This window comes from Corvus hawaiiensis, chromosome 8, assembly GCF_020740725.1.
Source record: "Corvus hawaiiensis isolate bCorHaw1 chromosome 8, bCorHaw1.pri.cur, whole genome shotgun sequence".
Lineage (NCBI taxonomy): Eukaryota > Metazoa > Chordata > Aves > Passeriformes > Corvidae > Corvus > Corvus hawaiiensis.
In genome coordinates this window covers 17,965,100-18,037,188 of record NC_063220.1, presented here as the reverse complement: position 1 = coordinate 18,037,188, position 72,089 = coordinate 17,965,100, and positions in this window count along the sequence as shown.

The window sequence follows — 72,089 nt, the reverse complement described above, 5'->3', positions numbered from 1 at the left end:
CTGGGATGTCACCACAACCTGACACTTGTAAGCCCTTGAATACGTGTGTATGTGTGTGCGTGTGTGTGACACCACAACATCTCTCTTACTGGATTCAAACCAGATGTTGAGATGACAATTTGATCTCCTCCTGCTCTGGCTGAGCTGAGTGGGTGGAATCTGGGCTGCAGCTCACAGTGGAGTGTCCAGCCAAGAATCTCCAGGCCTTTCTCTGACATAACAGGACCCCCTGGAAGTTTGGAAATGTTGCTGTATCAATGTGCAGCTGGAGAAGCCAAAGCCCCTGAAGCAGAGCAGGCGTGCTCAGAACTGGACAAGCTGGAGCATGGTCTGTAAGCCTCTCTTCCCTGGCCTGACCACCAGATGGAGACGTCCCTCCCAGAGTTGTGAAAAACGCAGGTATTCATGAAAATACATTTCCCACTGGTTTCTCAAGGACCTGCCAGTGAAAGTGCAGACATTCTTCCCAGTGGTTTCACAGCGAGTCAGATCTGGACAGTGCTATGAGAAACGGATTCTTGGTTTAGTAACAAGTTGTAAGGAGCAGCTTTTAGGAGAATTCCTCATTTTGAGCTGTCTCTGTTTACCAAGTATCCTCTCTCCCAAGGATAAATGTACAGGGCAAGTACAGTTGGTTGAGAGATCCCAAAAATCTCCCTTTTTACTGCTTAAGGATGCTCTGCAAGTCACAGGTTGCCCAGAGGTGACCACACTTACAACAGCACTTGCGCAGCTGTAACAGAGTGCACATGCTCTGTGGCACAGGATTGATGACCTCTCTAAGGCCTGGAGCAGCTCATTTTCAGCCAGCTCCACCCTCTAGTTTGCTTCACTTTGCCTCAGAACCAAGGAGCAGAAATATGGATTTGTCTCTGCCCTAATACTTGATCTTACTTAGATAAGAATTTTTGAGTTCAGAGTGGGGAAAAAGAAGGCAAAATATTGTTTTGTGACTTTGGCTGTGCCTGGTGCTGTTGTATCTCACTACTTCAATGTACATTTGACCTTGCTTTTTCTCCCTGGGCTCATTCTTCAAGTAGAAGGGTATTAATGACTTTGACTTCAATCCAGTTCTCCCTTCCCCCTTTCCCTCCTTTTTCCTAAGAACTGACAATAAGATCAGACAAAAACTCTGAATCACTGTCCAGTCATACACTGGTATGTCTGTCGCTAATGTTTTGCAGAACTTCAAGCTGAGATGGTTAAAGTTGCTCTGAGTCACTGAAAGAGGATCTGCAGCTCTGATCCTTTGAGGAGCAAATGCTGGAGGTGCTTTGCCTCTTGAAGCCCAACAGTAAGCAGTGGTAAATGTGCAAATTCTGTCTATTCCTATGGAAGGCGAATCTTTTGGGCACTGAATGACAGATATTAGAAGTATGCAGGATACAGGTTAGCTAAACCCCACAGCTGCTAGCTTGTGGCATGCTGGAGTCTAGTTTTGAGTACTGTTATCCCACAGTGGAATTGTAACAAGTATATGGGCTTCCAATACCTATTTTGGCTACACACCCAGTAGCTACATCTTATTTCACAGAAACCAGGTAATTAAGTATATTGCTCCAGAAGTACAAATCCCAAGGTCTTATGCACCCTTTGCAGTACAGAAGGTCCAGGCCACACAGTTTTTCTGTGCTGATCTCATCCAGATCAGGGTGCAGGCACTTGACCCCACCTCGCTGCATGCACACATTGCCAGCTACCAGATTGAACACAGCCTGTTCCCTGTCATGAAGGGACAAACTGTGAGTAAATAGAGCAAGTGAGGGATAGAAAAGGTTGGGAAGGTGCTGTTTCAGAGAACACAAGCATTCAGGAATGTGTTTGGGTTTTAGGGTTTACTCCTAAGACAAGGAGAGACTTCTCTCAAAGTGGTGTCCAAGAGTTGAGATTAGGGATCAGGGGCTGTGCAGACCATTTCCCTAGCCAGAGGTGAATGGGTGTTAGTGGAGGCACACACAGTGTCCCACAGGGCTGGGTCACTGCCAGCATGGAGCTTGCTTTCACTGACGTGTTAGCTGGAGATCCTTTAAAGTGATTGACATGTGGATGTGATGTGATCCCCACATCAAATCTTCTTTCCTACTAGTTATCTTTTTGCTGTATTCTCATGAAGGGTGGATTTGTCAAAGGAGAAGAGATGGCTCAAGGGGCTGCAGCTGTCCCCTCTCCCAGCTCTGCTGACTGGTTAATTCAATACTCATCCTGGAAGACCAATCATCCTTTCCCTGTAGCCACCTAAGAAAGACATGCTCAAAACTCATGCTCAAAATACCTAATCTTCTCCTTTCTTGGAAATGGTGTGTAACTCACAGCCTTAAAATACTAGCTGAAAAGTTATTTGGGTTTTTTCCTCTCTATTTTTTTTTTCCTGTTGACAATGCCCATTGGCAAAAGTCCATCAAATAACAGATGAGGTGATGAATGCAGCTGGAGTTCAGCTCTAGGACGTAAGTTCCCCCGTGTTTGCCTTTGGGTCCTAGGGGTACATGCACGTCTGTAGGAGGAGTAATATTCTATAGAAGTAGTATTATCTCCCCAGCTTCTGAGGGATCTCAAAGTGCTTTGAAGCCTGAAAATAACAGAAAACTATTATGTTCAGGAATTACTTTCACATTACTTTTACTGTTGAAAGGCAGCCCCACCACTGGGACACAGCAGGGCAGCTTATTTATTGTCAAGTTTGTGCAGCAAAGCAGGGTACAAAGGGAACTGAATCACCAGCAGAAATGTGGAATGGACTAGACAGCACTTCCCTAATCATTACATGGCCAGGATATCTGTGTTGGTGTCATGCTACTCACATGCATCAAAATAAGTGCTTAAGACTTTGGCCAAAGGAAGATGCTTGAGGTGGTACAAATCCCCAAATGTTAGGCAGGATCCTTAGGTTTGAAGAGGAATGGGGTTTTGCTCCTGATTTGTGATAAAGTTGGGGCACTTCACCTTTGCAAGAAGAGTTATTTAGAAGTTACTTGGGAAAACACACTTGCTGCTCAGATCTCTTCAGATCCCTGCACATCCATGTTGGACATTTCCAGAAATGGGGTCATGTGGAAGACAGGAATAGATGTGAATATGCAGTGTCCTGGTCCAGTAAGGCTGCAGATTGTTTTTATTCTCTTCTCTTAATTTCTAAATAGAGTTTTCCAAATACTGTAAAGTTCTGGGTTATTGTCAATGTTCTCAAAACCCCTTGTATTTGGCTCAAAATCCAAGACAGGGCATACTACAACTTCACAGTATGACAGAGTGCCTCCCTAAGGTCCTGCCTGCTGACGAGGAACTAATCACTACAGAAAAAGGCTTTGTGGCTGAGGCTTTAGAAGTAAGGAAGGAGCCATGGTCAGACCAGTAGAAGAGAGACTGGAGCCCTGAGTTCAATGCTCAAAGAGGTCAGCTTTGCTAATGACCTCTGAGGTGGCTTTGAGCAAGTCACCTGTGTTTCATTGTGCCTCATGTGTCCCTCCATCCCAAAATATTAATGACTTCAGCTCTAAAATGTTTTGAGATTGAAGCATGATCTGAATATTGTTATTCACTTGCTGCTGGCACCAGAGTTTCAGAACAATCTCTTAATATAAACATCCGCCTCATTAAGCTGAAAAGAAACTCTCTCACACTTTTCCCGCTGGGTAATAAACCATTACACTGGTTGGGTTTTAAGGTAAAAATTAATTATTTCCTTCCTGTTCTGAAGGAGGTTCCGGAATCTGGAAAATTCTTTTCTTAAACATTCCATGTAAATATAATTCTTTTAAAAAATAATACACATGGCTTAAGTCATCATAAGCACAATGGTTATTGTATATAAAAGAATTGGGGCACTATTTTATAACTAGGTAAGGGCTATATTTAAGAAACTGTATAAATCACATTCAAATTTGCTGATGTTAAAAATGTCAGGTGCCCCCAGGGAAGGTGAAGAGGGTGTTCTAAGGGCCACGAGTGACTGAAGAGAAGTCTCATAGAAGTATTGAAATACAATATGGGATACATTTTATTAAAAATAATAAAAAATGTAACATTGTTTCATTGTTTCCTGCCCTTGTGATCCCAAAGACTTGTATTGTCCTGATCTGTACTGTAGTCCCAAAGGACTTTCAAAGATCTTTCGCAGGAAGCAAACTTTTACTTGTTGCCTGCAGTGTTATGGAGGGTGTCTGGGGTGTGAGAAGGACGTTGCTGGGAGTACATTTTCTGGCCATTCTGGCCACCTCTGTGGTAGAGAAAGCCCATTCCTGCTGAAGACCAGGGCACCTCAGATAAAATGTCATGGCAAAGCGACAGAGAATGTCAAAATTGTAGCATGATGTGTAATTCATGCTGAAAGAGAGACCAGGCTGTGGAGGCCTGGTTCAGAGTGAGCTGGAGCTGGGTTTCTCCCTCAGAGAACAATCATATCTATCCCAGGAGAGTGAATTAAGATCAAAAGTCAAATGTCTATGTGAGTAGGAGAGAGTTTTATGTGCCTCCAGGGGCCCTTTAGTTCTGACCTGTTGTGGATATGTGTGGTGCAGACATTCATTGTGCAGGCCAGCTCTGTGGCTCAAGTCAGTCTGAAACTTTGTGGCTTTGCTTCTGGAGAGCTGTACAGTCACTGGTATTGGCCACAATGGCTGAAGTGATTTCAGCATTGTCTGTGAACAATAGGACCCCAAGGAAACTAGATGATGGCTCCCAGCGGACACACTGCTTGTGTGACTCTGCAGTGGTGTGGCATGGGAGCACTGCTGGGGCTGCTGGGCAGCCTGCCATAGCCTGAGAGGAGCTCAGTGGGTCAGCAAACCCCAGATGAGTGCATCCATTAGCAACTGAAATGCTGTGCCACGTCTCCTGGTGGTGTGAATGGCCTCTCTGTGTGAGCCCAAAGTGTGCCACAGGCTCTGTCCTGCCTACAGAAGGTACAGCTTTTGCTGGAACATTGTCACCTGTGGTCCTAGGACACACCACTCTCCAAAAGTTACATTGGAAACAAGGTACTCAACTTTCTGTTCAGCTTGGACATCCCATTACAGCCATTTCTATGGATCTGAACTACATTAAATAGTATTTGATGCCAGACTGGCTCTATCCTGTCCTGTTCAGCATAAATGTCTCCCAGTGTCTCACAGAGGTGTGCCTGCCTGCCATTCAGTGCAGCTTAAAAGGCTCACTCTTACAGAGGTGCTTTGGGTTTGTTTCACTTCTAAGCAGCCAGCTGCAAAAACAGTGTTTGGGATTATAGTCGTAAAGCATCAGTGGAATTGAATTGTTAGAAACACTCCACTCTTTAAATAGAAAACCCCACACTCATCTGATGTGCAGTTGGCATCATGTCTCAAAAGGATGAACTTTGCCCCAAAATCATGAACAAGACTAGGGCAAATGAAGCTTCCAGTTTGGAGTGAGTCCAACTTAGGCTATAACCAAATCTCAAATAAGTTTTTGTGAGAGTAACTCTTACTCACCCGAGGAGCTCTGTTCACTTCAGTGGCATTGCTAATGTGATTATGGGATGCGAAATTGAGTGTCATGTATATGATTTATAATTTGTGGACAAAGGCCCCTGGAAAAATTTCATCTTATTTAACTTCAATTAAGTCTGGCAAGACCCTTTTGCTTCAATAAAAAGACCAGACCACAGAGGGAATTGGTGAAATAATCATGGGCATTCCCTACCACACATCGTTGGATGTTAACAACGCTTTGCTACATGCCTCACTAATCTTTGGGTGGTGGGCTGGAGAGGGGCCTGGAAAAAGCAATCAGGAATTTCAATTAAGAGGCACTGAGAATGAGGAAAATAATAGGTTTATGTAATAATATACAACAATTTTGTTTTAGTTAAGGTTGATATATACTTTATGCCTTAGGAATGGCAATTCTTTAGCATTTCCAGGCAATTAGTAGGTCCCTTGTAAATCGTAGCAGAATTGCTTGAATATTCCTAGCAGTTGGCTGCAGGAGAAGACACTCTCAAGGTTGCAGCAGCAGCAGCAGAGAGATACAGAGCATCATCATCATCTCCCTCCCTTGCAGCTGCCTCCTGCACAGAATTAGCTGTTTACTGGAAGCCACAGAACAAGGAGGCTGTCCCTGGCACTTCCCTGAGCTGCTCTCCCTGAAGGCATGCTCAAGGCCTGGTCTGCTAGTGCTTGATCTTCTTCCAACTCAAGCACTGGTGAGGTGTCTGCTGGGAGACCGTGGCCCCTGAGCACGGTGTTGAGTCACGGGCACCCATGGATGCAGCTGGAATGGACATTGCTATCCCCAGCAGTGTGTGTCATCCCACTCTTGGAGATTGTTTCCAGCACATCTGGTGAAGCCTTTGAGACACCAGGCACAAACTGTCTCACAAGCAGATAAGCCACCCAGGCTGTGGTGGCAGAAGCCTCTGAAAGAACAGCAGAGGGAAAGGTGAGGACCCAGTCAGTCACCCCAAGCCATGAGCTGCAGCTTCTGAGTCTTCCAGCTCTCACCACAGGCATCAGGGATGGTGGAGGATATGCAGACACCTCACTAAGGTTATTTTCTGCGTTCTTAACTTCAGCTGGCAGGGCATCTAGGGACTGTCGGTACATAGAAGCACATCCTCTGAGGGTTGGCTGCTGGGTTGGGATGAAGAGGCTTAGGTACTCACAGCATAATTTGCATTGCAAAAGGCAATAGCTGCGTTTTTTAGAGATAAAAGAAAGGTTTTACTTATAGTTGAGGACATCTACAGGTTCCATATTAACATAAACTGCAATGAGCAGGCTTTCTCCTTCTCCCAATCCCCTGAGTGTAGAGCTCAGTGACTAAGTCACAGGAATCTCCCTAGACAAATCCAGGAGACAAAAGTCTGGAAGAGGCAAATAAGCTGGAGTCCAAGTCTTTAAAAGCTAACTAAATCTACAAAAGTGTGTGTTTGTAGACACATTTGGCATGGATCTATTGTATACCCATCTGCCCTGGAATCTGGCTACTTGAGCTGCCTCTCTACAAGTGGGTATGGAGATAAGTGGAGGGGGAAGGTTAAAGAGAAACTGCATAATAATGAGGATATTTGTAATCGTGTGATGGGTCTTTCTGCCTTCTGAAGGTCCAACAGGAGAACTATGACTCTGACTTGTCTCTTGCCTATTAACACAAAGTGCCATTCTTTCCTGTTGCAGTTCAGTTTTACAGGTGTCTGACCTGGGGCAATCTTGATTCCAGTTGCTGGGATATGGATTTCACATGAGAATGTAGCTCTAAAGAAGTATTGACTTAGAGGCACTGGTGAAAATGAATTAAAATGGCATTCTTACACAAACACAACAGAACAGCCCCGTGGTACTTTTCATTCTCCTCTACTGTTTGCTTAGGATAACAAGAATATTATGGAGAGCAGATTGTCTCCCCATCATCACATTGTGTCTGCATTTCTGCTGTAAACCCCATTTTGACCTTTCCTTTCTGAGGCTGTAGTTTCCTGAGAGCTGGATTAAGTTGCCCTGGCTGCATGCCACTGTTTTCTGTCCCCAACATCTCTTCCTTCTCCCTTTCCTTTGTACCAGCAGAGCCCTTTGGATGTCCCTGTGGAGGAGTGGATTGGAGAACTGATCAGGATTAAATATTATATAATTTTTCCTGGGCTAAAACCCTCCTCTCTGCTTTCATCAAAACTTTCCTCTATCCAAGTTCAACATCTTGGATAGACACTGTGTAAAAATTGGATGTTTTCTCTCAAGGGAAATCTGCATATATCACTATTAGTTTTCATTCCAAGTTGGGAAAAAGAGACCAGATAACTCGTTTCCCATAGACTGTTAGGAAAACTGTGGAATGAAAAATCTCAGAGCAGATGAAGGGTGCAGTCTGCAAAGCATTTACATGTGCTGCACCCCACTTTCTGCAGTGGCTGGGAGGCACCAGGGCCACAGGCAAAGGAGCACTGAACTGACCTGGAGCAGAACACTGCTGCTTGGCTGGCCAGGACAAAATGTTTTCATTTCAATTTAAGCAGCCCAAAGTGGAATAATCAACTCTCAGTTAACTGTAGGTGGATTATCTGTGTTGAAAAAGAACCTTTTTTAAACATTGTGTCATGTGAACAGCTGGATCTGGAAATAAAGTTCGTGGCTTTTCCTTGGCCACGAGAAGCCTTGGTGCTGTAAAACACATTGGCTTGCTTAACTGGAAATTGTTCATTCTGTCTTCTGATAACCCACAACTGCAGAGTTCTTTGCATCACTGCAAAGTATCACAGGATCTGTTTGCTCTGGTGTAAAGCTCCACCTATGGGGATGGGGCAACGGAGCGATTTTCAGGTCCTCTTAAAATACATAAATAAGCTGTGATGATACATAAAATAGAATAGAACACAAGGGGAACTCCAAATCAGGAACTAAAACATTTGCGTCAGAAGGAAGATGAATATTTGAATTGTTTTAAAATGTCCCAGTTTTTGGAGGGTGGAGCAGAAAGGCTGTCCCAGTCTGATTCTGATCATGGCGGATATCAGTAATAATTCATGATCCGAGGAGAACAATGTGACTTATCAACTATCTGAATGAAAGTTCAGACACACACAGAAGTTAGCGTGTGATGGTTCAGCAGTATGTGCCAGCTCAACTGCAGGGACTGTGTGTGTGTCTTTAGTCCTAAGTGGAAAATGTGATACAATTTCAGTTAGCTTACCCCCCTAGAGAAAGAGGATATTGAGCTAAAATTAACAGATTCATAGCTCATTGCCAGAAGGGACCATTATGATAATCGGTCTGACCTCATGCATAACAAAGGTCACAGAAGCTCACCCAGAAATTCCTTCAACCAGGCTACAAATTGTACCTTTTTTTTTCTTTTTTTTAAAGACATTAAAGCTATGCGGTCTTTAAGCAAAGACTTTATGTGATGAAGAATTTACAACATTTTTCCTTCTTGGCTCTCCCTCTGGTAAAGTCTGCAAATTCTTAACAGAGGAATTAAGTTTATTTTTATCTTGCTTTTGATTTTTTAATTTAAATTAAACTTTCAGGTAGAAATATTTAGTCCTGTCTCTAATTTTTATTTATAGTACGTAAAATATTTTTGACTAGCGCTGGAAATATATGTGATTTCATCATGTTTGCATCAAGGAAACTGTTTTGCTGTGGTTGATGGTGGAGCCATAGCAGATTTATGGTGACCATCACTGATGTTAAAATAAATGTATAATAAACATATACTGATAAAATCCCTGGTTGCTAAAATGGCCACAATAACTGAATTACTCAGCCAGTTCATGGGAATCTTGTAATGCAGTTGGGTGGAAGAGGAAAGCGAAGCAGAGAAAGAAATTGCCCTCTCTGGACAAGTCAGATTCACATGCAAAAGGTAAACCTTCCACTACCAATGGGTGCAAGTATGCTCTAAAATAAGTGAAGGTTGTGAAACAAAGAAATTACAGGTTGTAATAAATTCCTGAAAAAAAGTGTAGCAGCTTGCAAAGATAAATGTATAGCACTGTTTTTTTTTTTTTTTGTTTATCTGTTTTATAGCAGCACATGAGGCCAAATATGCATCAATCAGATCTGTACTACTGCATCAGAGTAATTTTTATACTGACAGAGTAATCAAATCAGTAATTGTTATATTTACAACAGTCTGTGGACTTTGAAAATTTTGTTACCAAAACTCCCCAAACCCAAAAACCTAATCCCAAACAAAAACCCCAGTGTTACGTGTGAAAATATGTAGGTTGAAATGAGAGGACAGCATCCTGCAGCTGGACCAACACATGGGCCCTGAGGGATGTGGCCAGATGCCTGAAGGACTGTGGTGGCTGGCCCCACCTGGGTTCTGGCTGTTCTGTGAACTCGTGGTGTGACCTTGGGCATGGTGGCCAGTTCCTGCATGGCTGGGTGCTGCTTTGGCGGCAGAGAACCTTCTGATCCATGCACTGACTTAAGTGCTTGAGCCAGCTTGGACCAGTGTTGCTCAGTAAGGAGTCACAGACCTGCCACAGTGGCTTGGAGCTCTGTGTGACCTGGGAGACAGCGACAACCTGCAGGGAGCAGCGTTTGGCCAGAATTATGCTGCTGGTGATTCCTGAGCTGAACCAGGTGGGCTCAGGTCTGTCTTTGTTTTGCTGTAGTCACAGAGAAAAGTGCAATGTGCCCACGGCAGAATTGTCAGCAAGATTTCTTGGTGCAGGAATCATCTTTACAAGATGCTGTGTGGTGCCCAGCAGAATGGAATTCCAGTCTCAGATGGGGCTCTAGACACAAGCCTAATCTGGGTAATAACAGCTTGAACTGTGAGTTCATTGGGGTCTGTGAATCAGTGCTGAGCAGAGGTGCTTTCACCTGTCCACTGACTTGTCTTCTCTCCCAAGACTGAGAGGACGGCAAGGGCTCATCCCAGTAAAATCTCATTTCTGACCACAGGACATCAGCTGAGCTCTCTCCCATCCCCTGAAAAATAACATAGGCACTGGAAAATGACCCAACATTAAACAGCATCACAGTGCTGGAAGCCTTTTCCCACTCCCAATTTTATGACCTTAATTAACACAGGCCAATCCATAAATCAGATCAACACCAGGAGATAACAATGAATCATGCAGAAGGCAGCTTTAATAGGAGCCTAATCCCCCAAAGAAGTGGACAGTACCAGCATTTGAAGTGCACATGTGAGGTTGAAAGGGAACAGATGTCCAGCTGGGGCTGCTGCTGGCAAGGGTAAGTCTGCAGTGCTGTTGCATTTCCACAGAGAAACCTGTTTTGACATCTTAATGGCAAGAGTGTCTGGCAGCAGACGATGGAGTGGTGATAAATGCTGCTTCCCTCCCCGGGTGACTGCTGGGCAAGATGGGGACGCTCTCAGGTTCAGCGTATCTGGCAGAACGCCGTCACCACCCCGCTGGCGTGTTGAGCAGGTCGGGGCAAGAGGGAAGGAGAGCTGTAGGAGTGGCTGTCTGGAGAGCATGAGAAACTGAAAAGGAAATGTAGATGGAAAGGAAGAATTTCAGGCTTTCCCACCATGACTTCAACTGGTATCGTGCCAGAAGCCCAGCACAGAGTGTGTACAAAGGAGCAGACAGAGACTGCCTTCTGTAATACAGCTGATGAATGACAGCAGGATTGGCAGGCCCTGGGACCAGCTGGCCCTTACTGACAAGATCCCTGTGTGTGGGGTGGCTGGTCTTCCTGCACGGCCTTCTGTGGCTATTCCAGCTGGGAGAGCCAGCAGCCCATAATTAGGATATCATGGCTGCTTTCTGTTAGGTTCCTGCTCCCAAACTTGAGTATCTGCTGGTTAAGTGTGGTTCTGCTTTGAAAAGTGAGACAGCGAAACTGTGCCTTGGCTACTACTGCACAGAAAGCCAAATTCACGTGCACCCCCCTGACTGGGAAGATGTTCCTGTCCAGCCACCTGCCGTATGAATCCTGCTGGAATCTGAGAATCAAGCTTGCTGGGAACTTGCATACAAGGAGTGCCTTCATCTTAACAGACAGATGTCATGCCAGTGCCTAGGCAGGAAGAGTCCCCAGGTTGCCTGCTCCTGGGCTAGCTAGCTCATTAGCACAGTTTTACACGTTTGGTTGTGTGGGGCTAAATGAAACAGCAGAGTGGAAATGTATTCGGGAGAGAACTGCTGCAGCTCTGCTGCTCCTGAGAGGCAGATCAGATTTTGTGGAGAATCATCACCCCTTTAATGAAGGGTAATTGATGGGCCTGAAGAAGGACCTCAGAGTGCAAACTCTTCCAGTTCTGGGACTGTAAGACCCTTCTGTGTGATCCTTCACACAGATGCCTCTGTCCTGCTGAAGCAGAGGCCATGAGGAGCCCTTTCCATTGTAATCAGCATCTTGGTGCTCTGTTCAGCAGACTTGGAGGGTGTCCAGCTCCTGCTCTTCCTGAGCTGTAGTCATTGATATAACTGGTGCAATGGAAAGGAAACTTTATTACAACTGGGGGCCATTCCAGTATTCCATCAGGCCCTTCACAGTATTCTGCATATCTGCAGTATTTCGCTTCCATAGCTGTGCTACTCTTGGGGCAAGCAGGGGTGGAAAAGACAGAAGACTGTGTACAGTATATTGTGAGAGCACTGAGCTCGGACATCCTCAGGTCTTCACAAGGGGCTGCTGTGACCTCACTCTGTGAGGCATCTGTGACTTCATTAGAGAATGAATCTCACTGATAGCTGAAGGATGAATATCCCCTAGGACTGGAGCAGCAAGTGGTTTTTGGATGCCATTACTTAGCTAAGTGGTTATTGAGTGTAGTAAACAGATGCACTGGGAAAAACAAAAAAAGGATATATTTTAATTACATCAAAATTCAGGTCTAGCTGCAACAGAATTACTGTTGGCTTAATTTGCCCATATGAAAACATTTTCACCTTTTTATTTAATTGTAAGTGTAGGTCCTTTTAAAGGAAAATTTCCATTTTGAAAACAAACTCGGACCTAAATATAATTAAAACAGTCAACATGAACTGTTTCAGCATTTTCAAAATGAGATATTTAATTTTAAAAATTTTCATTAGAATATTTAAAGAAAAAGCTATCTTTTTCTGGGTCCAACGTGTTTTACCTAATTTTTCCAGTGTCTGTGAAGCTCTTTTAAAAATATGGCCTGATCTAGAATAAGAGAGCTTAGCATTGGAGTCTCTTTACTGTCAATAATATGAAGCAGAATATGTAAATGTGTATAGACTCCATGTGGATGAATGCTTTGGATTTCCAGTTTGTTGCTTTGTAAGGCTTCAGGAAGATACAAATGCAATAATGAAGCTAAAGACCCAGGCATTGTGGAAACCTCAGCGAAACTTTCAGCCACTGGTTCTCTCATGAAGACCACACTCTATTCTCTGTGGTGAATATTTGGCACCATAAATCATTGCACAGTCTGCCTGCCAAAATAGCCTGATCATCCAAAGGCAGCTGTCCCTGCACGCATCTTTTAGAGGATTGAATGCAGCTGGCCCCAGCCACCCTGGGAATCATGGAAGCCAGGAGCATGAGGCACCAACTGCCCCTGCTTGAATCTCCACCCTGTAGGTCTGTATTTCAAACCCACAGCAACATCTGCCCTGCCAAGGTCCTTAGGCCGCCCAAAGTCCCTTTGGGCAATCTCCTAACCATTGCCCTGTGGTGCCAGGTATCTCACAGAGGGATGCTGTTACACGGGTGGGTGGGCAGAGCTCTATTTTTCTTTTTGCTCTTGTTCCTGTGGTTTGTCTCCAAGGATTGCATGTGTTTCCACCATAAAGCAGCCTTCAAGTACTCTGTATTTAGGAAGAGGGTAAAGGACCTATTTTGGTTTTTAACACATAACTTCTATTCTTCCCCAAAGTCTCATAAACAAATTTCTCATTGAGTTGCTCCCAAAATAGATCCTGCTCTCTCAGCTGCCCAAAAACAATCTCTGAATTTGTTTCTTCTGCTCAGATTGTGGGTTTTCTTTCAGATCATCCCCATGGGTATCAGGAAAGCTCACAGAGTACTTGCAAAGCCCTGCCAACCAAAACTGGATTTATTATAGATTGATTTAAGAGTTGCCTGAATGACTTGAAAATTCAGGGACAGGAACTGTACAAACACTTGGCAAAGACACACAGGAGGGTTTCCTCATCTGCAGATCTGATCAGGCAGGCAGTACCAGATTTTTGTAACAGCTGTGGTGTGAAGTGGAAAGGCCTGAGTGGGGAACATTTATAGCTGAGCTTGGTTTGAGGGGATACACTCATGATGCTTGAAATCTGGTACAGGTTTCCTTTCCAGGCTTCTCCTGTCTGCAACTGGTAGCTTTGCTTAGCAGGACTCACGCTGCAATATGTACTTCTTTTTTTTTTTCCCCCCCAACTTCAGCCTCGCCATCCAACCTAAAGTAGTCACTGAGTCTGTGAGACAAGAAAAAGACCAGCATCTCCAGAAAGGTCCTGTCAGGGGTGCCCAGTTATCAATTACCTGAATAGACTGCTGAGGAAGCACTTGTGCCCTCCTCTGACTGTTGGAGACCCTCAATACATGTTTCAGGTATGACATTTTGTTTTTGAGTGGCTTACTTTAGGAGAATTCCTACCTTATCTTAAAGCTCCATCACTGCCTGATAAAGCTAGATGGGAGATTTACCATTTGGAGAACTAATTTATCATTTCTCCGTGCTTTTTTATAGCCTATGTGTTCACAGGTCATAGTTTTCTCAAGTTCATCCATGTCAGGTGGGGTGAGGGTCAGGCAATACTCAAGCAGGGGGTGACTTCTCTGACCCTTTGTGCCACTCCAGCATGGCAGAGGGATGCAGCAGACAAGGACAGAGCCAAGCATTTTATGATGGCTGGAGATCTTCCTGGCAAACCTTACTGAAAAGATGCATCACGGACATGTCCTGCAAGTGTAGAGGGAGAGAACACGTGACTAAAACTCAGAGCACTCTAGAAGTCCCTGGCTAGAGGATGGTGCCCCAGAGTCTTCATCGCTGTCTTGGGAGGGTGGAGGATGATGGCATCTTCCCTTTGGACACTCTGGAAAAGGCCCATGTGAGAGCCCTCTGCTGAGAGGAGCTGGATGGGCTGGAAGCCAGCAAGAAGGTGCAGAGCTTAAGGCCCATGGGATGTCCAAGAACATATTTCTCCTCTACACTCCAGCTGGTCTGTAATTTCTGCCCTGCAACTTAGAAGTGAAAAACATAGTCCAAGCAGAAATGTGCACTCAATATCCTTGCATTAACTTGAATTTGGGTGGAGGGAACTGCTGATTGAAGCCCTCCATGAAAACAATGGGTAGGCCTGGGAAGCAGATGTTGTGCTCACATTGCTTATTTAGACAGCCTTGCTTATGAAGCATTACATGAATGCAGCGCTGGCCAGGGCTCCGTGGTGTGCTGCAGATGGGAAAGTGGGACCCTGGCTCTGTGCCTGGGGCTGCAGGGATGGAGTGGGGAGGTGCAGCACACAGAGGCATCAGGGACTGTGGGCCATGCCAGTGGCTCCATCCTGCTGTGCCAGCAGCCCTGGGCAGAACGGACAGTGCACAGGGCAGGCATGGATCCTGCTTTCAGCAGGGGAAGTGATGGCATGAAGTGTGCAAACCCATGGTGGAACATGGGGACAAAAATCGGCCTGTCTGCTGCCTGCAGAGGATTCAAGGACATGGTAAGACAGACACAGCTCATAAAAGTGGCACCTTTCTCATTGTGTTTCCCCTTCAGGGTCCGGGTTATTGGTGCAGTTTGGAAGGCAATGGCCCTTCTGCTGCAGACTAAGCACTCACCAGCTCTTCAGCCTCTGCAGCCAAACTGCATCCATTCAGGAGCCAAGCTCAACTCTGGGGCCAGGGGAGTTGTCTGTGATCTGTGTGCCAGAAATGCTGCCTACAGGACTGGCTGGGAGGGAGTTGGGATCCCCAGCTGCATGGGCCTCGTCCTCTGTGCAGTTGTAAGCCAAGGCACGTTTTCACCAGAGTAAGAGCAAATTCTTAGCTCTGGTGTTTATACTGGTATGGGACACTGGCTCCTTTGGAATTAAGCCATGAATTCCTAACATATGTAAGTAGGAGTTAACTGCGCAGTTGCCGTTTCACAACCAAAAGACTGTACATACTGGAAATGCAGCTTCATCCACCTCTGAGAGCCAGGATGGGGCAACTTTCATGGCACTCTCTCAAATACATTTGGGACTGCAGGAATCACTCACTCTCTGAGTTTTTCTGCTCTCCTTTCCAGTGATGTCTTTCCTGCTCAGCTAAATTTCCCACTGGCTTCAGAAGAGGACTCTTCAGCCATTTATATTAAATCATTTCCCATTATCAACAGGAATTATTCATTGCTGTATTAGGAGGAAAAATGTAAACAGCAGATAAATCTGCCACTCCAAAATGTTTCTAAGATAACATATCAAACATTAATTTAGTCCTAAGGCCATTTTCTTTTAGAAAAAAGAAAAAAATTGAATACTATATTTACAAAAGAGGCCTTTGATGTATAGCATACATTATTACTAGTGTATTTTTTCCAGCAGCAATGGGATTTTCAACAGCAGTAGGATATGTTTTAATAATTAAAGGGATTTAGCTTCTCTGCACAGACAGCCAGCTTCTGTTCTCACTTACAGACTACAAATCATGCATAACTTCAGTGATGTTGATGCTATTAGCTTGGTGCAAACCCAAGGTTTGTGAGACTTGCGGCAGGCCCTTTGTGGTTTTGGTTTGTGGCCATTTCTGGGTGCTTTCCAGCATTAGCTCTAGCAGAGATCTTGCAGTGCCAAGGGGGAGCCAAGCTTGCTGTTATTTCTAGGCCTCTGTGCAAAGTACAGATGCTGGGATAAGCAACAAAGCTGAACCTTTGGTTTTCCCTAAGGGATCTAATCTGTGAAAGAGGATCAAGCTTAAAATTTGAGTCTGGCATTTCTGTATGGCCACCCCATAGCATGGGAAAGTCAGATGTAAGTTTTGGTTCACGATATTTAGAGTGGGTGTTTGCAAGGCACAGATTTTGGGGAGGTGCCCTCCAAAACTGGGCAATATTTAGATCTGGGGGTTTGATTCAGGCATGAGTGTGAATGCTCAGTTCAATTGGACTCCTTTCAGACACCAGACAGAGATCTTGCTTGTCTTTGCCTTCCTAGTTCACTCTCAGCAGCCCCCAGAGGATGATACCCCATTCTACATCAGCTCTGGAATCAGCTGATATCAGCTGTTCATGGCATTGCTCTGTGCGTATGGACTCCTGTCTTAAAAATGATATTTTTTGCCAGAGGATACAGCATTATCCTAAGTTCTGTTACATGGTGCTTGACTAATTCCCCAAAGTAGTGTCAGTCATATATTTTCTGCATTTTGAAGTGATTTCCAGCTAGTCTAACTGTGGTTGTTCCCACCATTTGTATGTGTATATAATTAGCTCCTGACTTCCACTCCTGAGGCTCCTGTGGAAATTTGTTCCAGGGGGTAATGATGTGTTTGGTAATGAGACTTACACCACAGGGAAGAAATGAAATCAGGTCACTGGTGCATCCATACAGGATGTTCCTGCCATTTAGTTTCCTCCAAAAATAAGTCTCAACACAGGTATCAACTGCAGATTCTTGAGTTCAGGAATGTGCATTCCTGAGAGAATTTCCTGGCAGATCAGCTATGAAAGGAGGTAGATTACAAGTAAGACATTTTAGGAAATATTCAGGGTGAATGAGTAATTTCATAATCTTCCTCCTCCTTGCACCCCTCAGAGAAAGAAAAGAAAAGAAAAGAGAAATCAGATATTTTCCTTAGGTGTTTCCAGTGTATTTCTTACAACTAGGAGTCAATTGTAGCATGACTTCTTGTGCCAAAGGGCAAACCAAGAAGGACAAAGGCTGGTGTGTGGAGCTGTTTCAGGCTGCAGTGTAGCGTCTTCTTTTCCAGCCCTGCCACACAGGAAGGCTTGAGGGCTTGCAAATATCGGAGCAGAGAGGGTAGGAAGGTAGTGAATCGTGGCATGACCTTGTGCAGGGGCCAAATTAAGCAAAGTTTGCAATCCCTGTCTTGAGGAATGATTTTTTTCAGTAAAAAAAAAAAATGATATTGATCCATCCATTCAACCAGAGATATGGAGAGCAGCTATTCTTAGAACTCTGTCTGATTTCACACTCTTCCTATCCCCTGCTTTGAGCCCATGGCTCTTCTCTGACGTGGCTAGAAACTGAGATCTTTAAAGCTAGGCTTTTTGCGTAGCCTGTGGGTAGAGGCGGATTAATTCAGGGATGGCAGGCAGGACCTCCCAGCCCTGCTCTTGACTCCTAGGTAGTTCACACATTTAACACTTCAGGGCCAGCTTTGCACTGCTAGAGGGCTGCCATGACTTTCTTTGGGTGCCATCTGGTCTTAGCCGGGAAGTAAAAACTGGTATTTTTGCTGCTGGGAAGTTGTCACTTAAATTCTGTCTGTTGTCACATGAACTGCTCATTTCTATCCTTATGTATTGTGCTCACCACTTCTTATAACTGCAGAGAAAATACCCAGAGCCTATTTCCACCCAGGTCATAGCAGCAGAGTGACTTTGTGGTGATTCCCGCCCTTTCTCCCTTTAGCAGGAGGATCCTGTGTGTTTGATTTGCTGCTGCTCTCCTGCTGGAGACACCAAAACAGCCCCACTGGGAGGGCTGGTTTTCCCTGCCGGAGCAGCCGTGGAGTGTGTGTGGGGCTGTAAACACAGCAGGCTGGAGCTGCCGTGGGGCTCACAGGCACAGTGGCCATTGTTGTGCCTGTAGCGAAATTGCCCTTGGTTCTTTTGTGCTGAGCAGAATATGATGTGAGCCAACACAAATGGCTCTCACATGTTTTCATTGGTGTAAATGAGGCATTCAAGTATAAAATGAGGCAGTTGCAAGCTGATCAGCTTGAGAGCTGAGGCAGAAAGCTCTGGATAAGGGTAATCGCTTTGGACAAGGGTAATAGCTTTGGACAAAATAATGCGTGCCTCACTGATGAGCCCTAGAAAGGCTCACACTGATTTGTGAAACAGATCTTTAAAATATCTTCTGTAGGCAGAGCTGGCCAGAAAACCTTTCAAATGAAAGTAAAAGCTTTCTGTCAAAAATGAAGTTTTTTCACCAGAATGAAATAGGGTGTAATTGCAGGTTTCGTTTCTCTCAAACAGCTTTTTTTAAAAATAATTTCATTTCCATGTGGAAGTGTTACTTCTGCTCAGAAAGTAATGCTTGCACATAGTTCCATTGCTCTGTTCCAACTGGCAAAGTTAGAATAAAAAAATTATCTGGTTTTCAACTGACAAGAGCTTAAGGACAGTTAGAGGATGGGGAACAAAGAGAGTCTTTGTTTTCTCACTCTTCCCCCTGCCTGTGCCCATTTTTTTTCTAATTTTCCTACAGGGAAGCCATTATTTCTTGATGGGGAAATCTGGAATGAAGTTTTCTTGGAAATTATCTTTTTCCTAGAGAATGGAATTTTGTTTGTAGGATCTCAGAGATTCAGATTCTGGACCCCATCTCCTCTTAGGGTATGTTTAATTCCAGACCTGACTTAGGTACTTTTTCCCATTGAAATTCTTTCATTCAATTGACTCAAAAGTGACCAGCAAGAATTTCAGTCCATGTCAACGTGCTTGTGTTACCTGCTTGTTTATTCAAGGGATCAGAGTGTGTTAAGAAAGGGTTTTCACCTTGACAAAAAGGGAAGAGAGGAAAAGTTAGGTGTTTCTAAAGAATGGGAACATACTTTGGATAACACTGGGATGATTTCAGCAGGCTCAGAGACACCATTTCTCATTAAGTCTGTCTAGCTCTGCACTGTAAGCAGGCAAAGTGCCTTTATGGGGCTTCCCTGGTTATACAAACTGTTGGCAGGATTTACTGGCTTGTGTGGATGCTACATGAGCTTCTGGTGAGTTACCTGTCTGCCCAATCCACTGCCATGAGACCTGTCTGAAAATACCTTATTATTCTGCCAAATGGAAGATCACTTCTCAGGGACCTTTCCTTTTGCTATTACACCCTGCCCATATACAGTGTTCTGGCCTTCACAAATATATTGTTATACAAGTTGGTGTTTTGTTTAGGTCAGCCTTCCCCCCTTACTCTGGCTAACTAAGAGCACCATGAACTTCAGGCTGCTGGTTCATGTAACATACAACTGAACTGATGAATCCTGTGCTGATAAATTATGTACATGTACTAGAAAACGTATCTCTTTCCCAACATGGAAACTTTTACTTTCAGAAATATGCCTTAAACTCTGAAAACTCAGAATGCCTGTGTTTCTGGAAGTTGAACAGTTTTTGGCAGAAAATAGCTCTCCTTCCCCAGACACTTTGAATTACTATGTGCCTCCCTTGCACATGCCACTTTCTACGAACTTCTTCAATCAATACATTTTGGCAAACACTTTAAAGTTGTTAATGTACAAGGTTTTGAAGGCAAAAAAAAAAAAAGTAAAACGTGAGACATCTTCTAAAAATGTTGTTTAGTTGCAAATATCCGTAGAAAAAGTTTTGATGTAAATAACCAACAGTAAAAGCTGTTGGTCATGCTGCTTGTTTTGTAGTTCTCTTACGTAAGGGAATGTCAGAAAGAAAGTGAAACTTGTTTAGAGGACAAGGATGCAGAACTCTTGAAGTGAAGATCTATCTGTGTCTCAGTGTTGCAATACTCATATTTCACATGTGAAATGGAATTTTAGCCTCTACCTACTCCAGTCCCAACAGCAAGGAGACCATTAAAGCACTCAGGGAAATTTTACATTCAGTAGGAAATGGTGGGTCTGAGATTTCTCCATACTTAGAAGGTTTTGATCAAGGGCTAAAATGGCCCATGGACCACTTTTAAGAACCACTTTTGACTGCACTGTCTAATTGCCCTCAGCACATGTTCATCTTAACTCTTGCTTATGTCAGTGTGTCTGTTGTGGTTCCTAAAAGGAGCTTCCTCCCAGCAGTAGCAAGGTGATACAACAGGATCAGGAGATGACACAAAGGCAGCTTCCAGTTGTGTATGCATGCACTGTAACTTCAGGGCCTGAAGTTACTGTCAATTTCTTTTCCCTCTGAGGGCAAAATCATAAGATGAGTAACAAAATATTGCTGAGAATATGTGTCTGCCTGCATCCACAGCTCTCACTGTGACATGTGAAATGGCTAATTAGAACTTCATGACACAGGGATCAATATAACTTCCATCCTCTGGCTCATTCTAACTGTGTAGAATGTTTAAGTGTTTCTTAATTCTATTTGTATTGCTTCCTCTGCTTCCCTGCTGCTTGTAGGCTCTGTGGACAATCATTGCTGAGGGATCTGCACCCAGCCAGAATCCAGGGATTGTTCATGCTATCTATTACCTTCACATGGTCTCGAATTCCACAGTGACCTCAGCCATCCCGCCCATTGCGGGAGAAAAGAGCCACCTTCCCAGTTTGGAACAATTTTATTTAATTTGAAGATTTAAACAGGAGGAAAAACACTGGATTTCCTTTTTCCCCCAAAGCTGTCTGTGACCTTCACTGTACTTGATCAAGGTTCACATTCCTATCTGGGAGCATAGCGCAGTTCCAGCTTATGGCAGGTGGATACTGGCTATATGCCTATAAACAATTATGCTTCATGGCTTTATTAATATGACTGCTTTCACTTTGTTTTTCCCATATGTCTCAGGGCCTGACTGGAGGAGAGGACAACAAATGTAGGAGCTGTAATACACATGTCCAATGATGAGTTTTAATTATTTCCATTTGTTATTTTGGTGCAAACTTTTACTGCATTTGGATTTAATTAAAAAAAAAAAAAATCTTGTCTTCCTCCCCTATTTCAATAATGAAAATACCTCTGTATAAAATTTTCATTATCTTCATGCTCTAGAAGCTGTTTAACCATTTTGGTCAAGCTTCCAAATGATTTTGGTAAAATAACTGAGCCTGAAAGATTTCAATCATTACAATTAGTGTTTCAGAGCCTGTAGTATATTTTACCAGGAATTTGTGCCTGGAAGCTTATATAGTCATATCGGTAGAATTTGCATGCTTTTGGTGGGCACAAGGAGATTTTTCATCTGCATTTAGAGCCTTGTTATAAGACACTATGGTTACTCTCTGTTTATTCTCCATTTCTAAGGTTGCAAAGGGTAACATGTCTGGGGCAACACTCTTGACAGCTCACCAAGAGGTTCCATGGGTGCAAGCTCAGCCCAACTAATTAATTCACTCCGAGGTAATATTCTCTTACTACATCGAGCTACAGACAGTAAACTGGGAAATAAATTTTGGCTGCCTTCAGTAGGGAAGTGACATGTTCTGGTTTAGATTCCTTCTTGTAGATCTGTTTATCCCCAGTGAATACAGTTGAAAATCTACTTTGGTGTAAATTGATCTGCATAGGCCTCCTAATTTCCAACTTTCTACATCACCTTGGTTTTTGCTCTGTGCTTCGTGTGAGTTGTTGGCTTGTGGGAGCCCATACACAGATGTAGGGGAAAGGATGCAAGCAAAGAACCTTCTGTAAAGGTATTTCCATGGCAGTAAGTGTGCCCAAGTTTAAACAAAGTTGGAGGAACTGTGCTTAGAATCACAAAAGGAGCTGAAAGAAGCTATGGAATATAGTTGCTACAATGTCATAGACTCTCACTTTAATTTTGGCCCTCAAGATACAAAACCTGCCTAGAATTACCTGTTCCATCTATGATGGAAATAAGATCTGCACTCATAAGTCCCTCCATCTCAGTCATGTCTTTGATGTCATTAGAGACAAGTGTGGTCTTCAGGACAAAGGAAAATTACTTTATAAGCACCAGGGATTGGAATGTAGCCCTGTAGCCCTGAGTTACCCTTTCTGCACAGCTGTAGGAGTCCAAGGAGGTAAAATGTATTGCATGTCTCTGTTAACATTCTTTAGGAGCAGTTTCATTTCATAGTGACATCCTGTAGACAGGAGGAAAGGACATTTATTAGCACTAAAACCTGGTTGTTATATGGCTGAAAATGTTTTGGCTCCAGTGGAATTTAAACTTGTCTGACTGCTTGAAAAGTGTTCAGATTTAATATAACTGATTCAAATGTGCAGTCAAAGTTCTGTGTGAAATTCTCTTGTGGGATAAGGATCTTGGTTTATACGGTCTGAAGAATGATTCTAAACACCCTCCAGCTCCAAAGAGAATGTAAAGGTGCCAGTTTCTGCATAGATCAGATTACGGCAAGTGTTGAAAATGCAAATCAATGTCAAATTTGATAAATAAGCATTATCCACCTAGGGGTTCTGCTGGTAATTATTAGCAAGAGCCATACCTTAGTGATATTTCTTTCATGAGCTGCAGAACATTTCATTTCAGTCAAAGTGTAGCAGTGATGAAGTGAACAAATAGGAAATAGAAAGGAATACAGAGGAGCTAAGCAAAGGATCTTTCATAAAATATTTCCCTTGGTTTCTCTACTTTTATCATATATGTTAGATGTTTTAAGACCAGAAGGAATCCCTATGATGACCTAATCTGACTCTTTCAGTCTTAAATTTCATGCTGTGCATTCAGTACCAATCCCAGAACTTCTTGTTTTTGGAAGAGCATGGAATTTGACTCTACTTTTTTTAGTCTCTTGTGGCTGCATTCTAATAAGCCCCTTTTAAAAGTTAAAGCCCCTAAGGCCAGACAGTGTTTTGTTTCCTTCAGCATAAATCAGAGCAGCCTCAGTGGAACTAATAGTTATTCCATATTTTCATTCGAGGAAATTTAAGAGCAGAAAGAATGGATCTAAACTCTGAATTGCTCTGTTACGTGACCACGTCTCCCTCTTATGCCTGATCTCAGTGATTACAATCCCAATGACACCGAAAACAATTTGCTGTCTCCTCAAAAAATGCTTTAAGCCGTGGTGCTGATAGCTGTGGTTCTCACTGCACCCAGAACATGGTCACTTACATATGTTTGTTATGTGTCCAATTGTGCTGATAAATTGCCTTTAGTTCTGATCAGGAATCATTACAATCAAGTGATGTTGCATCTTTGTGGAGACTGAGCAGCCATTGTGTGGTGGGAAACTGAACAGAAGGCACCTTGCATGGAAAAGCATTCATCCAGAAAAACGTTGGTTTTGCTTTAGAGAACATGTAAAGCCGGGGCAGAGGGAGGATCAGAATTCATTGGCTACTGAAGGAAGTGTTTTCTCTTTTGTTCAGCACAATCTATTTATTTAACTGACAAGTCTCAGAGAAAGGAGTGCAGTGCAGGGTGACGCAAACACTCATCTGCACTCCACTGGGGGGAGAAACAGCTCATTACTGCAGGCAAAGCTAGAGTTCAGGCTTGCTTATTTTTGACTTTAAGTTCCTCAGTTGTGGGAAACAGTTTTTTCATTCCTGTACTTTCAATAAGATCTGCACATTGTTATTTGCTTCACTCTGATGAGGGTCTGGATTGATGTTGTGATGTGATGTTTGCCAAATTTGTAACATTCTTTTAAATATATTTATTCTTCTTTCTATGAGGGCAAAGGATCTTATTTTGAACCCCCAAAGGCTTTCCCAACATATGGGGGATGAAAAAATACTCAAAATGTCTACAACTGCTGTTACTGCTACAGCTGCCAGCTTTAGGAAAGAACAAAGTACATGCACATGTGCGCATGCGTGCAAGAGAGAGAGGCAGAGGGAGAAATACAGTGTGGACACTCTTGGGGTCAGGAGCGTTCTCTAATAAGGAACACATTTTACAGACAGCAAGAGAATTATTTTTACTGTGCTCATTTACAAGTCCTCAGGCAGGGAATTTTTTTGTGGGGATGTTTTTAAGGCTAATTATTTACAGCATGCAGGGCTTGAACCTGCAGCTCTTAATTTGGCAAAACTCCTGTTCACTTCAAGGGATGCTCCGCATGGTGCACCTGGCGGAGGGCAGGGAGGGATGGGTGATAGGCACATCCTGGCTGTGAGGGGCTGCAGAAGCCCCTGCTGACTTCAGTGAGAACTGAGCTTCTGTCTCTGATGGTGGATCTTACAGGAGTGTGGAGCTGTGGGGGTAACCAACACTGCGGTAGAGTGGCCAAAAAGAGTGGTTTAGAGGAAGATTTTTTGCCTTCATTCTCAGATGACTTGCCTGATTTTTAACTCAGTTTTTTGGCCTCACACTTTAAAGCAACCTTTTATGGGATATACAAATGTTATGGTGTTCCCACACAAACCACACTGGGTTTGAGTGTTTCAGTCTTTAGATATTAACACTGTGATTCACAGTGGTGTCCTATTATACAAAAAAAAGAGAGGAAGAGCAATGTCTATTCAATTTCCATCCCATATCTGCTATTTTTCATTTAGAAATATAATTCAATCAGCTCTTTCAATCAAGGAGATTTAAGAGCCACAGCATGGCAAGAGGAGGACTAGAAGCACAGCTGAAGAGAATATTTCTGAGTCAGGAACAATTTCTTTTTGTACAGTATTGACCATGCTTGGTATGAGAGGACCTTCTCCAAACTGGATGCTGCTAGGCAACTGTGATGATGGGGATGTTGATTGTACCAGTCATTTTACAGGCCTTTGCTAAATACTGTTTGACATCTGATAGCAGCTGGGTGCTTTCAGCTTTCAAGGAGCTTTTAATCGGACAATTTTCACTGGCATCAGCTTGTGCAAACCACCTGCAAATGAATATACTGCTTGCCATGAATAATCAGCATATGTAGAATTTGTATCCACCAGTAAGAAAACCCAGGTGACCTCCCTGCCCAATCACAGCTAATCAAGCCAGGTTTTTTCCTGCAGTCATTAACATCTAAAGTAATGCCCATTCAGTCAAGCTGAGGAAACAGATTTAACCCACTCAATGGTTTCATCATTCCCTATCATTTAGTCAGCATCAGTCATAAAGCACAGATAAATACATGGTTCTCGGGAAGAGAAAGAGCTTTGTTCTTATAGTTCTTTTAGAGCTTGGAGGGAGCTGGGTAGCTAGAGAAGCCCAATGATTCTGTCTATTTTCTAGGAGCAGAAATTGCAGGAAATGCCAATGAATAGCATCTCTCCCTTGAAAGAAGCTGCCAGAAGTTTCATAGAGTTCTGGACAGGGTAAAATAGAGTTCACCTACTTTTCAAATCCAACATTTGAATTTTGCAGCTTCTTTCTTTTTTTTTCTTTAAAAAAATTTATTATAAATATATTCAAACCAATTGAGTCTTCCATCTCCCTTTGTTTTGTCTGTCAGAGGTATGAGATCTGGAGGTGACCTCTCTCCCACACAGCAGAGGCTGGATGGAAGGCTGATTCTCAGGAGCACAGGTACTGGGTTTTCAGAGGATACAGCCAGTTAGGCAGCTCACAAAGTAAGTGGTCTCTCTCTGTTGGCTGTTGGATACCCAGGGTAGCCTGATTTCTCTACAAAAGTTGCCAGGGATAACAGGATGCTCCCATGACACAGGGTCAGGTTCCCACTGCTTCCATCCATGTTGCTATTGATCTAAGAGGGCTGTCTTGAAGGTTGAGGTTTCTTCAAGTTGTGGGTCCCACTTCAAACTATTTCTCTCAGTGGAAGCTGTAGTCTTGAAAGAAGAGGATCTTTCTGTCTGGAGTGGTGGCTAGAGGGATCTTCTCCTCCTAGGCTCTGAGAGCTGCTGAAAACCTGGTGGGACAAAGATTCCCAGGACTTAGGGCTCTAAGATCCAAAGGCAAAAAACACTCTTAATGGTGTTTTTCTGTACTGACTTAGGCTCATCTTTTCTTGAATATTAGATCCTAAATGTCCTAAGAACTTTAAATTCCTTCTGGGAAATTAAAACTGGGACATGTGGGAGACTTGAATTCCAAAGGCAGCTATCAGAATGATAGCTGAGCCCCTCTCTCAGTCCTCTTGCCCTGCCCTGAACCAGAGTAGACAATGCCAGGTAAGATTAGGGTAACCACAGGGTGGGTGTCTGGATGCATCTCTTGATGCTGCTGCTTCTGTGCCAGTTTAATTTTGTTATTTTTATGTCTGGCTGAAATGTGATCTTAGAAAATGTACCTGCTTTTTGAATTTCTAGCTGATGTAAATAATGTAATCAATTAGCAACAGAAAGCAGAGTACAAAGCAGAATCAAAGTCATTTACGTGTGGGGAAAAAAACTCCAATTGTTGAGATTTTCTTTCTTATACCAGACATATGTCCTTGGTCTTTTTATTAGCCTCTGCACCTTCTGTTTTTCATAGACTTAATATTCTAAATTGAAAAATTTGAATGAATGAAATACAGGTTATAGCACTTTCATGTAGTATTCTTGTCCCTTTTTGATTGTTACAATTTCTGCTCTTGTAGTACTTACAGATTTTAAGCAATGTTAAAATGTTCCTTCACCAGTGGCAAATTCTGTATTCAGAGTATACCACACTTAAAATCTCTTTCTTATCTAAAGAACTGGTTGAAAATCCCATTATGTAGTTCTACAAGTGGAAAGTGAAGGTGCATGTCTGGGATCCCAGGGTGATTAATAAACCACTGCATCACCCCGCTCCTCTAACACCTAACCAATTGTTGATCCCAACCAATTTGTGCTCTTACTTCACAGCTGAAAGAACAGCAGCTTTCTTTCCTTCAGTTCCCAGGGAAAGCTATGCAGATTCATGGTGAAAGGGCCTCTGTCATAAGGGCTTTCTTTGGTTTTGATCTGCATATCCATGGTCTGAGGGTTAAGTGTACACAAAATCAACTGCTTTGAGGTCAAAAGAGAGAATTTCTTCTGGTTCTGACCTGGAGTTATAAATTGATTCACTTTTACTCAGCTCTGGTTTGGGGGAGGGGGGTGTCCCTTGAAAATGCCCACAAACTTTGAGGAACTTGATATAAATCATGAATCTATAGTTCAGCTGCAATGACAGCTCATGATGAATAGTTCTTACTGCTGTATTATAAGTTAGTCTACCCATAGCAGGAAACAACAGAAACAGTGTTGTTTGGAGGGTGCTACACCTTCTTGTATCTTCTTAGAATGTAAATTCACTTTCTGTAAGGAGAATGACATGAACTTGCAGACTAAGATGGCCTTGGAAATGGGTGACTGATTGGATTGTAGCAGCCTAGTAGAACAAGCAAAATCCAGAAGACAGGTGGTGTTTCACTTCAGACCTTGTCGTTCAGATTTAGCACCAGATTTTGAATCCTTTATTATCCACCCTCAAGTGACTTTGAACAGTGTCTCTCTTGTTCTTTGTTGTGGTACAGCAAACTCATCATCTCTTGTACATACAGAGAGAAAATGCATGTCCTTATCTGCAGATGAAGCTTCTTGAGACAACATCCAGTCCAGTGCAAAGGAGGCTAGACCAGTGCTTTAAGCCTGCAAGTTGAATTTTCTGTCCTGAACAAACTGTGAGGCTTTTTTCTTTTTAAATGTCCCAGTTTGCACTTGTCATCTGAGCAGAACAGACTGGGAATTATAACATGATAGGCTTCCATGTGTTACAGTGGAGTTGTATAAGCAATTAGAATGGGCCATCTCTTAATAAATAATTTTTTTGGTATGCCATTTATGGTTGGGTAATCTGGAAAGCTGTCTTAGCTGAGAAGATGATGGCAGTTAGTCCTCCTGAGCACAGCCATGCATATTTAGGTCTTTTTAAACATGACTTGGATGTGTAGTTCCTGAGCCTTCTGCTAATGTCATACTTAGCAATCACATCAAAACTACATAGTTGGGTTTTTCCTCCTGCCATTAAAATGTCTTGTTTCATCTTGGACATTTCATTTCACTCAGATGTAAAATGCCAAGGCTATGAACAACAACAAAAAACTCTTCAAGAAGCAAAACTCACACCCTCTGCACAAACCCCCATGATCCAAGAAGCTTTGGCTGTATGTGCTGTAGAAGGAAAGTTCTCATAAACCACTCTGTGTTGGTTTATACACTACAAATCCCACAGAACGTATTAAAAAAGGTAGAGTCCAAGTCTGAGACATTACGGTGCAAATGAACCTCCAGAGAAATGAATATTTAAGCCCTCTACACAAATATTCCATGACACTGTGATGAAAGATGGCAGTAGGCAACAGCAGAGAAGGCTGGGTGTGCCAGTAAAACCAATTGTAGTGGCTTTGTGTGTGTGCCCCAAGGCCTTGTAAGCAATCCAGTATTTTTCAGGAGTGACTGAGCAGAGGGCAACTTAGCACAGCACAGATTAGGGTGGAGGGGATGGGGGATTTCCTTGAGCTGTTCTTAATAAAGTTGCTGTCTATGGAAGATCAGGCTCCCAGGTCAAATGCCATTTAGCTATGGCAGCGTGCAGATACTTGTGTGCCAGATGTGGAGGGGCTTCGATAATTGGTTCTGTCTGTGCTGGTATCCAGCTCCCAGCCAGAAGACATAACAACATCCAAGGAGGTAAAATAGTAAATGCAACCTCAAAGGCTTTTCTTCCACTTGGCACTGAATGAAGAACCCAGCAAGGTAACACCTTTGTAAACATTGCCAAAGCAGGGCAGCAAGTACAGCCATATCTGCTTGCAATTTCATTAATGTCAAACGAAGAGGGGGAGGACCCCCAGCCGAGCAGTAATTGTGTTTGTGGCTGCTAACCCCATGAGAAAGGGAGAGTGACAGAATACATGTGGGGCAAAACCAGACTGTAAAGCACTGAGGTCACCAATACTCTGGGAATTCAGCATTGTCATACGTCACCCAGTCTTCCTGCTTCCTCACCTTTTGAAAGACAGATGGCCAGCCAGATGGCAGCTGCCTTGCACTTCCTGAAAGGTTAAAGGCTCTGCTGTTAGGGGACAGATAGCTCATATTTGCGTTGAGGGGAACAGTGTGGCTTAAATACAGCCTAAACAGAGCTGCTGATTAGTCTAGTTCATCTGAGCAAAAAACCTCTGCAATAATATCATTGCATCAAGAAGCCCTTGATGGCAGTGGCCAGGTTTGGTTGATGCCAGTTGACTGGATGGCAAGAATAAATACTGGTGTGATGGCATGGCAAGAATAAATATTGGTGTGATGACATCTCTGCCTATGATACTCACAGGTCCTGGGAGTGCCCTGTCTGTGCCTGACCCCATCTTTCTATTTATACTGAGATCATTTGTAGTTGTACTGATTTTTCTCAAAGGAAACCTGTCTTTCTCCAGGCTTCTCAATACTACGTCCGACATTCATTCAGCCCAAATGAAGACACTTGACTGAGCCACTGAAATTAGGATCTCTGTTGCCTCTGTCTCTTTCTTGGTTCATGGTGGGAGACAGGCATAAACAAGGTGAGTCCATATGTTAGTTGGCCCAAATGGCATTAGTGTAACTAAAACTTAATTAGTGAAGAATAATATCTGAAACTGTCTGTAACCAAAGCGTTTTGCACTTCAGGATTTCACATCTCAGCCTCCCTGTACCCTGAGCCACACTTTTTTGTGTATCGCCTAGTTCTCTCTCTGATCCTGCCTCTGGATGCAGAGGCCCACATGCTGATGCTCCAGCAGAGCCCTTCCAGCCAAAGCATGGTCCCTAGAGCTCCTACCAGTGGACCTGACTGCAGGAGTTGGGCCCTACATTCCATGCTGTGCGTGGCCACAAAACATGCTGTGCACACCTGTGGTGCCCCAGAAGTAATAAACACTAGACATAAACTAGAGTGGAGATGGAAACCACCTTGGATAATGATATGGTTGTCATAGATCCTCTATGGCCCAGGCTACCTTCTAGAGCTAGAGGCACTGTCTCCAGGGTGAGTGAAGTTTCCCAGAACGTGTGAAATGCTGACATAAATCCCCAGATGAACTGAACTGAGCCTTCGCAGCCTAGCCAAAGCCCTCCAGCCAGATTTCAATAGTATAAACAAGGCTGAGTCACCTCCTCCCTCACCGAATTAGAGATGGTAATAGTTCTGGAAGCAGTTATTTGCATGCTATCAATCATTTATAATGCTAATTTTTTTGAGTTGGCATCAGAAAGGAAGCAACCAAGGTTGGGAAGGAGCCTAGGTTGCTGTTCTGCCCGTGTCACACTGCTTGTGAACAATTCGGCAACAGCTTTATGCCTCAATCAATGCAGCTGTTAAGCTGAGGAAAAGCAGGACTTTACTGAAAAACAGATGTTTTGCACATGATCTGACTTATTCCAGTTAATGATCCAGATAGAAAAGAAAACAAAGCACAATATATGCACAGACAAACAGGCATCGTCAGTGCTTGAAATAGTATTTAAGTGCAGATGTAGGTACTGAGATACGTTGAGAGGAGAAATTCTCCTGTTTTGCAGTTATTCCATATGCCTCTAAGACTTTTTGTAATGCTGCATGGCCTTTTGGCATATTTTGGCTCTTCCAAGCACCTTGTATGTGTACATGTGTGTACATGAATACACACACACACACACACACACTTGCATACATGATGCAGGGTGACAATGGTAGCATTGGGGCTGATTTCCATGAAATAGTGTTGAAAGTTCCCAGAGTGATTGAGGCAAGTTATTGCAAAGATGTTTTTATCGTTGTTTTAGAGGACTAGCTAAGAGGGAGGTGATTTCCCACTACCTGGTTAGGAGATTAACTGAATTAGTATTTAGAAAAGGGTTTCTAAAAATAGCAAAAAAATGACCACTTTTTATGCATCAGCTTAATTAGGGATTGAGTTTTTAGGACAACAAAGGGTCCATGTGGCAGTGATTTCGAATGCCTTGATGTTTGAGTTTCTTAATGGGAAAACTGCAGCGAGGCTGATTTCTGAGGCATCACTTCTCAGCACATTCTGAAAGTTGGCACCTCAGATATGTTTTAAATTTCATGCCCCTCTAAATTCCCCATCACTGTTAAAAAAAGTGACTACAGTGTCGTGTTTGGGATCTTTGGCGTCTTTGGGATCAGTGACCACTTTGTCAGAGGTCAAAAAAAAGAAATACAAATAAACAAAGAGCTTGCAGCTATTTCCGTTTAATACACCAGAGTCTATGTTGGTTCTGCACAATGATACTGAAGAGGTGAAAATTGAAACTACTTGTGGAATTTTTTTGTTCCTTCTCCTCCCCCCAAGTTGCTTCTTTTCACTTTTTTTCTGGCATAATTTGCAATCATTTTATTATTATAATTGATCTTTGCTTAGTAATATCTAATCTCCCCTTTCTAAGGGGTTAAGAACAAGTAAGGGAGCTTCTCAAATCACAACTGAATGTGAGATCAGTAAGTGTGACCCAAAGTCAGCATTGCTGACTCTTGGGAAAGTTTTTCAGTTTCTCATTTGTTCTTTACTGTTACATAATGGAAATTCTGAGAACAAGTCTGAGAAATGAAACTCATCTGAGCTGCTTGGCAATGCAGAAATTTCACTGTCAATCTATTAAACCTTAGCTTTGTCTCAACTTCAGTGAAACTTGATCAAACATGAGATGCTTCAGATGAAATGTTCAAGGAAGCAGTGTTTACTGATGAAACTTTGTTTAGTCGGAAATTTGCAAACCAGATTTAGTTATAGTCTTATATCTCTCACACACAGATTTTTTTTCCTTATACACGTATTCACAGAGAGCTTGTGTTAAATAGATGTTATCAAGTATTTACTTAAAAAAAACAATAAGTTTAAAACTGTTTGACCAAAGAGCTTTTCCTCCCATCTGATGCTGCCAAAAGGATTTATATAGGAGCTAAAATACATGTGGAAAGGGTCATGCCTGGAATTTTGCTGTAATTGTAATTTTTTGATGCTGAAAAACAGCTGCCCATCAGTTTAAGGGGATCACTTGAGAGCCACTCCACACTGACCAGTAAAATGATTGAATCACTGAAACAGTAACTCACTGGAAAATTGTTTCTGCATGTAGCTCTTCCGCCCTATCTTTTGCACAGCCACCCCTGTAATTAAGGTGCAAACTGAGCTCTGAACGTGATGAATTAAGCTAAAGTGGACCAGAACAACTCTCCCCCCATCTCTGCAGAGCCCCAATTCTTCAACTCTGCCTGCATCACCAAGATGCCCAGTTCTGAAGCAGAATTTCATGCTCTTTTTTGACATTTTTAGCTTCAGCTCCTGATGTAAGGTTAGAAGTGAATATAATAGTTATTTTTCACTATCCAGCCCTGCAAACTCTATGTAAAGTCTTGATGACTTCTGGGAATGCTGTGCATATGAAGAAGTCTAATTTCTTCTAATATTTATTCTACTCTACCTGTTACAACATTTCTGAGTTATTGCTATCAGTTCACCATGTGGAAGGTTCACCTTGTGATCCTCCAGGTCAGCAGGATCTGCAGCCACCATTCCACTGATGATCACTAGAACACCGACTATGAAGAGAATCTTATTGTGCTTATGCAGGCAAGGGTTCAAGTACAGCTATGTTGACAGGCAGTGAAAGAAAGCACGCCTCAACAGAAAAAAATGAGACCTGCAAGCCCGGAACCTTAATCAGGTGATTAATTAGCAACAGAGTCCTTTTTATTACATGCCTAGAAGAGTATTAAATCTTGGGTGGGTAATGGGAAAGTCTGCAGTGTTTTATGTTCCTGGTGGTCACTTCTACATGCTCCTGTGAAAATCCCCAAGATAGCTAGTTGAGAAACCTGAGATGGAAAACAATTAGGACTTAACTTCCCAATGAGCTGCTGGGCCTCAGGCAGAAAACCATGAGAAGACAAATGATAAATGACCAAGTATTCTATCTTGATAGGAAGACAAGCCAGACATTTTCGAGAACATGTTTTTCAAAGAGCTAAACCCTGACACAGCTGAGTGTTTTAAACTGTAGAGCTAGCCCAGAAAACCAGAATGGGACAGTTTACTGAGTGCTGGGTTTCTGGAGGGTTTCCTGGAGCTTTTTGCCTGCTGTATTTGGTGCAGCAGATGGCTCACCAGGTCAATTGTATTGGAGGCGTATTAAAAAAAATGATTGGACAACTTAACAGTTGCTAATGTCATGGCAGTTATGTCCCTGAGATAAGGGTAACCAGACACCTGGCTCTGGGGCTTGAACACTTGGACAGTTTACTTGAAAGATGGAGTGGTCTCTAGAGAATTCCAACATGTTGTGATTGCTGAGTGTTTCCATTTGTGACAGCACTGCTGATCCCGTGCAGGGACGCGGAGCAGCCAACACTGCCTGAGTAGCGCCGTATCTCTGGGCTCACAGGGAAGCCTGGCACGGTGGGCTTGGCTGCCTGCCAGCAGCACAATGCTGGCTCTGGCAGCAGTGGCTCTGGGAGCTCAGTGGGGCTAGGACAGGATTTGCCCCTGCAGATAAACGCTGTGCTATTGTGAGGGGTCTGCCTGTGTGGGACGCAGCACGTGCCAGCTCCTGAAATGAGGTGGGCACTGGGGACAGGGGTGATTTGCACACTGGCAACCCTTGAAGTCAGATATTGTAAAACTCTAGGTGCCTTAGATTGGCATCACAGGATCCTTAATAGGAGGTAGGCCTAGTAGAGGAAGCCATGAGCTTGTCAGAATTGAGGACTAAAAAGGTACAGAATAGTAAAAAATAGCTGATTCTGGTATTTTACCTTCTAGCTCTGGAGTTAGTCTACCACCAGCCAGCACTTTGTGATTCAACTAGATTTAATCCCTTCTGTGATTTGGATTCAGTGAGCACACAGGAGAAAAGTCTATGTCCAGATTAACCCAAAGGCCAAGTCCAGCTGTGTCTATTCTTGGTCACAGCCTGGACCATGTAGTCCTCAAATACCTGACTGTGTTTTTGTGTTTTCTAAAACCTCCTGTATGCAGCCAGTAAATAACTAGCAAACTGTGTTGATGCACTTCTGCACTCTGAAAAAAATAAAATACCAGGCACATTTCAAAAACCACAGTTGCCAGAGATGTACTTATGATCCTAAAGTGCAAGAATCCCCTGTATGCACATCATCTCCCCAACAGACATGTCATACTAACTTCCAACGTCCTCCTTATGTAATTCCCTTCACATATTGTTACACAGACTAAATATGCTTAGCACAACACTACAGCCTCTTGCATTCAAGCCTATGCATTCTTAGCTCATGAGTTTTTCCATAAGTCCCATGAACATTCTGTGAACTTCCAGCTCCTGGATTCATGGGAACAATAAAAATTTCAACACAGTTTTTAGGTTTTATGGTTGCAGAAAAAAACACACACATAAATATAAACTAAAAAGCCCCCAAACCAGAAGGCAAATAAAAATAATCCCAGAAACATTACTGTTATGCTGATAAATCCAGTGATTTTTAAGATGCCTTCTTCAGGGCATCTCTTGAATGGTTTGGGGAGGGCATGGTTGGCCACACTTGTGAGAAACACATACTTCTCCATACTCAGGTCTCATAGATCTCTTTCTTTCTGAACCTCACACAGGTGCTTCATAGCACTCACGGGCACTCACTGCCTTGAGATGTGCTGTAGTCTGGGGTGAAACTCGATCTGTTTAGATTCAGCCTGCCCAAGACTCAGCTCCAGTCATTACAGAGATCAGGGTGAGAACTGGAGGCACTAAGGAGGATGAGAAATGCAGGCACTAGGGAGCTACTAAGGTCACTTCCAGTGTCTGCTTCTTCTTTGGTTTAATGAGGTGCATGAGATGCCAGAGCAAACAGGCTGTCCCCAATCACATTCAGCTGCTGAAACAGTGTCCTGCCTGGAGCAGCTGCTCACATGAGATGGTTTCCAGAGCTCAGCCTTGCTGCATTGCACCCTGTCCCACTGCATGTGGGGCTTTCAACTCTGAGCTTGTAAGCAGAAGTCATGGTCAGTGAGGAGGGGGACGTGGCAGATCTTCCTCATGACAGCTCAGAGACGAGCTCTGGGCTGCTGGCAGCAGTGCAAGCATGGTGGCCCTGCTCCACCCTGGGCTGTGCAGCTTGTAGTGTGCGCAGGTGCCTTGTGTGCCTTTCCAGAGCACAGCCCATCCCAGCCTCTCTGTCTGGCTGCTTTTGTGCCAAGGTGTGTCCTTGGTTTGGAGTTAGGTTTGTTTCCATGCTGTGCTGATGTCTCTTGGCATGCCTAGGGTCAAGGAGTGGAGCCTAGCAGGCCTGCACCACAGACACCATTGGTGTCATGTCTGTTCCAACCAGACTGTGATGTCAGGGGGTTACTAGAGCCCTGACTCCACTGGCCTCCCAGACACGCCTAGATGTAGACAAGGAGATGGTGTTTCTGAAATGAAGTCTCTGCTCTCCTGAGGTTACCCCCCTTTTGACTGCTGAGGGAGAAAACACAGCCTATGTTATTTGCTTTATTCTAAACGGCTGCAGCCAGGTCGGTGGAATCCTTGCCTGGGCCAGCTTTGGCCATGAGCAGTTTCAAGGGGCAGTAGTCCCCTGAGCAGAGAGGCATGTGTGAACAGCAGCATCGGCATGATTTCCTTGCTTTGGGTATCTGTCTGGAAGATTGCTCTCCATCCTGTTATACTGCAGCACAGTGAGAAGGGAGCAGAGACAGCATGCAACTGGCCTGAGAAGTATTTCAAATTTTTGTGGCTGTGTGACCCTCTCCTGCTCTCACTCAGGCCTGCAGCAGCTGGAGACACTGGCTATGGTGTTCTGCTGCAGCTGGAGAGGCAAGGGTGATGCGAATGAGAACTCTCTTCTGAAGAGGGATTTCTCTAAATCCAAAAGGACACACAGTATGTTTTCTAAGCTCATGGATGTTTTGCAAGAGTTACGAGTGATGGCAGAGACATACTTTGCACTCAAGTCTTCTGGGAGTCAGTTGGGAATTTTGGTTGAGTAAGAATTGGCATTAAAATTCTGGATCTTACCCAGAACAAGTAATGAGTCTGTGGGTGAGGCTGACCCTAAGTGAGATCTGCACTCCATGACTGATACACATGGGATCAAGTGCAAAAAACAAAGGGAACTGCCCACCAGGACCTCGTGTGGGCTGGAGCAACAGTGCCTTGGGAGATTTTTCATACTGGCTCTAGCAAAAACTTACTGAGCATGGAGACGGAACTGAAATGGGTAGGACTGAGGTTCACAGGAGATGCACTCTGTCTGACACCATCTCCCTTCTTCTCTCTTCTTTATCTCCACTGCAGCTACAGTCTTCGCAAACTTTTGAATGTCAAAACTCTTCTTTTTTAAACATCCTGCCAGTGTCAGTGAAGAAAAACTAAGCATAATATAGGGAGCAGGGCATAGGACTGGCACTAGATCTAGGCTGGAAATTATTTTCTTATTTTGTGAGGAGTTTCAAAGCACTGGAAAAACTTTTTTTTTGTTCTGATAGAGGCTGGAAAGTCAAAATCCGAAACATATTGGTGAACTGGAAATCTGGAAAAGAGCGGTAAGGTTAGGGGTCAAGTGCAGCACTTTGTTTAGATAATTTTCAAATGTTTTGGTTTAGTTCTGAATATTTCTAAATGGTTTATAGCCACTACAATTACCTTAAATTTGGAAAATAAAAGATACTTTGAAAAGTAGAAGTTTGAGCAATTTGGAGGAGGAAGAAACTTCAAACTGGAAACTTTACAAGAAAAACCTCTTTCCCAGGGAGAAAAACAGTTACAGTAGAATGGCATTGTATTATGAAACCCCCCAAAAACCTGATCTTCCCTGCCCAACAGCTGTCTTTGGAAAGGGATGGTGTTCAGCCCTGTACTTCCAAGTGTTCATCTTGAGGTAGTGTAGCTTGCCTCAGATCTCCCTTTTACTGCCCCAGTCTGTCCCTGGGACTTTCTTCCCCACTTATGGAAGTGTTTGTGTTGTCTGATAAATACTGAGCAAAACCATATGTGAGCTGGGTTGCATTATGCAATATGGGAGGATGGGTTGCCAGCTACTCTTCAACTTGTGAAAGTTTTCCTTTTTGGCCACATCTCAAGGGGGGATATTGAATTACATTGCATTTCATTTCTGATTGACATTGGATGCCTAAAATCTACTTCCAATGCAGGCACAGGTTTTATTCTGCTGAAGGAATTCTTATATTCCCTGAAATTTCTAGATCAACATGAGCCTGCCAGTGCCAATTCTTGCTTTACAATCAACTACTAGATCCTAAGGCTGAATTTACAGTCTTATTTCCTTGTAAATGTCAGATGTAATTTTGGGAGAATGTTCAGATATATCCGATACTGATCAACTCATCATTTTCATTATGATGCAGTCAAATCAGATGCAGATGAGATCCTTACCCATACCCCTGAGGAAACCTATTGACAGGGTATGGAGGCAAGCTTTGGAAATAATAGACATGAAAAAATAAAAATCCTATATAAAAGTTTTATAAGTTTCATTACACAGTGATATTTAAATTACTCCATGGGAGACTTGGATGAACCTACAGGAAAAAGGCAGCTGTGGATTGGCAGCTTTTTGCTCTGCTTTTGTTCAGGATATTTCCATTTGATTAGAAATAGGAAATCCCTTCAGCTGAAGGGGCAACACTGGACCAATTTGCACTGAAAATTAAGAAGGTGAGGAACTTTGCAATGGTCCCTGATTCCAGTTAATTTCAGCAAGTTTGGAGGCTCTTTGTCACCTTTCTGATCACTCCCATAGAACAAAGAGTTAGCTGTTGCCAGCCAGGGAAATAACTGTAATCTCATGTTACCTGCCAAAACTCCTTATCCAGAGTCTAATGCCTCCAGAGGGGATCCAGACTAGAATTCATTACTGGACAGATGAGGACAGACTTTTTAGCCTATTGTGATAGGACAAGCAGTAATGCTTTTAAATTAAAAAAGGGTAGTTTTAGATATAAGAGAGAAGCTTTTTACAATGAGGGTGCTGGGACATGGGCACAGGTTGCCCAGAGAATGCCCCATCCCTGAAAACTTCAAAGTCAGGTTGGACAAGGCTTACAACAACCTGATCTAGCTGAAGACCTCCCCATTACAGGGAGGTTTGACTGGATAGGCTTTAAAGGTCCCTTCCCACCCAAACCATTCATGATTCTTTGTAAAGGGTGAGCCTTAAACTTGTGAGCCTCTTCCTGTGTGTGCTTCCTCCAAGGCAGGTGCCCCTTGAAAGAGTGAACATATTCTTTCTTTTTTTCGTTGAAAATATGTGTGCAAAATCCAGTAGTGGTGTGATTAAAGAAGTCTGCAGGTTATACATGCCCTGAATCAAGACCAGATTGGCAGTTAGCACCAGGAAAGGACTGGTGTCTTGTGGGGAAGGCTGTTTGACCAAATCCTGATGATACATCAAAATAGAACACTTTTGGTGACTTCAGAGGAGTCTGGATCAAATTATGATAGCCTTGTATGTTTCTGAAAATTAGTTTCTATTTTCAAATACAATGAGTAGTAAATATCACTTACTAAAGTACCTCACATGTACTTGGCAGGTTGCAAGCAATAGCCAAATTCAATGTTCTTCCTACCATTGAAGCACAATTATTCCCGAGGAAACTAAGGTACCAAGGGAGTGATATGCCTTACTGCAGGCAGCTGTGAAAGGCAGAGCAAGGCTCTGGAACTGGGAGTGCTAGCCCCTCATTTTGTATTCATAATGCTCTTTCTCCACTTCACAAGAAATGCACATTTCAGAATGCAGAAGGACACTTTAGGGTCTGTGGTTATCTAACCCTCTGGACTACAGTTGCAATCTTAAGTACAGCAGAAAGCAAGCAGGAACCTCATAAGAAAATGGCATGCAAGGTCTCACATGCACTGTGCATTCACTTCTGAGAGAGCTCGGCAGATCAATTAAACAGATATGCAGTGCCACTGCGTAGAGTAGCAAGAAGCTGGTTTTCTTTCCCAACCTTTGGTTCAAAGCACTTGACCTTTATCCTCATATCTTCTGTCTTTTAGGAAGGGCCATATTAAATGCTCATTCCTCTCAGTTGTAGGAGTCGTGCTTACAGATATTCAGCCTCTATTTGTGCGAAGCGGTCCCCAGAAACGCAGCCTCAGAACGGCCTTTCACTGAGGAGAACAATAAGGCTTAATATAGTGCCTGGAGTGATATTATAGAGTTAGAGGCAGATCAGAGATTAGTACATTGTTTGTGATGTAAAGGATTTCTTGCTAGGACATTAATAGAAAATGCTTTACCTAATCATATTGTTTGCAGGCTTGTTTTGTTTTGCTGAAGTGATATGCAAGTCCCTGGCTGTCAAAAGGGAGCAAAGTTCAGCTTCCAGTTTTCCATGAACTAGAAAATGATCTTTGCAAAGTGTTGTGATTGGCTTAAAACAAATTTTACAAGTGGAGACACTTCTGTTTCTAACCATTTAGGTAAATCTGCAAGTTACGTTTCTATGCACAGGGGTAAGAAGTCCCCGTGAAGGGGACAGGGAATGCTGAATGAGATTCACACATAAATCCTAAGATTTCACAAGCTGGACTTTTAAAAAATCCACCCGATTTCACAATACCCACAGTCAGAATGTGAGGGAGGGTGACCCTTTGAATCAGAAAGGATATTTTCAGGATTGTCTCTGTTGACTCTTAGTTTGGGTATTTTCCTTCCCTTCCACATGTGACCCTTGTTTTCAGGGTCATGTATGTATTGTATGTATTATATTTTGGGAAATCTAGTTTTTCAGAGCACACCACTCTCCCCTGCTGCTTTTTCTGCAGCTCTTACAAGGAGCAAGATAGCTTTCTCTGTAGCCCTTCTTTCCCACCTCTTTCCATACAGTTTTGGAGGCCTGTTGAAAGCAGTTCTTTATTCCCCCATCTGCTATTAATTGCTTCTCTCTCATGCTCTCTAAGTTCCTCACTGCCCCTCGCACACCCCCGCTTCAGGGACAAACTTTGAGAGGAACTTGCACTCCACTAAAGGCATCTATCGCCGGCTAAACCCTTCTAAACCATTGCCACTCTAGCTGAATGCAATTTGCTCTTTCCATGCCAAGGTTTGCTTCAGGAAATCCCCCAGATGAATGAAAAATATTGTTTTGCATTTGTTGGGACCTCTGCCCAGTGCTGCTCGCAGTGCACAAGCTGTGTTTGGTGCTAGCTGGGTCAAGATAGCTCAGAAAATCTCATGGCTGGGTATTGGTGCTTCTAAGCCTGTTGGCTCACACACACACGCGCACACTCACGCATACACACTCAGCGTCTCTCTCCTTTAAGCAGGAAACTCAACTCAGCATGTGGTGAGTAACCAAATATCAGCAAAGGCTTTCTTGCATTTTCTTAAATTCTGTCAAAAAATAAATTCGAGAAGGAGACAAAAAATCCTATGTTAAAATAAACTCTTGGATGTAAATAGGTCAGCACAATCAAAAGTCTGGGTGTTTGATGGAGAGAATCTGGCCACGATTCGTTAGTCACTGATTCAGTCGGAAGAAGTGAAGCTTCGTGGTGCCTGTAAGTTTTTGAGAAGCTTGGAAAAAGTTAAAAACACAGAAGATATTTGTGTGGACGTGGGATACAGGCCTGTGATGAAAGCAGGCACAACTCTGCTCAAACACACTGGAGCTGTGCAAGAGGTTTGGTTTTGGCCATAGAAATAACACAGGTATAGGTTAAACAAGGCCTGATTCATTGCATTTAAGTCCATAGGGATTTGTGTGGCTGTCTGGATGGACTCTTTGTATAGCATACATCTTGCATGCCCTGTGATTCATCTATGAGGTCTGAAATGTGGCAGAGTCAAAGTTCGTTTTTTTTAAAAGAGAGATATCATATATTGATTCAAAGTCTTCAAGAGACAGAAGACCGGTAAGTCCTTGGGTTAGACTAGCCAAGGGTTAATTACCTTTATCTGCCTGAGCATACATCATTCTGCTCACTGCTCCTCATGATTGGCCTCTGCCCTCATGGCATGAAGTGGGTTTGGTGTGCCTGTCTCTCCTCAGCCTCACTTGCTGTACTGCCAGCTGTGCTATTGTAAAGTGAATGCTGCTTTTGTATCTGAGGTGATCAAAACAGAATGAAAGCTTTGGACAGCCACAGTGCTTCCTGCTCACTCAGTGTCCAGCCAGAGATGATGGGAAACTGAGCCTGATACCCCCCACTGGGAAAGGACCACAAAACTGGAGCATACTCACCCAGTCTCCTCTCCTAAAATTCACAGTTTTGCACAGGGAACATACACACATACAGCTATTTGCATTTCATCCTTTGATTTTTAAGGAAAAACTGCTAGAAAGGAGTTTGACATAAAATGAGAGCCATTTATTACTTAACTTGAAAGGGTCTTGTGATTGAATTTTGCTTCATCTTGGCTGAGGCAGACACTTACATGTTAGCCAGAGTTCTGCACAACAAAAAAGAGCTGAATGTTGACATCAAAGTTTGGCCCACTGATCTTACCAAGGAGAAGGTATTTCCTGAATGGGGAGCAGCAAGAGCCGTGTAGTTCATACAAACTCCTGGCAAGAATATATGATGTAGCTGTTTGCAGAAAATCATTACCAGATGGCACAGTGATGGTGGGTGTATGAAAACCCACAGGGTGCAACAGGATGGATGAATAACATCTCTCTGTGGTACATTGCAAAGTCAAGGTGATGGCAAGCAAAGATCTTGCTTCACACTCCTTGGTCATGCTCCGTTCTGCCTTTGTGCTGGGCATGGGCTCTGTGCAACAGGGAAGGTGCCGTGGGAATAGCTATGCCTCCCAAGGCTTGAAGCCTCAGCCTTGAGCCTAGCAAAGGAGAGCAATAGCAAGGACAATTAAATCTTGCTTGGTCTTCTGCTGTGCTCAGCATGGAGGAGGTTTCTCTGGGTTCGTTAACACAGCTCTGATTCACAACCTTGAGTGGAAGGAGGCCAACAAGCACAGTGTGCTATTCCTCTGAGCGAGCTTTTCCAGCTAAGATGAAGGAAAAATTGCAGCACGCTCTACCCTGAACAACTTGAGAGGTGCTCTGAGAGTTTCATTTAAATGCCAAGCCATTTTAATATCTTTTGTTGTGAAGAGTGGGTCACTTACATTGCCAGGGATGTTAGTATGTTGCTATGGTATTTTACCAAATCCTGGCTTCTGCTGCCTGGGTGGAAAACAGCCTGTGTATTCTGTGAAAAATTAATGTAAAAAACACACCAGCTTTTGAGGATGACATGGGACAAGATAATTTTTTTTCTAATTTTTTCTTCAAGAGAGCCCTAAAGCTGAGTTGTGTCCTGTGGAACAGGTGCAGATGTGCGAACTTGGGATCACATCCTTTTCCCAGCCCAGCAGAACAGGCTCTTGAACTCAGGGTGGTGGTAGGAAAACAACAGTGCATTTCTCAAAGGCAGACTCTTTTTCTGGCCATGACTTTTACAAGATCAAGGTCATTATCTTTGTAGATTTGTTAATTTCTCATAATGGGTTGACTAAAAACTTATGCAAATTCATTTGTGTATGAAGTACCTCCTGTGTATGTCCATGAAGGAATTTGCACCTTACATCTGGTGAGCTGTGTGACTTTTTTGACAGGGTTGTTAGAGCTACTCTTCTTCAGAAGCAAAACCCACAAGAAACTGTGAGCACAGCTGCCCATAATATGCTATTGTAGGGATGCTCACAAAGCAGACCTATTTGTGAAATTTTACTCATAAAATGCAGGATTCACAGAAGGTCTTAAAGGATCTTTTATGACTGAGAAGCATTGATCTCTGAACTGGAGGAGGCACACGGCCTAATTCACTGAGAAAGCTGCTGATTAAATGATTAAAAGAGATTTTGTTTCCTGGCTTTTATACTTGTGCTGAAGTTATTTTTCTAGTCATAGATGAGTCTCAGCCAGCTCCCAGAGATGCAGAAAATCAAATTTTTCTTCTTCTTCTTCTTCTAAACATCAGTTTTGTACAACAATTGAATTCCATTGGTCTGAGAGGGATTTAGGGAAAGCTTTTAATATTCCATATGGCTTTAGGATTCAAAGAATTTCCATGTAATGAAGTATTGTCTTCTGGACTTTTCCCTTCCTGCTTTATACTTAGCAGGTGGTATTCTAACACTAGCAGCTTGGGGCAGTTTAAATTTCATATTAGAACTCTACTATCTGAACTGAAATCCCAAAGGGAATTTTTATCCCTTTTCTTTTCAGCATGTGTCAATGGAAACAGTCCTCTGAAGGTCAAGAGCAAGTGATGTCCCTAAATATAAAATTCCTTTGGTTATCACAAAAGCAGTGTTCACCACAGGAAGGGACTGGACTTCTGAGAAGGGTGCAAGTTTTGATTTCATCAAGTTTATTTTGCAGAAGGGTCGTGGACAGAGTCTTGGAGACTGGTAAAAAGCAGTGAGATATTATCGGCCCACAGCGAGGTTTTATGTTCCAAGGCTCCTGACGTGTAACCCGCGTCCTTTGCTTCCATGCTACCGATTCTGATATTATGTTAAATAAAAACGAGAGTAAAGAAGACTTTTATAACCACATTTTCCATTGCAGACATAAACCAGATCATGCAGTTTGGTAGAAAAGGGACAAACATAGCTTATAAAATTTATTTGAGAAAGACCTGAAGGCATGGAAACTTATCTCAACACTCTCATCAGTAATACTACACTAGTGTGGCAGCACCTCTTTTTCATTATTGGGAACACAAAAAGCCAGTTGGCTTGATTGCACGTGAAATGGCCACCTCATAAATGTGCTGTAATCCTTGTCACGAGAAGTTTTTAAAGGTTCTTGGTGGGAGCTGGTCACAGTTTTCTTTCCCACTTTTATTTTAACCCAAAAGTTGTAGTGAAAATATTAGGGTACTGGTGTTATTTTTTCTTCAAGATTTTTACAGTTTTTGATTTTTTAGAATTCTTCAGTTAACATTATCTAGAAATAATATAGTTTGAAATATTTTTTTCATTTCTTTTCCTGTTTTCTATCCCAAATTTCCTCCTCCATCCTCTTCTGCTTTTTTTTTTTTTTTCATGGCTGTAAAACCCCAAATAGTGGTGGAAAACACCTCTAAGAGTAAAGAACTATGAGGGGCAAAAGACCAGTCACAGGAGAAAAGCCTGGGTCCAGATCCCTGCTCTGCTACACGCCCTCCAAGAGAACATTACTGAATGATTCTCTGGTTTAGATTTTAAGCACCAATTTGAGAGTGCACTTAAACTCAGGCTTATCCAGTGTCCAAATTGTCTGGGAATAGGTTTAAGAGAGCTCCTGAGTAAAGCTGGGGAGAAGCTCAGGTCAGCCTTTAGAGGAGACAGTGTGTTGGCCAAGGTTCCCACCACTTGTCAGACACCTCTCAGCCTTCCCGTGGCCAACACACAGCACTGATGGGACTGATGCTCTCTGCCAGGTCACAGCTGGTGCTGGCTCAGCCAGCTGACTGACAGACATGTGGATGTACCCTTTGGGTTCCTGGTGTTTTCTCTCCATCAGACCTGGGCCTTGCTGTCCTGGTGTGAGTAGGGACATAAGATTTCCTTGCCTGAAAGCACTACTTTGAAGAAACAGTAAGTAAAACCTGGGATGCAGTGAGGTACTACTTTGAGAAGGACCACAAAGCAGCTATGACAGCTCCCTGTTGTCAAGGTGGGGAAGATGCTGTGCTGCCATTGCCTAGAGGCCCATGGGGAGCTGAGATGGTTCTTTTCAGGTTTCTGGGAGATCCTGCAGGCTGGCTTTATCAGTTCCTCCTGTTCCTTTATGAAATACAGATGCTGACACTTGAAACATTTGTCTCCACCAGTCACTGACACACAGGTGCCATATGTCCTGAACCAAACAACTGCACTGCAGCAGGCAGAGGTGGAGGTGGGTCTTGCAGGGCATGTTTAGCCAGACAGGAGCCAGGAGACAATGGGAGGCAGCCCCTACTTCCTTTCCTCACATGTCTGTGATGAAGTGCAAAAATATGTTTGGAATTTCTTCCCGAGCCAAGGCCTCTGTGTTTGTCAACAGCTTTGTTTTGTTGATAGGGCAAAACATGGAATGGAATATCTTGAAAATTAGCCACTGAGCTACAGGGATAGAGCATGATGCAGCATCTGAGGAAGGCCAGTGCAGGTGGGGCTTAACCCAACACAAGGAGTTCTGCCAGATGCTGAGAAGAAAGCTGAATGCAAGTCAATTATTCTGTTTGGATTTTCCACAGCATGAGATTCCCATAGTGTCAATCTTCATCTATCTGCTTGTTAGAGCCACTTGCAGAACGCCATAGGGAAGAAACTGCTCTTAGCTTTTTCTTTGGTGGGGTGAAGCTCAGTGGTGCAGCAGAAGAGGAAGCCTCATCTTGTGGTGAACACTGCACTGAATGTAGGGGTAAGCAGACTCTAATTTGTATGCCTCTCAGTGGGCTTTCTTTTCGCAACTCTTAAAATTCCAATCAAACATTATTGTAAGTATTGAAATCAGTTTAAGGAAGTTAATCCATTGTTTGAAAAAACATTGAGACTGTCAACTTGATGTTGTGTGTAGTTATTCAAGTTCTAAAGCCCTGAGAAACAGACCTCACAAGAGAATTGGCAGCTGACCCTTAACTTCAAATGTCATTGCTTTTATACTGCAATATGAATTATTTTCTGTTTTACAAGCTTATGTCATTCACCCTACCATGGACTGGATTTTTCATATATATTAGTGACAAATTGTACTTGTTCTGCAAAATCCCAGGACTCAAGTGTTCTCTAGGTCTCAACAGCTGTCATCTTTTTCCCAAGGTACTTGAGAAATGTTCTCTGGAGTTGCTGTGAATCACAGATGTTTGCTCTGAAGGATAGGGTTGGTGGTCCAGGGCCATGTGTAAGGGCACCTTGTTGAAATTCTAAATGGGGTTCGGTTTCAGTGATGCTCAGTGTTAGAAGGAAGCATTTTCCTTACTGTTGCCCATCAGCAGAAGAATGCTAATTGATTTTTGAGGCCTCAGTCCCTGCCATAGAGAAAGGCAACAAGAGGTGGAAAAAGGTTTTGTTGTCTTCCCTAGTAGTTCATTTTGCAGTCTCCAAGATCCATCTGCTTACAGGGAGTGGGGGACATTCAGAAAGAACATCTGTGAGTATCCCACGTTGTTACACTTCCAAAGCCAATGGCAAAGACCTTGGCGAGATCCAGGCTTTTCAAACATGAGCCTTTTCTGCAAGTGTTTAGACAGATGGTTTGCTACTGTAAGGAGCATCTTCAGGGAATTCACTCCTATTCTCAATGTTGCAATTACTGTAGGCTCAGGGCTGGCTGTCTCCTGCTGAGTTTCTGAACAGTGTTTGTTTTTGCTTCATGAAATTCTGTCTTAGATTTTTTAGTGATTATGCTATATTGTGTTCTGCCAGGCTTTGAAATGAGATCAAATTGCTTTTCCCTCAACATTCACTTACAAAACATATGTCGGCCAAATCTTGAAGTTCCTACTTATGTGCTGGTCACCCACCGAAAGTCAATGGGACCTTTGACTGAGTAAGCACTGTGTGAAAACCAAGTGTGAAGGTGGGGGGTACTTCTTGCTGCAGCTTCTTAGCTTGCAGCAGCAATAATTTTATTTTCTCTGAAAGAGGTAATGGGTACACTGATGTTGCCTTGGATGAGATATTTTTAAGACAAGGCTTGCCTTGTCTACCAGTCCCTGGTAGAAGTGGGCACTAGAGCTGAACACTGTTCTCCAGTTTGGCAAAATGTTTATATTTTAAGTTGATTTTCAGTCTAAACCAAACTAAAACCCAAATTAAGTGTTATTTCCAGGGATTTGTAGAATCTGCTCACCAAAACTGACATCTTTTGTTACTTTTGCTGACAATCTAGCTGTGAAATTGGTAAGATAATCCATTTCACTGAGCACTTGGGGGTATCTGACCTCAGATGGATCAAGAAGGCATGTTTGGGCAAAAGTCTTTAAGCTGGAAGGATGTAATACATAGTACTTTGTGCGCAGTTAACTGATGTTTTAAAATTAAGCTATTGTAAGAGAAACATCCACTAATCTCTAATAGACACAGTCCAGATCACACCCCAACATTTTCACTTGCCGTATAGTACAAAGCTGAATATGAACTTTGAAACTCTGACCCTTTGTGGAGGTGTTTGCAGTGCTGTCCCTTGGATTTCACAATCAAAGAACACTTAAAGAGCTGCCACAGAACCAGGTTTCTATCAGAACCAGTTCTCTTTTTCATAACCAGGCAGACTTGACCACACAGTAAGAATGAAACTCATTGCTGAGAAAATAAATAGCACAAGACTATTTAGATCCTTGAAAAACAAACTCGGTGGTCTTTGCCCTGGTCTGTTGAGGAGGAAGAATAGTACATTTTCTTTCCTACTGCAAATATTTAGTAGATCTCTACACACTGCAGTCACTGTCCTCCTGTCTATATTAATTGAAGCAAGCAGGGCTGATTTTGTGTTCATGTACCATATATGACTGCTGTGATGTCAGTGAAGTTCACATCAGTATTAAGCTGGTGTGTTAATGGACTTAAGTCTAGATGCTATAAACACTTAGAAGATGTTGGAGTCTTTAAAATTGAAATACCTGCTATTACAGCGATTTAATAATTGTTGAAGGCAAGTTTATTTGTGTATAATTTTTTAGATTTTTCAGTTGAGTCTAGGGAAGTGAGCCCTGATTTCTTACAGAAAAGTGGATTTTATGTATGTGTCTGTGTATGTGTACGTCTGTGTGTGTCCCAGACACCTTTTGAATTCATTGGCTGACTTCCACCAGATTTGTTAGAGAAGTATAGATGTCTAAGGTAAGTAAACCTCTGAAAGCAGATGGCTAGGTGAAAGAAAATTTTGTTAGGAGGACCTGACAGTAGGGAAAAGAGCAGAACCAGAGTGCACTTTATTAGAAATGAGAGAATCCATATGGGGGAAAACCCTTACAGATGTCTCAGTTGCAAAAAATTTTATGTATCAAAGACACCCATCCATGAGACACAAATCTAAAGGAAACTGATTTCATTGATCCTGGTACTTTTGTCTGTTCAGCACACCTAGTTTTGCATTCAAGTATTGGGATAAGAATAAGAAAACACCCTTTTCTGGAAAAAAAGTAAAAAGCATAATAGTGAGTGTGGATCCTTTTAAAAAGAGCAGTGTTTTCTATTAACAGAGAACTGAAGCAGGTTCTGACTAACTGGGATCCAATAACGGTGTGTTGGGGAATACTGGGTAAGTATCTTCCGTTCTTCCATTCTTGAGGCCATTACCTCTTTTAAAAATGGGGTTAATGATACTTAAGTGGCTTGGAATGTGTTTTGCCCACTGCAAAGAAATGACCCCTGAGATAAGCATAATTAAAAGCTCCATGTACTTTAAACTCTAGTTACTTACTACAATGGCATTAGACTGTAAGATCTTTGAGCTGCACATTTTCATAATATATACAAGAGTGGTCACTTTAATTGATGCTAAAACCTGAGCAGTCACAAAAAGAGCGAGCTTCTCCTAATACTCCCTATTGTATTAATGTATGAACAATAAACTCAAAAGATACCATACATACCAAGCAAGGCAGAGGGAACATTTTGGTCTAGCTGTTAAGCAAGAAAAGTTTGGATATGTTTCTGATCTATATGATCCTGTACAGTGGATGAATGTGGCTGTATGGTCTTATAAACAGGAGGGGTTCTGAGCTTCGCTACACTTCTGCTAAGTGGATACATATTGGTAAAAGGCATATGAGGTATTTCTGTTGGATATTAAAATAAAGGGAGGCTTGAGGCTCTATGTTTTATGTCTCTCCAAATCAGTCTAATAATTTCTTTTGTTTGAATAAAAAGTTTGAGGAAAATTTTTTCCAGAGCTAATATTTCTGGAAGCTTTTAAGGAACACATAAAGCTTTGATGACGTCATTAAAAACATGAAAGATGTATTTGAGCAAGGGTTTCTGGAAAGGTTTAAACCATGCAATGCTCTGTTCAGCTGTAGAGCAAAAGTTGCTGGATGGCTCTGTTCATTCTCCATGTCGCTTGAATGTGAACAGTTTTATACTGTAGCCAGAACCCAAACCTAATTTTCTCTGGACCTAAAGCTCAGATGTTAATTGGCATAGGAGGGTTAGGTCTGAATATACTTTGAAAGATGTACCATGGCTTTGTCCCAGCTTTGGTGAGGAGGGAACAATGGCTTGAGGTATAAAACATGCAATTTTCTGGGTAAGAAAATTTACTTTTTTTTAGTATAAGAAAATAATTCTAACGTGTTCTTTAAACAAATTAATCAAATACTGGCCAGATTCCCCCCAGATTCCCATGGTTACATTAAGGTCAACTGGGGTCCAATTAACTTGTGTTTGCTTCCCAGGGTCATCTGATCTTGGCAATTTTCATCATTCCAATAAAATTGGGTTTGATTTCTGGTGCAGAGAGAACAGCTGGGATTCCAGGTCTTCAGCTTTGTCTAATTCCGAGGAACAGTGTGCAAACAAACTAATCATCTCAGATCTTAGCAATGAGCGTGGGGAAGTGTGAGTTATGCACATCAGTAACTTGTGCAAGGGAACTAATTAGGAGCAGATGCTTAAATTTTCCTAATGTTTATATGAGGAGAACAAATTGCCCGCTGGCAGAAGTAGCCATCTGTAAAAATGGTGTTCCAGCCTCATAATTTTAAATGTTCTTCTTGTATTCTTAATTCGCATGTACAAAATAAATTGCAGCTAGAGACACCCAATCAGCAATGGGTCTGAGTTCTTAAGGCCTGGACCATGTCACCCAGCAGTTCTATGAGACCATTACAGATTCTGCTGAGGATTTGGTGTCTGTGAACCACTGTTTGTAAAAAAATTAGATGTATTTCCTCAAAAGATTGCATGCACAGAGCATCTTACAAAATCAACAAAAGTAAGAAATGTTAGTCTTCTCTGATTCCCTAGAAAAGTAGTAAGAATTTTCTGGTAAAAAAATGCTTCACTCTCCTTTTTTCTGTTCCACTAGACAGGAGAAAATAAACGAGTCATTAAAACATTGGTGTCATGCAAGGAAGTAATGTTCTCAAGGTATGAAAACACATCCCCTCCCCTTTGCAGAATCCAACCTCTTTTAAAAACAGTGAATACTAAAGTGTTTAGGGATCCCTTTGTATAAATCGTGCATGTTCTACACAGTGGAAGACCTGCCCATTCCCGCAGATGTCAGGAGGGACACAAAAGCTTGTTTTGGCTGCACTCGCCAAGTCCCCCTGCTGTGGGCTAGAACGCTTCCCTGCCCCACCTGTGTGCTGCACTGATTGATTGAAAAGCAGGCTGCAGACCGTAGCCTGGAGAAGCAATTACTTGTCTCTCAAAATCAGTCTACTGTAGCTTGAAATGGACTTTCCAGAAGGCGCAGGAGGAGCATTATGGTAGCATTGGGGTAGTTACTGGGAAGGTTATCCTCTGGAGAAACCTTGACCCCACCAACCAAGCAGCATGGGAGTGTTTGACTGCCAGCTGTTGCCTGCCAAAGACTATACCAGTTGTTTTTAGCTCACTGGTATTACTGCAACACTGCTGAGCTTGAAGGGAGCCATTGAGTTTGACTTGGATATCGCAGGCCACTCCATTTTGCAAAGTTACTCCTGGACTGAGTTCAATAAGGTGTGCTAGCAAAAACTGTCTCCTCTAGGGTGGGCTTCAGCAATGCTCTGAGTACTCCAAGACATGGAGGCATCCTTCACTTTTGTAGGTGATTTTCTTCAATATCTAAGGACAGACATGGATTTAAAAAAAAAAAAAGTATGGCTGCATTTCTAATTGGAATTTTTATGTCTCTGATTTTTCAGCAATTGGTCTGTGTTGCTGTTACCTTTTCTAGATTAGAAGATTCTGTCAGTGACTAATATATCCTAATATATCCTCTATTTGAGGATATTCAGGCACCAAAACCAAATCACCACTAAATGTTCTTTCTGAGAAGCTGAGTATGTGGACTTCTTTAGATGCCTTGCTATAGGAGAACATTTACTGATGACATATTGGTGGCTGCAGCCTGTGGACTTCTCTTTCTCTTGATGTCTCTCAGGACATGTTTTCTCCAGTCCTTAAGCAATTTCTGTGGTTCCTTTCTGTTTCATTCCTAAATCTATCAATATTTTCTGAAAGGCACCCAAATTTATAGCATGCAACTATTGCAGATATGGGGAAAATAATTTCTCTCCTGTCTCACATCTCCTCCAGTTGCACTTTGAGCCATGGCATTTGCTCTATTTTGCCAGAGGAGCATGCTTGGAACTCAGCCTGTGTTGTCTGCTCTGACTGTATAGTTCTTAAGTAAAGTCTCTGCTTTCCTCTTACAATTTTTATTTCTCTGCTTGCCTGCCTTCTTCCAATCTGTGGAACAAGTCTAAGATTTCCAGGGTCTCAGGAAATGTCTGTCACTCAGTTCCCAAATAATTACATTTTCCCTAGACATCTTTGTTATCTCTATTAATTTCTGTTTTGTTTAAATGGTCCCATCTTAACAATTGATCCAGTTTTTCATGTCTTTATTTTCAGATCGTTAAGGAAAGTGCTTAGTAATGCGCAGGCCAATATCAGTGGAGCAGCTACCCCCTGCCCCCTGTTGTACCTAGGCTGGTGTTTCTCTGATGTTAACAGCTTTCTGAAAGAGGCAATTCTCCATTTCTTCAGCCATTTAAAATGTGCTTTTATGGTGCTAAAGTACCTTAGGGTCCCGTTGTGCCAGACCTTCCTTTAAGAAGAAGGCTGGTCCCCAAGGAGCTTGCAATAAGATGCACAAGGGTTTGGAAAGCACTTGCCTACACTACCCAGAGAGTTCAGGACCTTGGTTTCCTGGGCAGACATGGCCGTCTGCAACACTGAGGAGATGGCTCCTTCTATTTGTCTGACCTTTGGCTGCAGTTGTCACAGAGTTACACTGGGCAGTCTGCACGACTCAGAGCATCCCCAAACAGCACCAGCAATGCTGCCAGCCCTGGTGGGGATTGTGGTGTTCTGGGAGCCTGCCCAGGAGCACTGCAGGGAGCCCGCAGAAGGCAAGCAGGGTGCTGCTCTCCTGTGCCTCACAGGGCTGTTGGGGGTGCTTTCCCTGTGGGTTAGAACAATTCTTTTCCATTGATGCTGACTGAGGAATAACTCAATGCACACCATCTCTGCATTTAACTAGTATCTCTAGTTACTCTTTTTCATATTATTTTTTCTCCTTCATTTCCAAATCTGATGTTGATTTCCTTGGGGTGTGTTGCCACTGGGCTTCCAGGGATGTAGATCAGGCCCTTAATTACTCCTTTCATTCTTAACTCTACTACAGCTGAAGTGAAGATTTTCAAAGCCCCTGGAGAGACCTGTTTGCTCATTTCTCAACTAACTAAATTTTTCCTAGGCAGTTTTGACATTTCAGTCTGAAGCACCTTTTTTCCTTCTTTTTTTCCACAGAAGCAAAGCTAGGAGGCAGGTCCTTAGGAGATAAGAAGTGTCACACATATATTGAGTCTAAACCAGAGGGTCTTATCCCAGGGTTGAATCTAAACCAAGCTTTCTCCCCCCCCATTCTTCAAAGATTATTTTACCCAGGAGGGATGTCCCAGAAATCAATGGAATTGCACTGAGATATTCAGAAACACAACAATTTCTAGCAGGGAGGATTATCAAATACTGAAAAAATTTCCTAGTTGACATAGGAACTTGTGAACTCTCAGTTCCTCAAAGTGTTTGTATTGAAAGCAGGTACCTTGCATTACAGGTGCCCTGCATCAGCCACATGTAGGTGAGTTGAGTGTGGAAATCTCTGTGGAAAAACCCATGGCTAGCTTCAAGCAGTTGAGAACAGACTATTATAGAATTCTATGCCTTAAAATCTCTGGATAACAGACAGTAGCTTGGATAGAGCTACTCACAAGCAGAGTTTTGAGTGAAAGACCTCTAGGACAGGATGTGTAATTTTTCCACTGTGTTAATAGAATCTCTAAAAAAAAGGTGCCACTTGTGCCAGCACATCTCGATAACTTCCAGTGTTACCTGAAGATGTGTCCTAGGAGTCTGGGAAGGCTCTGATTTGCAGGCATTAAGTTGGATTCTCTCAGCTGTCTATCCTCATTTTCAGCATTTTTTTCCCCATCTCAGGACATTGTGGTTTTGTCATGTGTTCCTGTTATTTTTTTAGGCAAAGGCCAGAGTTGCCTGTCTACGGGTTTTCTGACCTCTGTAAGTACAGACATGGCTAAGGACTGCTAGTTGCTGAAAAGGCCAAGAGGATGAAGACAAGTCAGGGTTAAGTTCATAAGTTGGTTGAGTTTAAAGATCCCATATGTGGGGTTTACGGAACCATGTTTTTCAGTTTTAAAAGATTTTTATTAAGTTTTCACAAAATACAAATGAAAAGTCATAAACAAAACCCAGGATCCTGCTCAGAGTTACCCTGAAATAAATCTGGAGTAACTGCCTTGGAGCCAGGCAATGTCTCCAACTTTATGTTGCTGGGGCTAAAAGGAGAGCCTGACCCCATGAGTATTTTCAAACGTGCAGTTATAAAGTATGCAATGTTCTCTTAATAATTTAGACTAAGAAATTTACAGGCTGACGTTCACTATGGATTGAGTTTAACCAGTGATGTTTCGATTTAAATGCTCTTTTGGATCCACATGTCATAAGAATGGAATGTGTCCAGTGACCCACGCAGACTTTCCTGTGCCTGTTATCAGCGTCACAGCTAGTGCTCCCCAGGCAGCAGGAGCTTGTCCTCGTGACACCTCAGTCAAACAGGAAATCATTATATTCTCTGGAGAAACTGAGGTACATGGTGATGAGAGACTTCCTCAGAGTCACCAAGGGCAGCCTGTTATGTAGGGTGAGGGGAAAACTCTTATTGACTTCACCATGGCCAAGATTTCCCCAAGGTTCATCGAGGTCTCAGGGAAGTGTTGAGTGGGAGAGGAATCACCAGGGCAGTTACTGTCAAGATGTCAGGTCAGGATTTTTGAGTTGGATTCAAAGGAGGACTGAAAAACCTGTGTCCTTTTTGCTCTTTTGCCTTTGCTGCTCTGTCTGTTCCACTTTAGGAAGAGGTCAGTGTTAGCTGTGGCATGGCCAGGAGTGGGCTACCTTGGCTGATAACGCTCTGCTGCATTTACAGGCCAGGAACTGGCCTTTTTTTGTCCTCACTGATCTGGATTTGGTTGGCATTATTAGGGTTTGTTTCCCTTATTTCAAAATTGCATAAATACCATCTTCTCTTGAATCCTTGCAACCTTGTCCTTGACAGCAGAGGATTCTACAGCATATTGTAGAGGGTGAGTCTCCCCACAGAGTTAAATTACACGTAGAAACTGAACTCCTGTCCCTCTTGCAATGAAGGGCAGACTTGGCAGCCAAGCAGGGATTTCACCCAGACACCAGCCCTTTCTTCTGAGCACTCTGCTCTGCAGGATGTATTCTTTCCATTACAGCCTCACTCTAGGACTCCCCAAAGGCACTGTGAGAAAACCACTGTTGTCTCTTACATCAGATTTAGAGTCTGCAGTGCTCAAGCCATGAAATCTCCACAGAGGCTGGGCAGTCAAATCCACGGAAATCAAATGAGAATTTGAGTAAAGCCCCTGGTTAATAAGTCTTTCCCAAGTCCAATAAACATAACTGGAAATAAATTGCATCCATACATTTCACAGTTTGATTTACATTAAAATGAAAACATGAGAAAGGCCTGCCATTGACAAGTTCAAACAATGCAAAATTCTGCACAGTTTGTGTTTATCCAACCGTAATTTATAGCTCAAATATTCCATTGAGATAAAAATAAATCAATAATAGTACACTACTTGTGATTTATCTTGGAGTCATTAAAAAAAACAGATGGTTGTTTTCCTATGCTGGTAGTGTGGGTCTATCACAGAAGCCATCACATGTACAACATTTTGCTGTTCAAGGCCCCAGCAAAATGCCTTCTGACAAAGGGCCTCTTTTCACAGCTCAGACAGCTTTGCTTCTGTTCAAGCCTCAACCTTGCCAAGTTCCTCATGTGCTCAGTATCTGAAATAAGACCATCACTCAACTCTAGATTTAATCTCTGGATGGATTTTTGACTAAAGGGTTTCAATCATCAAGCCCTTTAGTACCAGCGTTGTGCCAAGGAGGTGGGTTTGGAAGCAGTGGAGGAGCACATCTGTGCACGCCCTGCCTGCTGACAGGAATGGGATTCAGAGCTGGTAGCATTGTTATTCAATAAATACTACTGGATGCAGAAGAGAAAAGAATTCTCCCCAGTCCCTATGGCTCCTATGGCTCTTGGCAGCATTTCTGAGGTGAGTCATTAGCAGCTGCTTGGGAAGGGAGGGAAGAGCAGCAGCATGCCATGGCTTCTATTTCGGCTCCTCCACCCTTCCAGGAGTTCAAGCGGTACTTTTTAACTCAAGTGTCCAAGGTTATAGAAGAAACCTTAGTGCTCTAGATTGTGTGTTGTCCTTGGGCTTGGCTTAAGTGAGGAGGCTCATTTAATAGCTGCCAGAATGGTGATTATTAGAGTCATGGAAAACCTCTGGAGATCATCTAGTCCAACCCCCTGCTGAGGCAGGTGAGTCCTGAAGAACTCCAGGGATATTGATTCCAGGGCCTCTCTGGGCTCCCCTCCAGAGCTTGTCCTCTGGGCTACTCCTACAATAGCATCCAGACATAGATGGATGTACACACCTGCTATGATTGGGAAAACTCCTGAAGTAGAAAAGAGAATAAAAGCTATGTTTGTTCATCTTAATGTGGCAAGCTCTGGCCTTCTAGGAGGCTGGCTGCCCTCTCCTGCCCCTCAGCCTCCTATGGATACTGTCCCATTTTTTGGGGAGGAGGCAAGAATTCACAGAGAAATCTGTTCAGATCCACTGTCTGCAGCAATAATCAGTTTTTTTCAGGTCTGACCTGGAGCCAGAATTACTTTAGGTCATTTCAGCTAAGGCCAAATCTTTTCTGCACTTAGCATTTTCCACCACGATCAAGATATTGGCCCTGATGTCCCTACTGGGTTTCCCATACTCTTGGCTCTCAACATTACCTCCCAGAGCATCTTAACAGCCTGTCCAGTTGTCAAGGCACAAGGATGCTGTTAACATAGCATCCAACTAAATTTTATGCATCAAAACACTGCCTGCTGTGTAGTTGGGTAAGCACCTTTCAAAAACCACTGCACATCTGCACATCTCACATTCCTCTGGGGTGTCCATCACTCTGGCCTCTGTGTGGTTTCCAAATGTGGGCAGCTTTTCCTGGCTGGTTCTTGCTATCTGCTTTTGTTTTGGCCATGGCACCCCCCCATCACCTCTCCCTTCCTGAGAGCCCTCCAGCATAGGAATCAGGCAGGATTTCCTGCTGCCTTTCAACCTATTCAGAGCTTTGAGGGTGTGAGGGAGCCGGTTTCTTCTAAGTGCTTGTCCCCAAGCCAGTCAAAGCCCTGGGGACAGGGCTGGCTCTTGGCTGCCTCCAGCATTCACACCTCTGCACTGGGTCTGCACACCCTCATGGCCACTGCAGGCATGGTCTGTACCTTCAAGAAAACAGGGTGACTCCCTGCCCTGGACATGGCACTGTTTGATATTCAAACGCTCACAGACAGTTCGTTCACTGCCTTTCTCCCCCTCCTTACAGTTTAATTCCCCTCAAAGCTCCTTACTAGGGCTTGTACCTGGATGTTGGCATGAAAACCCTTTTTCTCTAAGAACACTGGAAAATGCATTCCTCCACCTCTGTCTCTCAGTCAAGACAGGCACAGCCTGTTATTTGAGTCTGCCACCAGTGGACAACAGGATTCTGAAGTTTGATAAAATTCTCCCCAGACCTGGAAGGTCAGCCTGGTATTTCAGAGTGGGGCTGGGCTTTTGCTGCTTCACACACTGCCAGCAGTAACAGGAATTCTGAACTTCTTTTGCAAGGAACCCTGCATATGGCACACGAGCCCATATGAAACAGCCCTTGCCTGTTATTACCACATCCTGCTTCTGAGGGGCAATTTGTCTGGAATTATAACTGTGTAGTAAAAGTTGAGACTTTCTCTCAGTAAATAAGTGCACAAACAAAGCTAAATTTTTCTGTGATGCTGTTCCGTGACTTAGCTTTGTTTACAAGCACTTTCTTGTTGATACCAGCACACAGACACTGAGCTGAAGCTGGATGGGTTTTGTGGAAATCGTTCTGGGGTGTCCTTCAGAGAGAGAGAGAATTGTCTGAGAAGGGATGGAGCAGCCCAGGCTCAGCACTGGGCTGGTCACATCAGCAGCCCCCTGGTGCTTTCTGCCCCACCCCTGCAGGCAGCTCCTCCAGATCAACAGGTCTTCTCTTTTCTCTCCCCCTATTTTCTTTGGATATTGTTGACATATTTCAGATTCCCCTTCATTGTGGGAAAAGGGAACTTGGGCCCTTGCTCAAGTCAGCTTAATCCAGGCCCTGCAGGCAAGGAAGGTGCTAAGGTCACTAGGTGGGATTGGTTAACCCAAACTTGCTTTCTTCTTTGCCTGCCCCAAACCATCACATAATTACCTATGCTGTGATCATAGGACTTTCAATTAACCAGTATTTGGTAAAGATCTTTTGAAAGTTACAAAGTTTATTAATAAACTGTGAATGTGGATTCTTATCATCCAAACTTTCTGTGAAGTTCAATGTTGAATCTTTGCTTTAATTGGGCTTGTTTGCCTGATACCAAATTCATGACAGATAGCAAGAGTTTGCCTTTGACAAGGACTGTGCATTGTGCCTTTGTCTCAGCAGACTAATAATTAGGTACTACATTGACATGTAACCATAATCCTGCTGAAGTTAGTAGGACTTGAAGGTATTTGCTCTTTCCTTCAGGCACATTTCTTGCCAAACTGAAATCCAAACTCAATCTTGTCAAGTGAATAACTTACTTAACATATTTAATTTGTTTCTTGTTTCTGTCTCTGTTTCCTTTGAAGAATTCACTTTCTTTATTTGCTCATGCTCTTCTTGCTGTATGGTATCCATTCATTTCCAGTGCTGCCTTGCAGCATGGACTTTATCTCTCTCCTCCACAACTCATTCCTCTTCCACCTTCAACCCTCTGCAATTCCAGTGCTGCTCCCTATAGTTCATCTTTTGTTCAAGAATTAGCAACATCTATATTTTGTGTTACTAAGTGCAGTTAGCTTAGGCTTGCTTGGGAGCTGGGAATCCAAAGAAATGCTGTTGTTGGAACAAAATGTTTACAACAGTTTTCTGGAGTTCCCCTTTATCTAGAGTCTGTCCAACTGCTTAATCCAGCTGTGGTCAAATATTTAATGATATAATTAACTCTGACTATTGCAGGTAATTCCTACGCTGTAAATTTCATCTGATTACCCTGAAGAGTTTTACCTACATAAACTTCATAGCAACGCTTTGTGATGGGTTAGAGGTTATTCACTGTGGTGCAGCAATGTGGCCACTTCTGGTGCGGAGCACAGCAGCTGGATAAATGGATTTGGCAGCCAGTCATTGGAAATACAGGACATGGATCTAACCAAACCAAAATAGAGACTTTAAGGAGGCAGAGTACAGACATTTAACATCTTGAGTTACACTTAGGGTAGAACGTCCTGTTCCTGCAGCACTCACAAGATAATGCCACAAGATCCTCCAAGCAATTAAGACATCTGCTTTATACCCCTGTAAGACAGGTGACTCTTTGGTAATACACCACCCTTGTGAAATATGGTGGAGCTTATGATCAGTGCACAGGAAAAAGAGCTCTTGTTTTGTGGCTGCATTTATGTTACTTGTCCATTAAAAATACGGATCCAGCTCTGTTAATGGAAGCTGACATGATCACGGCCAAAAGTAATATGCCTGCAGGCAGGCCAAAAACATATTTATAGCCCATCATTAAGACGATTTGGGAAACTAATATGTGTTCTGTGTATACATACTGTACTTAATTTTTCTCCACAACAGATGCTTATCAGGGATTTTCTCTATGTCTGTTGCAACAAAAAAAAGGAAGGAAAAAATCCCAAACTGACATTATTTATTATATTGCCATTGAAAAAAGATCATGAAAGTAAGTTGTAAAAGCTATTGGGCAACATTAAACTTGTGCTGCTGAGTTCACGGGCTATCTCAGGGGACTCTGTGAACTCCTGCATGCTGGAGAGCTGGAATCTCTTGCACAGTTCTTGGGCACCGTCTTTGTTTTTGCAGTTTACAAATTAGTGGACTTGAGGGTAAGATAAATTATGAATGGGGGGAGATTTCAGACTAGCAAAGACTGTGGGTCTTTGTGGTGAACTTCAGGGTCATTGTTTCTTCTGTCATGGCTAAGATCTTTTCAATAACAGAAGCCCAAGATGGGGGGTAAAATTGTCACCAGAATGGATGTGTAAATAGAGCCATGTGAACTTTTCCAACAGTTGTGTTTTTTCACTGGCTTGGAGTGACTGAAATTGGTCTGATAAATTGGTATCAGATTTACAAACTCCGTTTGCCCAAGTCCCTCTCTTCATAAAAAATGGAAAACCTCTCCTTCTGGCATTTTCTGAGAAAAATATTTTAGTTCCTTCCTTATAGATGTTCTATGTAAATGTTTAATTTATTTTGCTGTAAAATAAATGCTTTAAAAAACCCATGAAGAATTAAACAAAAGGTGATTTGGGGTCAATCCCAATGAATTTTCTTTATTTTTAGTTTTCATCTCATAAAAAATTAAATGAAAGTATTTTTTATCAGGTGAATCCACATCATGTTCAAAAAATATAGTTAATTATCTACTGGAACAACAAGTGAAGTAAAAGTCTGTTATTTACTGATTTTGTGCAAAGATTTCTTAGAATTAGCTCAGATGACACAGGAAAGTGGGACAAGTCCACTTGTACATAGTGTCTTTCGTCTTAAACCAAATAGAACAAATCTGCCCTTGAGGGGAGAGGCAGAGGGGAATTTGGGGCCAATTTTCAAAGCATTTGTCATTGATGGTTACTCTGGGACAGCTAAGTGGGCGATGAAAATCAGGCCAAAAGAGTCATACAGCAAGAAAAACGTTTATTGCATTAGCAAAGGTATAAATCAGAGTGGGCCAAACTGTGTGAAATCACTGAATTCTCAGGGGGTTAAAGCTTTTAATTTTGTTTCAATAAAGGCAACAGAAGTAAGGAAAGAAGACAATTCTTCTGAGGTCACAACCTCTGGTGTTTCTAGAAATTGCACAGGAGAAATGGTCCCACGCAATTCCCCAGGGCTGCAAAGGGACTGACAGTAAGCTCTCTTTGTCTTGCTTTTAAAGCTCTCCAAAAAGAAATTTAATTGTGATTAAAGGAGGAAGCAGAGCTGCACGCTGAAGTGCTCTGAGGAGGTATGCTCTCACCAGAAAGGCTCTGTTGGGAATAAAAACTTTCTCCCCAAATCAAGCAAACAGCAGCTGACTGGGCAAAAATGAAGCCTGGCCTTACCAATGGAACAAATCCCATCAGGGACCACTGATTTGTGTTGATGGGGTACCCACTCAGCGTGATATTGTCCTCACTCCTTGACTGGAGTCTATACAGAGGTAATTTGGTTTCTAAATATGGCTGTGGGGTTTTATTAGACATGTTCCGTCAGGCATAAGATAAATACCTGTGATTTACCAACACTGCTGGTGGCCCATGTTGTCAGCAGGGCTAAGACCATTTTACCATCATTATGCACCACTGGTAACAGGAGTGTCACGGAGATTTTGCCCGGAGGTCCACAAGGAGAGAGGGTTTTACTTTGTACCTAAAATTATGGTCTGAGCCCTCTAGAGAAATAAAGCACATCCTCTGCAAAGTCAGCATTATTCCTGCAGGCAAAGGATGTTCTTGCTGAGAATTTACAAGTAAATCTGTTGAATAGTTTATAAGATAGAAGTAATTAAAATTTGTTTCCATTAAATGTGTAGTACCTACAAAATTTGTTTTTCCTAAGTGTTGCTAACAATGTAAAGATGCCCAACTCTCAAAATTTCAGATTTATGGGAACTTGTCAACATGCCATGTTTGGAAACATCCAAATGTAATTATACTCAACAGCAACTGTTTCTTTCTGTTGTGGGGGAAAGAGCTATGGGAAGGGTAATGTCAGCATCTCAGGAGGAAGCTGTCACTGTGCCTCCAGGGACAAATACAGAGCTCAGCATCTCTCCATCCTGACTGCTTTGTTTACACAGAGGCCACCAGCTGTGGCACCTCCCTGCCAGCAGTCATCAGTGCAAGGTGCTCTCAGTGGAGGTGACCATATGCTGTTGTCACCACCATGTAAATGTGTTGGGAAATCGAGGCAGCTGCAGCCCTTCAAACAGTCTTTGGTGCGGTGGGTTTGGCTGGTGAAAGCATTTGGAGCACAAAAAGTGATGACCAGCATAGTGCTTTGCCACACAGCCTCAGCAGGCAAAAAAGCACAGCTTTTCTTGAGCTGCTGTTGTCCAGCAATACTGCTGCTCTAATCTGGCTATGGAGATGTGTTAAGCCCCAAATAAACTCTCACTTGCTGGGCTTTTTACCATCTCTGCAAAATCCAGTGTCACCCTGGAAATATCCCAGGAAGAATCTTTCCAGGCCATCACGAAGGCTGGGTGTTGCAGTGCAATGTATGGCATTCAGTTCCTGAATATTATAAGGAACCTAGAAGTAGTCAAGAGATTTCTTAGGGCAGTGTGTTCCTGTAAATGGCACTACTTGAGCCACCACTGGGGTTAGGACCATGACCTTCAGTGCAGAAATTGTGAGTCTGCCTTGTTTGAGAGGAGAGATGAAGCTTAATGCTTAAACTTTTTCAGTGTTATGTGGATTTAACCACTAGAGGGAATGATGACAAAGTTCATACATTTTGCTTGCAGTCAGACCATCTGTTTTGTGTACCAGGCGTGACTCCACAAGCTCTCCATTGCAGTGAGATGCCTTGGCCATGAGAGAAACAACCCTCATCCAGACCAGCTGCACTCACCCACGCAGAGCTTCCATTTAGTCCTACTATGCACCCACAGTGTCATGTGTCCTTTTCATATGAGAAGACACTTGCTAGTGCTAACTAAATCCTACCCACAGTGCTGGAGCATTTCCATTAGTGAAAAACAGGAGTTTTGCAAGAAGGTTTTCTGTCCTTGCCATCCTTGTCCATCTGAATTTATCTCACTGTGTTAGGGAAGTCTCAGTCACCTGATCAAAGCAGCAAAACACTACCACACTGCAAAACTGCAGGATGGAGGAAACATGTGCAGTGGAGAGATGGTGGGGAACTAGCTGGCTGGAAGTATATTTATTTCACCAGTAACAAGCCCTGGTTTCAGTTATCCTGGGTCTTACAGTATTTGCCAGAAGGAATATTCATTGGAGAGTTGTGCTGTATGTCCAGCAGAGTGAATGTATATCCACTCTAACACAAAGCAGCTCTCAATGTCATAAACACATGAGTGACCAAGTCCCAACATTGAGTATATATCTAGATCCATGCTCATGCAGTAATGAAAGCCAAATTTTTACTGTATGCTTTCGATACCTTATAAAGTGATTCATACTTTTTTGCATTTCATAGTTCCTTCCAAACCAAACATCTTAAAAACTGCAGCATAGGTGCTATTGGAAACTCAAACTGGCCTAATAAGATGATTACAAGAATACATAAGTCACATGTTAGGATATAATAATGCTGTAGCAACATAAAACATGTACAAATACATAATTACTTATGTTACTCACACATGCTGCCACAAATGGCTTTTCAATTTCCTGGGTCACAACAGAAACATTTTCAACATTACATTGTGACAAAAGATGCTGATAAACATAATAAAAATTAATTGCTCACCCCCCTCACAACCTAAATCATTAGCCATAATTATGTTATCATTTTCTGTGTGTTTCCAATGACTCTGTAAGCCACAAAACTCCTGGAAACCACTCAAAAGTGGTTGTCTCTCCGGCAAAAGCATAACATAACAAAAATCATCGTGTTATTAGAGAGCATTTGGACCAGGGAGTACCTACAGACATTGTTAAGGTTGAGCCCCACTTGCTGGGGGATACCTGGGGACTCTGACTCGCAGCCCCATGGAGCTGTATTTCTGAAAAGCAGGACAAAAGGATGATAGAAATGGAGAACATGGTAGGGTGGGGAAGATAAATGAAATAGGAAGTTTCAGAGTGGCTGGACTGGTTTCCAGAATCATGCAAAATTTGATAAGCAGTTTGGAACACAAACAACAGAGTGGGATTTTAATGCACCAGACCTTTTCCCCTGGATAACTGCAAACTGAGTGGTTTTGGCTTTTCACTTTGAAAGGAGATTTTTCATTTAGAAACAGGCATGATAAAAAGCCACATTTGCAGAGTTAAAGAACATAAAAGCAAAAGGAAACTCTGGATTTAAGATTAAGTAAAAATTATTTCCCCCCTCCATTTATCACATTTTTTTGCTTTTTGCTTTGGTCCAAGTCTGCCACTCCCCCTGTCTTTTGTCCCTGCCCACGATTTCACAGTTGCTCACCAGCTGACCCCTCACTCAGCTCTCTGTGGTCTCTCAGCTGAGTATAGCACAGTTTAGCTGTGGACGCTCCAACCTCACAAGACAGCGTGCCCAGCATGCTCCATGTCTGACCTTGGCCCTCTAAAAACTAAACATCTCGTGTGAACTGGTTGTTCTTGGCTCCTTCTAGAGCCACTGAGGAGAGAGAAGCTTCTCCAGAGAGTGGTTTCCTCTTCCCTGTCCCATCTGCAATGGGAGGACATGCCCCGTGTCCCTGTGGCCCGTGGAAGCTCAGTGCAGTGAGTACATTCAGTATGAGGCACTGGGTTTTTACTTCTCGTGTTCATTGCTCAATCTGCTATCTTGCTCCGGGTGAAAGCAGCGGTGGAATTCAACATCATTACACTCACTGGGCACACTGTAGTCATGAAAAAATTAAAGCTTTTTCACCAAGCAGACCACAGTGAGCAGAGCTCCTCTTCCCTAGAAGGATCTCAGGGGCATCACAGAAGAGCTTCAAGCTCACACTGGGAACTTCTGCCATCACATGCAACCTCAGCACCAGCCGTTCATCTTCTGGCTTCTGCACTGCGGGGGTGGAGGAGCTGTACTAAGGACCAGGCTGACGCAGGAAGTCTGAACTCCTTCCTTGATCCCACAGCTGAATAACTCAGGTTATTCAGTTTTATTGTGGAGCCCCAGAGCTAGGAAAAACTGCAGCCTGGCTGTTCCCCTTCTCCAGCCTGATAGTCCTGGGCTGTGTTTTGCAGGGGCTGAGGGGAAAAGCTCTGCTGAATGCCTACTCCTCACTTTACTCTGTCTTTTCCTTCACTTGTGGATTACTCTGAAGCAGAGATTTACTTTCCTCCAGTGTAAGAGGAAACCAATATAGAGATACACGAGCTCTGTATTCTTGTAATAATAATAAACTAATAAACCCCCCTCTTCTAAGTTTGCTATTCCACGTAGTCATGACCAAGCAGTGCTTTGTGCAGGAAGCTGAGCAACACAGTCTCCAGAAGTGTTTCCATGAAGATTTTAATCTGCGTAATCTGAGGAGCTTTCTTACAATAAACCATTGAAATCAACTCCTCTGGTCCCATTCTTGTGTTTAGAGTGATTCTTCCTTCACATGTGCCTGGGTTGTTATGCCAAGCTCACCAGACACCCTGTTTGTTGTTTCGTGTCACAAGTCCATCCTCAGCAGGACCAGTGCTCCCGAGCCTTTCCGCCCGCTGCTTCCGCCTGCTCCAGGGACTGCTCATGTTTGTCCACACTGCTGAGATACATCTTTCAGCTAAAACCCAATCAGTCCAGCTGGCATTCCTGTTTGGGCTGGAAACCTGACAGATGGGTCCTGCTTGGGTGGGATTTTACTGCTCCCAGCTCAGACACAATTTAGGATGTTTGGCTATTTGCACTTTGCCCTGGTGGTGTGGAGCTGGAGACACTGCTCTTGCTGGAGTCAGTCAGGCCATGGCAAAAGTTGAAGTATGCAAAATGTTAGTTATAGCTGGCAGCTCTCCTAGCATGGCTGATGGGCAAGATGTTTGGGAATCCCTTTGGCTCCATCTCCAGTGGATGACTTGTGGTTTGAATCAGAATGAGTTTCTGGCCTGGGCGTTTCAGAGTACAGTGGTTTTCAGGCAAGAACCTGTGAGTCTTCTATCTAGAGACTTAGCCTGCCATTTGCCCCACTCAGCAGTCAGCAGAGGCTGCTTGGTTTGTTGCTCAAGAGATGGTGCAGACCAGCTGGATCCCTGCTGTGCACTCAAGGTTAGGACTGCCCAGAAACTCTACTAAATAATGCCAGAGCTTAATGGTGCTTAATGCCCTTGTCAGCTCTTTCCCCTTGAACAGAGCTTGGGCCAGGAGACCAGTTAGTCAGTGTAGGAAGGAGGTGACGCCTGGGATGGTCTGGCTGTTCCCACTTTGTTCCATCATGCAGGAGCTCAGGGGGTCCTGGCTGAGAGTGAACCCATACCTGCCCACACTCGTGAGCAGGGATGAAAATCTGGACTTATCTGTCAGCACAACAGAGGGGAGAGATGGGAGTGGGAGGGAAAAGCCAGGTGCCCACCTTGCCTGGTCTCCTGCCCCTTGGCAGCGCAGAGAAGCAGGTAGTGGGCTTAGCTGGGATTTAGCAAAATCGAGTGTGCTTCCAGAGACATGGAAAATTCTGCAGTTCTCCACTGCTACAGCCCTGAGTATGTCATCACTTCCAAAATTGCAAGCCACAAAGTAAAATGAGAAAGACGAAAGTTTTGAATGAAATAGAGCATTCCATTTAGATTCAGTCAATTTTGAAGGACTTTTTCTAAAAGAAAGAAGCAAAGAACATTTCGTAAGAGTAATTTCTCATTCAAAACCCAGTGTTTGACTTTTTCAAGAACAGAATTAATTTCCCCTGACAGCAGCACTGTGGCAGTTTGGAGACAAGTTTGTGAAACTTACTGATGATGTTTAATCTTATTTTTTTTCCCATTTCAAAAGACAAAGTTTTAAACTCTTAGATCTTTCTAAGTTAAAAATGTAAAAATCATGGGTGAAGTCCCTCTTTTCATGTCAGACAGACTGTTTTCAGACTGCATGCCAGATCAGAGTCTTCACAGTATATCAGCTACTCTGGTCAAGTGTGAAGTCCTGACTGTGAGAGCAATGAATTTACAAATCAAAACTATCCTTCCTGAGACTAAAAGATCTTTATTGCTGGAAAAAAGTCACACACTGGTTTTCTTTCATACCACTGTGATAAAGTCCTCAAGACAATGAGGTATTTATTCCAGGTTTCCTTGGTTTAAGAAAACTTTCAATACACAGACCTTGTATGGAGTGAGACACTGTTTATATTAGGCAGAGGCAATAATGGACTTAGATAAGGTATGATCCCCAAATAGGAATGATCTGTAGCTCTCAGAGCTCCTGAGAGGGAACAGGGCTTGAATCACCAAACCCTGGTATTAAAAGCAGTTGCCTGGCTTGGAAGCATCAGGCCAGTCACCGCGTGGCACAGTGCAGGCCTGAGGTAATGCTCTGTGTCCCCATTGTCCCGCACACTGTGCTGCACCTCGCTGGCCCAGAGCTTTTGTTTCACACAGGAAGATGACTGCATGGCTGTCCTTGCTCCGTGGCTCCTGGAGTTTAAAAAAAGCCTTCCCTCTGTGAATCACAATATGCAGTCACCAGCCAATTATGTTTGGCTTCCAAACTGTTTACTCCATAGCTGATACATTCTTCCCCCTGGCTCTACCTCCACCCTCCTTTTTGTTCTTTTTAAGGAATAGCCAGGGGAAACCAGGACAGAATTTCCAAAATTTGACTCTATAAAATAAACAGGTTTGGGGTTTTTTTTTCAGCAGTCCTGTTTCATGCTGGGTTGCCTGTTAGCACCATACTCCAGTGCTGCTCAAGTTTAACTAGCATGGTGCCGAGTGCAGGGAGAGCTGGTTCTCAGGGAAATCTCTGGGTGCAGTATCAACATCACTTGAGGGGAAGCCAGTGCAGGAGAAGCAAGGATGTAGAGAGTTTCATCCATTAAAACAAGCAATTTGTGTCTGGAGAAGTGCAGATTGATCTCTTAAATTAGTTATGAAACAGAGAAATAAGAATTTCGGAGGATGAAATGGAGCATTTCTGCAGTGACCTTGTGCAACACTTCATAATTTTGAAATTATAACAATATGGTGGCAAAAAATTACTAGTAGAATTTTGAAAATGTCAAGCCATTTTGCTCCAAAAGTCACAAATGGCTTCTCTAGAAAAGAATTAATTGGAGTGCTTCTATTTTTGTCTATGTCTTTTGCAGCACTCTTTCCTAAATGAATGTTGCAAAAGAATTAATGTGAGTTTGCAAGGCAGTTTGTGGACTCCAAATCCATGTTTTTTCTGTAAAAGAGGATTCAACCTATTTTATGGTATTCTACAGACGAGCTCTGCCTTGCATGAGGAATGACTGAAATTTTAGTGCAGCCAGCTCCTGAAATGCTTCCAGACTGACAGTCTTACTCAGCTACTTCGAGTCACCTTCATTACCTGAACCTTTGCCCACATTCTGCAAAATGTTGGTGCTGTCTCCTGGGAGCAGTGAGAGGTCTCTCTGTGTCTGTGGAATGAGCCTGTTGATCCCCTGTGACTCTCTTGCCTGCCTCATGGCTGAGTGCTTAGGGAAATCTCCAAATGGTGACTTCTCCAGGTCACAGCTCTGGTGGTTCAGTAGCAACAGGATGTCCTTGGCCAGTCCTGCCCTGTGGTTGCAAAGCCAGTCCTTGGAACTGCAAGGACGTGTCTGTGTGCACAGCCAGGCTGGCTGGAGGATGCTGGAGGGAGCAAAGGATGCTTTAAGCCCACTGGCACCAGGAGGTGGATTCAGCCTGCACAGCCCTGCAGCAATGACAGCTGGGCCAGAGAGAACACAGAGCCACCCTTGAGCATGAAACCAAGTCTGCAGGAGCAACACCTGAGCTCATGTGTTTGATGTGTGGCTTTGCAGTGGGAGAATTTTCAGAAAATAGGAATCAAAATAGGGATCAAAATAGGGATCAAAAAAGAGAAGAAAAAAGAGAGGGGGAGAAGGAGAGGGGTAAGGGCAGACTGGAGTTCAGAAAGGGTCTTGTTCCTACTTTAATGAGAATATGATTTTGAATGTGAAGTAATCCTGTCCTGGGCCAGGTTTCTTCCTCGGAGACCAGTGCAGAAGTTTCCCCCTTTCTCAAAGGGGCTCCTTCTTCACGGTAGTCTTTCCTGAAGAGGAGTGGGCTGCAGGGATGGGCTGGCCCAACTGTGGACCCACCCTGTGGCTCGCATCCCACCTCGGGTGCTCAGGCATCACTGCCAGGGCTTCGAGGTGCCTGAGGATTGCCCTCACAGCCCTTCTGCTGTAAGAAATTGAATGTTTGCAGGCACTGAGGGCTGTCCTTTCACCTGGGGGAGCTATGGCTTGTATTTTACAGCTATCTTCTTGGTGGGGTCCTGCAAGATACCACTTCATAAAAGTAATAAGGAGATTGATCCTTTACAGTGCTGGATAACTCTCATTCCTGGATCAGAGTTCAGGGTAGAACTTGCCTGTGACTCTTTGCAGCTTCTGTGAAGTCTGTGCTCCTTCTGAGCTGCATGCCAGTGCCACCAAAATCAGGGAAACCTCCCCTCTTGTCTTTTAATGGGGTCCAGACCTTGTTTTCTGGTGGTGTTTGGAGCACATCTGTTTCCAGGCTGGCTTGCTCATTTTTGAGTAGTCTAGGATGTCAATTGAAAACTACTTAAGTGTGCCTGGAGGTAGAGAAGTGTTGGAACACCAGTTTTCTGGGTGGCTCACTCGACTCTGTCCCTCCAGCTCGTCAGGTGGGCAGACTGGACAAAACAGGAAAAGGAGAAGGCATTTCACTTGCTATAATTATTTTCCAGTGACAGAAATTCCTGGCCTACATTGAGAAAGTTGGGGGAAGGCGAGGCTCATTATTATTTTTCATAGATACTTTGGCCATTTTTCCCTCTTTCCAGAGAAAATTTTGAAACACCATAAAAAGATATTAGGCTGTATCCCAGCTGGTTCATTGTTCTGATGTCATCCAGAGTCACGCTGGTGTTCCGGGAACCTTTCTGTTGACTTCCTCAGGGACCTCCCACCAGGGCAATGTCTGCTGTGCTACCCCACAGTCACCTCCCCACCAGAGATGTTCAACTCCATTTCCCAGGAGGTACTGGAGTACCAGAACACATGCAAATAATCTTTTCTGTTGGGTGGGGAGGGGGGGGGGGGGGAAAGAAAGAAGGGAAAACTTTCCATTCACTTTTGAATGAAAGCCAAACTTTTCCAAAGAAAGTAAACAGTTTTCATGAAAAATTTCAATTAATTGCAAATCATGTTTCCAGTTAAACCTCAGTATCAACAGTTTTGTGTCTGCTCTACTCTAAGCCTTTCAAAGGAGGAGACCTTTAAAGCCCATATAATGTTTTCTGGTGGGAAAAATCTGTGAAAAATGGTGCAATTGTCAAGTTTCGGTGATTATGTGCACTTCCCACCGCCGTGTGAAATAGCACTGGATCCAGAGTGAATCCAGTGGCTTTATGGCTGTAGGCCAAACAGGCCAGTGTGTAATCTATCTGAAAAGACTCTCTCAGCCTCACAGTAATCTGTTAATTAACCACTGATAAATGGTGGGCTTAATCCTAGGTGGGAGAGTGGGGGTTTAATCCCAGGGCTGTCTGGCGCAGCCCGGGGGCTGCACAGCTGTGCAGCTGCTCTGGCACCATATATGCTGGTCCTGTACAGCTGTGGGTGTTTGCCTTTATGGGGAGCAGGGAGGGGACAGCTTTACAGTAAATCCAACCCTTACTGCTCCAAAAGCTGCCTGTTTTTAGCAGCCAGTGTCCAGATGAAAGGCGTGTTTGCCCAATTCAAGGAAAGTCTATTTTTTCCTGCTGACAAGCATCTAAATCACTTTGGGACGCACCAGACATCCCGATGACGGTGTCGCCGTTTTCCCAAAACTTGGCTCCACCTGGCCATCCAAAGCCTGAGCTTGGGATCTCCCTCTGCAAGTCTGGACAACACCCAGCCTTGATGGCCTGAGTGGTGCCAGACCTGGAGCCTCTGCTTACTTCCCGCTGGGAGCTCTCCCAACAAAACTCTTGCTCACTCGGGAGTTTAGAACTGCTTGTCGAATTACCTTTGTCTGCAGCTCAGACCGGGGTTCCTGCATTTGTGCTGACCTTGTTCCTGTCTCCTGCCTGTCCCTTAGCTGCCTGTCTCTGCTGGTTTCCTTCTCTTCCGGAGGGCTGGGCACGAGAGCGCGCACGCCGTGGCTGCCTCGTCCCCTCATGCCCTCCCTGGCTGGAGATGTGCCCAGGGGCTGCTCCCCACCACCGCCCTGTGTAGGTCCCACCAGGCTTGGTGTGGCTGAGTTCCACAGGGCGCCTGGGGCTTTGTATGTCAGGGACAGAAGAATAGATGGTATAAGCCGAGTCAAACAGCTAAACAATATGCTTTGTCCTGTGCCTGCTGTCCCTTGAGAGCTGCTCTCAGTGAGCAAGCCTGGTCCTCTCCAACTTCATTTAGGAGGTGGCGGGCTTGGATTCCCTCCAGGTACAGTGTGGCACTCTTGTTGCCCCTTTTCCTTACATGAAGAGGTTTTGAGGGATGATGGCTGTTTTACTCCTTCTCTCTCCCATCACTGGCAGCATTGTCATGGGCACAGCACAGTTTGAGAGCTGCTGAGGTGGAAAGCTGGCAGCTGTGGGGATTTTTATGTAGAGTGGCGGCACATGCATCCTTCTGCACAAGCGGCAACAGACTGCTCCTGTTGGGCTTGGAGCACTAGCTCTGCCTGCTGTTGACTTCACACAAGGTGCTTTCCAGCAGTGTCAGCATGCAAGGCCATGTTTCCATCTGAGTGTATTCCCTTCTCTTCTCCCCCTTTGTCTTCCTCCCTTCTCATCTCTTCATTTTAAATCTATATAGAGGCTGAAGATCTCTGGAAAGCAAGTCTTCAAAGCTCCCTCCTCTGGGGGAATAGCAGACCTGTGCCCTTTGCTGAAGCCCTGTTTCTGCAGTGCCTGCACGATGGGGTCTGCAGCACGGCTTGTGGAGAGATGCGAGCACTCTGTCCAGCCAGAGCCTGGAGCTCTGCTGGCAAGGCACATTTTAGGGTAGCATGCACACGTAGGAATCCCCACAGGCTTTAGAGGTAGCATTTCAGTCTTGGCTTCATGATGTGGGGCAAATTTCAGCCTGTCAGCAGTGCTCTACTTCACCAAATGCTCTTGCCTTTTGACTGGAGTATTTTCAGGGCTACTTGGTATTAAACACATTGCCTTCCACTTTAGCAAGTGAACAGATGCCAGTATGGTCCTTACCCACAATGAGCTTTGTGCTGCTTTTTTTTTTCCTGTGACTGTTCTAAGTATATATATATATATAGATATATATAGATATAGATATATATATATATATGGTTGAATCTGTATTGGGCAGTCAAGGGAAAAAACAAGGTTTTTGAGTCAGGAAAACTGGCCAAGCAATAAATAGCACCTGAAAACTACATCATAGTTATGAAAAGTCAATTTTCAATCCCAAATTATCTGCCTTTAAAAAAAATCCCCCATGACATAACAGAGATATACCAGTGATTTATTTGTCCTGTCAAAAGTGCTTTGATTTTGGAAAGCTGTGAAACTCACAGCAATCATACAATTACCAGGCAGCCACAGGATGAAGTGTGCCTGTGTAGACGGTTCATTAAGTTTGCTGTAATCATGATCTGATTGGAAGCAGGTAAGGGAAACAAAAAGGGCTAATTTTGGGTAAAGAAATAATTTTCTGTGAATAATTAGGGTATGTATTAATGAGTAAAACATTTTGCAAACCCTAGCTGCTATGTAAACATGCTTATAGTTGTTATTAATGGAGTAAGGAAGTATTCTGCAGACAACAGTTCCTCTTGACTTTTCCTAGAAACAGGGTTTTCCACACAGGAGCACAAGTATGGAGGGACTATCTGTACATATGTACAGAGAATACAGAGGGTGTTTGAGCCAGCAGAAGTGGTATCAAGAAGGCTGCAGTTTTCTTTGTCCCACGCACTTTTGCGATCCCAGTGGGCCCACA